The sequence below is a fragment of the Melanerpes formicivorus genome, unplaced genomic scaffold (assembly GCF_026170545.1).
Source record: "Melanerpes formicivorus ecotype bairdi unplaced genomic scaffold, bMelFor1.0.p_v2 SCAF_80, whole genome shotgun sequence".
In the NCBI taxonomy this organism is placed as follows: Eukaryota; Metazoa; Chordata; class Aves; order Piciformes; family Picidae; genus Melanerpes; species Melanerpes formicivorus.
The window spans coordinates 1,107,579-1,176,728 of record NW_027142432.1 but is presented as its reverse complement, the minus strand read 5'-3'; the positions used below and the strand labels follow the sequence as shown (position 1 = coordinate 1,176,728).

Genomic DNA, 69,150 nt, shown 5'->3' with positions numbered 1-69,150 from the left:
AACCAGACCCCAAGGTCAAGAGCCAGAAAGTAAAATCAGCACCACTTCCCAAGCTCAAGAACCAGCAACTAAGGTCAGAACACTTGCCAAGCTCACAGCCAGGCCCCAACTTCAAGAACCAGCCCCCAAGCTCCAGAACCAGCAACTAACATCAGAACCACTTCCTAAGCTCACACCCAGACCCCAATCACAGTATCACAGTAGAACTTAGGTTGGAAAGGACCTCGAGGATCATCGAGTCCAACCTATCAACACAGACCCCATGACTAGACCATGGCACCAAGTGCCACGTCCAATCTCCCCTTGAACGCCTCCAGGGACGGTGACTCAACCACCTCCCTGGGCAACCCGTTCCAATGATGAATGACTCGCTCGGTGAAGAACTTCCTCCTCACCTCGAGTCTAAACCTCCCCTGGCACAGCTTGAGACTGTGTCCCCTTGATCTGGTGTGGGTTGCCTGGGAGAAGAGGCCAACCCCTTCCCGGCCACAACCACCCCTCAGGTAGTTGTAAAGGGCAATGAAGTCACCCCTGAGCCTCCTCTTCTCCAGGCTAAACACTCCCAGCTCCCTCAGCCTCTCCTCATAGGGCTTGTGTTCAAGGCCTCTCCCCAGCCTTGTTGCCCTTCACTGGACATGTTCAAGTGTTTCGATGTCCTTCTTAAACTGAGGGGCCCAGAACTGGACACAGGACACAAGGTGTGGCCTAACCAAAGCAGAGTACAGGGGCACAATGACTTCCCTGCTCCTGCTGGCCACACTATTCCTAATGCAGGCCAGGATGCCATTGGCCCTCTTGGCCACCTGGGCACACTGCTGGCTCATATTCAGGTGGCTGTCGATCAGCACCCCCAGGTCCCTCTCTGTTTGGGAGCTCTCCAGCCACTCTGACCCCAGCCTGTAGCTCTGCATGGGATTGCCGTAACCAAAGTGCAGCACTCGGCACTTGGACTTGTTGAATGCCATCCCATTGGAATCTGCCCATCTGTCCAGTCTGTCGAGGTCCCTCTGCAAAAGGGGACTCTGCAAGCTCAAGAAACAGCTCCCAAGCCAGCAAGTAAGGTCAGAACCACTTTCCAACCTCAGGAACCAGCCCCCAAGCTCCAGTACCAACAACAAAGGTCAGAACCAAGCTCCAGAGCCAGCCCCCCCAAGCTCAAGAGCCAGACAGAAAGGTCAGAACCACTTCCCAAGCTCAAGAACCAACCCCTGACCTCAGAGACAGGCCCTGAGGTCAGGAACCACACCCGAAGCCCAGAGCCAGCAACTAAGGTCAGAACCCCTTTCCAAGCTCACACCCAGATCCCAAGCTGAAGAGCCAGAAAATAACATCAGAACCACTTCCCAAGCCCACTCCCAGGCCCCCAGGCTCAGAGCCAGTGTCACAACTTTGCTTATTTCAAGTTCCCTTCATTGCACTTCTGCTAAGTGTCCAAATTGAAGCAGCCAGAGAATGCTTTGGACTGGAAGGGACCCCAAAGAGCAGACAGCTCCAACCCCCTGCCATGCCCACAGACACCTTCCACCACACCAGGCTGCTCAAGCCCTCATCCAACCTCACCCTCAGCACCTCCAGGGAAGGGGCAGCCAGCACCTCCCTGGCCAACCTGCTCCAGGCTCTCACCACCCCCACTACAAGCTATTGCCTCCCAAGCTCCACTCCAAATCTGCCCTCCTCAACCTTCAATCCAGTCCCCCTCAGCCCATCACTCCCAGCCCCTCACAAAAGTCCCTCCACCGCTCTCCTGCAGCCCCCAGCAGCTACCACAAGGCTGCTCCAACCTCTCCCCACAGCCTTATCCTCTCCACCCTCCACAGACACAACTCTCACAGCCAACCCCCACAGGGGAGCTGCCACAGCCCTCCCACCACCCCCATTACCTCCAACACACCCCCTCCAACAGCTCAACCTCCTGCCCCTCTTGGGGGCACCACAGCTGCACACAGCACTCCAGCTGGCAGCACACAATGCTGCCAGCACAAAAACCATTGCAGCAAAAGCCTCAACCTGTGCTCAGCTGCCAAACCAAAGGGACCTCAACTTGGCCACAAGAGGAAGGACCAAACTCAGCCAAGACACTGATCCAACACCCAAGGCTGCACAAAACAACCAGCAACAGCTTCCAGCAACAGCACACCTGCAGCTGGGCTGCAAAGCTCTGCAGAAGAAAACCACTCCAGAAGGGCTCCAGGGCCCCAGGGATTGCAAAGCCCAGGCTCTCACTCTCCTCCTGCACAAGGAAAGCTTCACTTGCCCACAAGAAGCCAAACACTTCCCCACACCAAGCCATCCACACCACTTGACTTTCAACCTCCTTCAAGCCCTTGCCTGGCAGCACCACTTCCTCAGCCCACAGCTCCAGCAACACCACAAGGCCTTGAAGGCTCTCCTGCACTCCACACCTCTCAGCCACACCCACACCCCTTGGCCACCCACAACCCAACAAGCTTCCTGCTCACCACTTCTCTTCCCAAGCCTCACCTCCCTGTGGCCCTCTCAGCACACCACCAACTAACCCCAAAAGGCTCCAGCTGACAGCACTGCTTGCAAGAATCCCAGGCACTTCCAAGGGCAGACTAGGAGCCCAGAGGCAAAACCCAAACCTTTCCCCTCCCCACAGGACTCTCTCCCATTTCCCATTCTTCCCAGCACCTCCAGCACCTAAGAGGCATTTGCTCTGGGGCAGCTTCCTCACACAGCCACACAATTGCCTGGCCTGCAAAAGACCTCTCTCAGCACTGAGGCCAACTGCCAGCCCCAACACCACCAGGGACACCAAACCATGGCCCCATGGCCACACCTTGCTGCAACACCTCCAGCCATGGCCACTCCACTGCCTCCCTGGGCAGCCTCTGCCAGGCCCTGACCACTCTGGCACCAAACTCATTCCTCCTCCTCTCCAACCTAAGCCTCCCCTGCCACAATTTCAGGACACTTCCTCTCCTACCACCTGAGACTAGGCACAAGAGCCCAACCCCCACCTCACTGCAGCCTCCTTGCAGGGAGCTCCAGAGGCCAAGAGGTCTCCCCTCAGCCTCCTCTTCTCCACACTAAACACCCACAGCTCCCTCACCTGCTCCTCTCAGCCCTGCTCTCCAGACCCTTCCCCACCTTTCTTGCCCTTCTCTGCACCTGCTCCAGACCCTCAAAGTCCGTGGAGTCAGGGGCCAAAACTGACCCCAGCATTCCAGGGGTGGCCTCCCCAGGGCCCAGGACAGGAGGACAATCCCTGCCCTGGCCCTGCTGGACACAGCACTGCTGAGACTTCCAGAGCACTGCAATTGCTTTGCTCACTTGCAGCAATCATTTCCTTCCCTCCCCAGCTCATTGCACAGCAAAGAGCAGCAAGGGAATTGCTTTGGCTTCTGCTGAAGCTCCTCCAAGGAAGCTGCAGGACTTCTCACCACCAAAACCATCAACAACAGGCTGCCCCCAGCCCAAGCCAAACCTTTCAGTCCAAGTCAATGCACTTCCTCAGCCACAAGCAGACACTCAACAGCTCAGCCTCATTTGGCTGCCTGCCAGCAAGCATTTCCCCAGAGGCAGAGCAGCTGCAGCACAGCAGTCTGCTTCTGACCATGCTTCCTGCCAGCACAGCTGACAAAAGCTCTGCACAGCTCTCAGCCTGCAGCCACACAGCAAAAGCTCCTCCTGCCCTGAGCCTTCCTGTGCTCAGGAGGCCTGCAGAGAAACTGAGAACCACTCTGCAACCCTCCAGGGAAAATTTGTGCCTCAAGAGATTGCAGAGCACAGAGGCCTTGGAGGGGTGTTCTGGGCAGGGGGGCTGTGGGTTTGGGGTGATTCTGACACCTCCTTAACCTCTCTGCCCAGCTCTGCAGAAGACCCAGCACCAGGGGCAGGCATTGTGCTGCCAGCCCAAGGGCTGAGGCAGGAGCACCCCTGGCTGCTGGCCCAGCACAGCCAGATGCAGGCACTGGCAGTCTGGTGGGGGATAAAGCCCTGAACCCCCCAAACAGCCTCCCCCAGCTCCCTGTGCGACCCCAGGCAGCCCATGCTGCACCCTGCCACAAGCAGGAGGAGCCCAAAATGCCCCCAGGGAAACCAAAACAGCAGACTGAGAGTTCAAAATGCCTCCCTGGGACCCTCAGTTACCTCCCTGCACCCCAAAGCTATCCCAAAGGAACCAACAAGGGTCCCCAACACCCAGGCAGCAGGAAAGGACTCCCCCACCCCCAAGGGACCCAGCACTGGGGGGTGTGGGGGGGGTGTAGAGGGATTCTGGGGGGCTGGGCCCATGGCAGTGCCATTTGGGACCCTGCCTGACCTGGGGGCAAAGAAGACTTAGGGGGGCAGCAACATTTGGGGACCCTCCTGTTCTTCCCTCCCCACTCCAGCTGGGCACTCCTCCAGTGCCACCCAAGCTGGGGACCCCATTGCCCTGGGGGTACCCCCCCCACCTCCTGGCCTCTTCTCACCAGTAGCCTTTCTCTCCAAATGGAGGCTCCTGCCCAGGAGGCCACCCCAGCCCCAAGCCCTGGGCTCACAGACCAGGCCAGGCCAGGCTCTGAGGTGCTCTATGGCCAAGCCAAGCTGAGTCCAGCGCCAAGCCACTGCTGCACCCCCCTGGACTCTTCCTTGGACACCCCCAGCAAGGGCAGCGCTCAAGAAGGTGTCCTGCAGCTTGTGCACGGATGAGAACAGCTGAGAAGAGAGGGGAGAAGGCAAAGAGAGGGCAGAGAATGACCAGCAGAGAGCTCAGCACCACCCCAGGCTCCCATCCAGGCTGCCAAGGCGCTGCTGGGCACCCACCGGGCTTGGCTGGGGGCAGGGCACCACTGCCAGCTGCAAGTAGCCAAAGGGGCAAGCTGGGCACACTGGGCACAGAGGCTTAGCTTCCTGAGGGCAGGGACAAAAGGCAGAGCCCAGCTGGGGTCAGAGAGAGGCCTGCAGAGAGATGGACACAGCCCTGTGCCCGAGGGCAGGCAGAGGCTCCCCTGGCACAAGGGCACAGCAGAGCCCCACAGGAAGGGGCTGGGGGGCACAGAGGCCTTGGATGCCACCACCCCCAGCACAGCCAAACCGCCCCACAGCTGACACCAGCCCCAGGCGCTCCCAAGCTCAGGCTCAGCACAGCACCCACGCCTGACACCCCCACGGCACCCAGCACACAGCCTGCCCACAGCTCCCCCCCGCGCCTGGCCCTCAGCCCAGCCGCTGCCCTTCAGCACAGCAGCCGCCCGGCACCTGCCACCACAAAGCCTCCAAACCCCCAGGGCTCCCCCACACACCCCCACAGCAGCCTCTGCTGCAAGCCACACCCCACGCTCACCACCACCTCTCCTGCACACAGCAGCCCCCACAGCGCCGCTGCCACCTCAGCTCTGCTGCCAGCCCAGCCCCCAGCACAGGGACACAGGGACACAGGGCCAGGGACAGCCCCTGCAGCCCACCAATGGCTCCGCCTGCAACACAGCAGCAGCCAAAGGGGGCCTGCAGCTGCCCCCACCAGGGGGAGGCAGCAGCACAGCACCACAACGAACCCCCAAACACACCCACCCCGACCCAGCCCCACACACAGCTCCCCACAACCGCACCCACCCCCTCGCACCACCCCACCACTCCCCACTCCAAGCCTCACCACCCCGACCCACACCACACCCACACACAGCCTCCCCCACCACCACCAACTCCTACCACCAAACCCACACAGCCCCACGGGCTCCTCACCAGCCCCTCACACGCCCCTCTCGGACCCCAAGCCCCCACCCAACCTCACACACGCCCCCACAACTCCACAGCCCCCAACAACCACCCCCCACAGCCCCACCCACACCAGCCCCACACCTCACCGAGCCCTCCTCAAGCCCAGCTCCACGACACAGCCCTCAGCCCCACCGCATCCCAATGCCAACCCCACGAGCCGCTCCCCCAAGCCCCAAGGGATCCCCACCCCAGCAGCCCCAACTCTGCCCCGCGCCTGCTCACACCTACCCCACAGCCCAGGCCAAAGGGGCGCACAGCAGCAGGAAGAGGAAGGACGAAGAGCTCGGAGTAGAGGCAGCTGCCGACTGCCGTCCCCTGCAGCCTCCTGGCAGCCTGGGCGAGCAGAGAGCGATGCAATGGAGGCCCCGAACCGCCCACGTTGCAGCCCAGCCCAGGCGGGGGCTGGGGCCGCAGACGAAGCCCCGCCCACGGCCGGGCAGCCGCAGCCAATCACAGACGCCGGATTACCCCAACCACTCCTCCAAGTCCCAGCGGGGAGCTGTGGCCCTGCCTCCGCGCGGGGCATGCCGGGAGGTGCAGCTCTCAGCCAGGGCGGCGCCGTCTGGGCTGAGCTGCGCTGCGGGGGCAGGGCTGGGGCACAGCAGCTCCGCAACAGCTCTGACCCAGCAGCTGCGCACAGCTCCCAGGAGCTTTGGCTCAGCTCGGAAAGGTTGCACATAGGTTTCCAGGAGCTCCGGAGGATTTTTTTCGCTGAGGATTCTCTGCAGGGTTGGGAATCCAAAACCTCCTCCCAGCCTCTCCCAAACTCTTGCAAAGAGATTTCGATGCCTCCCGAGGGGGCTTGGGGCAGCTCCAGGGGATCTGAACGGCTCGGGAAGAGTTTTTCTGTCGCCTTCCAGAGTTTCCAGCAGGTGCTGAGGACTTTTCCGGCAGTTTTCAGCCTTTTGCAGCATTTCTGAAGGATGTTGAAGACTGCAAGAAGCCAGAGCCTGGCTGAGAGCTCTGCAGAATCAGTTTGCAGCAGCTTGGCAGCCATGGGGATGAGGTTCTGGAATTGGTTTGGGTTCATTTTGGCACTTTTAATCATTTCCCGAAGCTCTGTGGATAATTTCCATCCCCTTTTCCTTCCTTTTGAAGCTATTTTCCTCATTTTGGGCTGATTTTAATGGGTTTTGGGGAGATTTTGCTTAGCCTCAGGCATTTTGAATGATTTTTGAAGATAGCTTGAGTATTTTAATCTCCTTTTTCAGGCCTTTTCAATGATTTTTTTGAGATGTTTAGACCATTTTTAGGATTTTTCTAATGATTTTTGAGGTATTTTCATTATCCCCAGGCCCTTTCAATGATTTTTGAAGTATCTTTACTCATTCCAGGTTCTTTTAGTGAGTTTTTGAAGACATTTTGATTATTTTTGTGCATATTTGATGTTTTCCTACAAGATTTTGATTCTTTTCAGGCCCTTTGAATGATCTTCAGAGAGATTTGGATCATGTTTAAGTCATTTTTTACAAAGCATTTTGAGTGCCCAAGAAAACTCCTTCAAATCCTCAAGTCTTCAAACAGAGCTATTAAAGCATCTTTAGGGAGGTTTAGGAGGTTCTAATAGTTTGGAAAATGTTAAAATCTTCTCCAAGTGCTGAAACAGGAATCCAGAGGCACAAAGCTGTCAGCTCCCTTGAGCTGCAGCTATAGAATTTGGGGGGTTTGAGAGGTGAAGCATCAGGACTGTGGAACCTGCTGCTCCTGGCAGAGTTGATCCAATGAGAGAAGAGTTTGGGTTGGGAAACCCCCAAATTCAGCTGGCAGCTGTTGGCAGGAGGAACATTGCCCTGCTCGAAGCAGAGCCTTTGAACTGCAGCTGAGGGTTCAGAGCTGCCTTAGGAGGAGATTTGAGCCCTGGGGATGTATCCCAATGGAAGTTGGGTTCTCAGCCCTTGAGTGCTGCTGGTTTGCCACAGGGTTTCACAGACAGACTCCCTAAGGTTGGAAAAGACCTCCAAGATCATCAAGTCCAACCTTCTACCCACATCTCCATGACCACCAGACCATGTCCCAGAGTGCCACCTCTACTCATTTCTTGAATACGTCCAGGGACAGTGACTCTCCCACCCCCCTGGGCAGCCTGCTCCAATGCCTGAGCACTCTTGAAGCAAAGAGATTTTCCCTCCTCTCCAACCTAAATCTCCCCTGGTACAATTTCAGGGCATTTCCTCTTGTCCTGTCATTGGTTACTTGGGAGAAGAGGCCAATATTGGCCTCACTCTGATCTCCTGTCAGGTACATGTAAAGATCAATGAAGTCTCCTCTCATCCTTCTCCTCTTCAGAATAAGCAATCCCAGGTCCCTCAGCCTCTCCTCACCAGACCTGCTCTCCAATCTCCTCCCCAGCTTTGCTGCCCTTCTCTCTCCCTGCTCCAGCACCTCAGTGACTTTCTCATACTGTGATGCCCAAAGCCAAACACAGCACTTGAGATGCAGTCTCCCCAGTGCTGGGGCCAGAGAGACAATCACTTCCTGCTGCTCACAGCCCTTCTGATCCAGGCCAGGATGGTGGAGGTCTTCCTAACCACCTGGGTACACACTGGCTCATGCTCAGCTGGCTGTCTACCAACACCCCCAGGCCCTTTTCTGCTGGGCAGTTTCCAGCCACGCTGCCCCAAGCCTGCAGCCTTCACGGGGTGGTTGTGATGCTAGCACAAGAGCCAGTGCTTGGCCTTATTAAACCTTCTGGAACTGACCTTAGCCCAGCAGTCCAACCTATCCAGACCTCTCTGCAGAGGCTTCCTACCCTGCAGCACATCAACACTCCCACTTCATGTTGTCTGCACCTTGCTCACTCTTTAATTTCTTGCTGTTTATGTGGCAGAAGATGCAGTCAGAAATCACCTGGAGTACCACCACCATCAGGGTTTGTCTAGTGAACATTGAAAGGCTTAGTAAATACAGACCAGGGGAAAAAAAACCCAAACCAACAAGAACACACCTAACAAACACTTAGATGAGCATTAAAACTCCAGTTGAGTTATAGCCACCCTGGGTTTCAAATGTTTCCATGGGCAATCATAGAATCGGTTCTGGGAGCTCTGTGCTTTGCCTTGGCAGGGAGGTGAGGGAGACAAATATCTGCTGCTCAGCACTGACTAGGTCCAGCCCATGGCTGTGGTCATAGCATCATAGTATCATAGAATCAGTCAGGGTTGGGAGGGACCACAAGGATCATCTAGTTCCAACTCTCCTGCCATGGGCAGGGACACCCCACACTAGATCAGGCTGCCCAGAGCCTCATCCATCCTGGGCTTAAACACCTCCAGGGACAGGGCCCCAACCACCTCCCTGGACAACCCATTCCAGGGCTTCACCACTCTCATGGGGAAGAACTTCCTCCTCACCTCCAGCCTGAATCTCCCCACCTCCAGCTTCATTCCATTCCCTCTAGTCCTATCACTCCCTGAGATCCTGAGCAGTCCCTCCCCAGCCTTCCTGTAGCCCCCTTCAGATACTGGAAGGCCACAATGAGGTCACCTCAGAGCCTTCTCTTCTCCAGACTGAACAGCCCCAATTCCTTCAGTCTGTCCTCATAGGAGAGGTGCTCCAGCCCTCTGATCATCCTCCTGGCCCTGCTCTGGACACCTTTCAGCACCTCCAGATCCCTCTTGTCATAGGGGCTCCAGAACTGGACACAGTACTCCAGGTGGGGTCTCCCCAGAGCTGAGCAGAGGGGGAGGATCACCTCCCTTGCCCTGCTGGCCACACTTCTCCTGATGCAGCCCAGGATCTGATTGGCTTTGCGGGCTGCAAGTGCACACTGAGAGCTCCTGTTGAGCTCCTTGTCCACCAGCACCCCCAAGTCTCTCTCCTCCATTGCCTCCATTGCATCGCTCTCTGCTCGCCCAGGCTGGCAGGAGGCTGCAGGGGTCGGCAGTCAGCAGCTGCCTCTGCTCCGCTCTTCCTCTTTCCTCTTCCTGCTACTGTGCGCCCCTTTGTCCTGGGCTGTGGGGTAGGTATGGGCAGGCGCGGGGCAGAGTGGGGGCTGCTGGGGTGGGGATCCCTTGGGGCTTGGGGGAGCGGCTGGTGGGGTTGGCATTGGGCTGCGGTGGGGCTGAGGGCTGTGTCCTGGAGCTGGGCTTGAGGAGGGCTCGGTGAGGTGTGGGGCTGGTGTGGGTGGGGCTGTGGGGGGTGGTTGTTGGGGGCTGTGGAGTTGTGGGGGCGTGTGTGAGGTTGGGTGGGGGCTTGGGGTCGGAGAGGGGCGTGTGAGGGGCTGGTGAGGAGCCCGTGGGGCTGTGTGGGTTTGGTGGTAGGAGTTGTTGGTGGTGAGGGAGGCTGTGTGTGGGTGTGGTGTGGGTCGGGGTGGTGAGGCTTGGAGTGGGGAGTGGTGGGGTGGTGCGAGGGGGTGGGCGCGGTTGTGGGGAGCTCTGTGTGTGTGTGGGCAGTGTGTGGGGGTGGTGTGGGGGTGTGTGGTTTTGGGGGTGTTGGGGAGTGCTGGGGAGGGTGTGTGGGTTTGTGGGTGCGTGGGTGGGGTGGGGTCGGGGTGGGTGTTTTTGGGGGTTCCTTGTGCTGTGCTGCTGCCTCCCCCTGGTGGGGGCAGCTGCAGGCCCCCTTTGGCTGCTGCTGTGTTGCAGGCGGAGCCATTGGTGGGCTGCAGGGGCTGTCCCTGGCCCTGTGTCCCTGTGTCCCTGTGCTGGGGGCTGGGCTGGCAGCAGAGCTGAGGTGGCAGCGGCGCTGTGGGGGCTGCTGTGTGCAGGAGAGGTGGTGGTGAGCGTGGGGTGTGGCTTGCAGCAGAGGCTGCTGTGGGGGTGTGTGGGGGAGCCCTGGGGGTTTGGAGGCTTTGTGGTGGCAGGTGCCGGGCGGCTGCTGTGCTGAAGGGCAGCGGCTGGGCTGAGGGCCAGGCGCGGGGGGGAGCTGTGGGCAGGCTGTGTGCTGGGTGCCGTGGGGGTGTCAGGCGTGGGTGCTGTGCTGAGCCTGAGCTTGGGAGCGCCTGGGGCTGGTGTCAGCTGTGGGGCGGTTTGGCTGTGCTGGGGGTGGTGGCATCCAAGGCCTCTGTGCCCCCCAGCCCCTTCCTGTGGGGCTCTGCTGTGCCCTTGTGCCAGGGGTGCCTCTGCCTGCCCTCGGGCACAGGGCTGTGTCCATCTCTCTGCAGGCCTCTCTGTGTCCCCCAGCTGGGCTCTGCCTTTTGTCCCTGCCCTCAGGAGGCTAAGCCTCTATGCCCAGTGTGCCCAGCTTGCCCCTTTGGCTACTTGCAGCTGGCAGTGGTGCCCTGCCCCCAGCCAAGCCCGGTGGGTGCCCAGCAGCACCTTGGCAGCCTGGCTGGGAGCCTGGGGTGGTGCTGAGCTCTCTGCTGGTCATTCTCTGCCCTCTCTTTGCCTTCTCCCCTCTCTCCTCAGCTGCTCTCATCCCTGCACAAGCTGCAGGACACCTCCTTGAGCACTGCCCTTGCTGGGGGTGTCCAAGGAAGAGTCCAGGGGGGTCCAGCAGTGGCTTGGTGCTGGACTCAGCTTGGCTTGGCCACAGAGCACCTCAGAGCCTGGCCTGGCCTGGTCTGTGAGCCCAGGGCTTGGGGCTGGGGTGGCCTCCTGGGCAGGAGCCCCCATTTGGAGAGAAAGGCTACTGGTGAGAGGAGGCCTGGAGGTGGGGGGGGTACCCCCAGGGAAGTGGGGTCCCCAACTTGGGTGGCACTGGAGGAGTGCCCAGCTGGAGTGGGGAGGGAAGAACAGGAGGGTCCCCAAATGTTGCTGCCCCCCAAGTCTTCTTTGCCCCTAGGTCAGGCAGGGTCCCAAATGGCACTGCCATGCGCCCAGCCCCCCAGAATCCCTCTACAGTCCCCCCCAGTGCTGGGTCCCTTGGGGGTGGGGAAGTCCTTTCCTGCTGCCTGGGTGTTGGGGACCATTGTTGGTTCCTTTGGGAGAGCTTTGGGGTGCAGGGAGGTAACTGAGGGTGCCAGGGAGGCATTTTAGCTCTCAGGCTGCTGTTGTGGTTTCCCTGGGGGCATTTTGGGCTCCTCCTGCTTGTGGCAGGGTGCAGCATGGGCTGCCTGGGGTGGCACAGGTAGTTTGGGGAGGCTGTTTGGGGGGTTCAGGGCTTTATCCCCCCCAGACTGCCAATGCCTGCATCTGGCTGTGCTGGGCCAGCAGCCAGGGGTGCTCCTGCCTCAGCCCTTGGGCTGGCAGCAAAATGCCTGCCCCTGGTGCTGGGCCTTCTGCAGAGCTGGGCAGAGAGGTTAAGGAGGTGTCAGAATCACCCCAAACCCACAGCCCCCCTGCCCAGAACACCCCTCCAAGCCCTCTGTGCTCTGCAATCTCTTGAGGCACAAAGATTCCCTGGAGGGTTGCAGAGTGATTCTCAGTTTCTCTCCGGGCCTCCTGAGCACAGAAAGGCTCAGGGCAGGAGGAGCTTTTGCTGTGTGGCTGCAGGCTGAGAGCTGTACACAGCTTTTGTCAGCTGTGCTGGCAGGAAGCATGGTCAGAAGCAGACTGCTGTGCTGCAGCTGCTCTGCCTCTGGGGAAATGCTTGCTGGCAGGCAGCCAAATGAGGCTGAGCTGTTGAGTGTCTGCTTGTGGCTGAGGAAGTGCATTGACTTGGACTGAAAGGTTTGGCTTGGGCTGGGGGCAGCCTGTTGTTGATGGTTTTGGTGGTGAGAAGTCCTGCAGCTTCCTTGGAGGAGCTTCAGCAGAAGCCAAAGCAATTCCCTTGCTGCTCTTTGCTGTGCAATGAGCTGGGAAGGGAAGGAAATGATTGCTGCAAGTGAGCAAAGCAATTGCAGTGCTCTGCAAGTCTCAGCAGTGCTGTGTCCAGCAGGGCCAGGGCAGGGATTGTCCTCCTGTCCTGGGCCCTGGGGAGGCCACCCCTGGAATGCTGGGGTCAGTTTTGGGCCCCTGACTCCAAGAAGGACTTTGAGGGTCTGGAGCAGGTGCAGAGAAGGGCAAGAAAGGTGTGGAAGGGTCTGGAGAGCAGGGCTGGTGAAGAGCAGGTGAGGGAGCTGTGGGTGTTTAGTGTGGAGAAGAGGAGGCTGAGGGGAGCCCTCCTTGGCTTCTGGAGCTCCTTGCAAGGAGGCTGCAGTGAGGTGGGGGTTGGGCTCTTGTGCCTTGTCTCAGGTGGTAGAAGGAGAGGAATTGGCCTGAAATTGTGTCAGGGGAGGCTTAGGTTGGAGAGGAGGAGGAATGAGTTTGGTGGCAGAGTGGTCAGGGCCTGGCAGAGGCTGCCCAGGGAGGCAGTGGAGTGGCCATGGCTGGAGGTGTTGCAGCAAGGTGTGGCCATGGGGCCATGGTTTGGTGTCCCTGGTGGTGTTGGGGCTGGCAGTTGGCCTCAGTGCTGAGAGAGGTCTTTTGCAGGCCAGGCAATTGTGTGGCTGTGTGAGGAAGCTGCCCCAGAGCAAATGCATCTTAGGTGCTGGAGGTGCTGGGAAGAATGGGAAATGGGAGAGAGTCCTGTGGAGAGGGGAAAGGTTTGGGTTTTGCCTCTGGGCTCCTAGTCTGCCCTTGGAAGTGCCTGGGATTCTTGCAAGCAGTGCTGTCAGCTGGAGCCTTTTGGGGTTAGTTGGTGGTGTGCTGAGAGGGCCACAGGGAGGTGAGGCTTGGGAAGAGAAGTGGTGAGCAGGAAGCTTGTTGGGTTGTGGGTGGCCAAGGGGTGTGGGTGTGGCTGAGAGGTGTGGAGTGCAGGAGAGCCTTCAAGGCCTTGTGGTGTTGCTGGAGCTGTGGGCTGAGGAAGTGCTGCTGCCAGGCAAGGGCTTGAAGGAGGTTGAAAGTCAAGTGGTGTGGATGGATTGGTGTGGGGAAGTGTTTGGTTTCTTGTGGCCAAGTCAAGCTTTCCTTGTGCAGGAGGAGAGTGAGAGCCTGGGCTTTGCAATCCCTGGGGCCCTGGAGCCCTTCTGGAGTGGTTTTTTTCTGCAGAGCTTTGCAGCCCAGCTGCAGGTCTGCTGTTGCTGGAAGCTGTTGCTGGTTGTTTTGTGCAGCCTTGGGTGTTGGATCAGTGTCTTGGCTGAGTTTGGTCCTTTCTCTTGTGGCCAAGTTGAGGTCCCTTTGGTTTTGGCAGCTGAGCACAGGTTGAGGCTTTTGCTGCAATGGTTTTTGTGCTGGCAGCATTGTGTGCTGCCAGCTGGAGTGCTGTGTGCAGCTGTGGTGCCCCCAAGAGGGGCAGGAGGTTGAGCTGTTGGAGGGGGTGTGTAGGAGGTCATGGGGGTGGTGGGAGGGCTGTGGCAGCTCCCCTGTGGGGGTTGGCTGCGAGAGTTGTGTCTGTGGAGGCTGGAGAGGAGAAGGCTGTGGGGAGAGGTTGGAGCAGCCTTGTGGGGGCTGCAGGAGAGCTGGGGAGGGACTTTTGTGAGGGGCTGGGAGGGATGGGCTGAGGGGGAGTGGATTGAAGGTTGAGGAGGGCAGATTTGGAGTGGAGCTTGGGAGGAAATAGTTTGGAGTGGGGGTGGTGAGAGCCTGGAGCAGGTTGGGCAGGGAGGTGCTGGCTGCCCCTTCCCTGGAGGTGCTGAGGGTGAGGTTGGATGAGGGCTTGAGCAGCCTGGTGTGGTGGAAGGTGTCTGTGGGCATGGCAGGGGGTTGGAGCTGTCTGATCTTTGGGGTCCATTCCAGCCCAAAGCATTCTCTGACTGCTTCAATTTGGACACTTAGCAGAAGTGCAATGAAGGGAACTTGAAATAAGCAAAGTTGTGAAACTGGCTCTGAGCCTGGGGGCTGGGGGTGAGCTTGGGAAGTGGTTCTGATGTTATTTTCTGGCTCTTGTGGGGGCTGGCTCTGGAGCTTGTGGGGGCTGGCTCTGGAGCTTGGTTCTGAGCTTTGTTGCTGGTACTGGAACCTGGGAGCTGGTTCCTGAGGTTGGAAAGTGTTCTGACCTTAGTTGCTGGCTTGGGAGCTGTTTCGTAAGCGTGGGGTCTGGGTGTGAGCTTGGAAAGGGTTCTGACCTTAGTTGCTGGCTCTGGGCTTCGGGTGTGGTTCCTGACCTCAGGGCCTGTCTTTGAGGTCAGGGCCTGGTTCCTGAGCTTGTAAATGGCTCTGACCTTGGTTGCTGGCTCTGGAGCTTGGTTCTGGCCTTTGTTGCTGGTACTGGAGCTTAGGGGCTGGCTCTTGAACTTGGGGGATGGCTGTGAGCTTGGGAATTGTTCTGACCTTAGTTGCTGCTTCTTGAGCTTGGAAAGTGGTTCTGAGCTTGGGGGCTGGCTCTGATCTTGGGAGCTGAGTCTGCACTTTTGGTTTAGGTTGCTTGGGGGCTGGTTCTGGAGCTTAGGGGCTGGCTGTGAGCTTGGGAAGTATTCTGACCTTAGTTGCTGGCTCTGAGCTCAGGGGCAGGCTCTTGAGCTTGGGAAGTGGTTCTGATTTGATTTTCTATGTGTGAGCTTGGGGTCTGGGTGTGAGCTTGGAAAGGGGTTCTGACCTTAGTTGCTGGCTCTGGGCTTGGGGTGTGGTTCCTGACCTCAGGGCCTGTCTCTGAGGTCAAGGGCTGGTTCTTGAGCTTGGGGGCTGGTTGTCAGCTTAGGGGCCGCCTCTGAGCTTGGAAAGTAGTTCTGACCTTACTGGCTGGCTCTTGAGCTTGTGGGGGCTGGCTCTGGAGCTTGGTTCTGACCTTTGTTGCTGGTACTGGAGCCTGGGGGCTGATTCCTGAGCTTGGAAAGGGTTTTGACATTAGGTGCTGGCTTGGGAGCTTGGGAGCTGTTTCTTGAGCTTGGGGGCTGGGTGTGAGCTTGGGAAGTGGTTGTGATCTTAGTTGCTGGTTCTGAGCTTGGGAGCTGAGTCTGCACTTTTGATCTAGGTTCTGAAGCTTGGGTGCTGGTTCTTGAGCTTAGGAAGTGGTTCTGGCCATAGTTGCTGGCTCTGGAGCTTGGGGGCTGGGTGTGAACTTGGAAAGGGGTTTTGAGCTTAGTTACTCACTCTGGGCTTGGGGTCTGGTTCTTGATCTCAGGGCCTGTCTCTGAGGTCAGGGGCTGGTTCTTAAGCTTGGGAAGTGATTCTGAACTTAGTTGCTGGCCTGGGAGCTGAGTCTGCACTTTTGATCTAGGCTCTGGACCTTAGTGGCTGGCTCTTGAGCTTGGAATGTGGTTCTGACCTTATTTGCTGGCTTGTGAGCTTGGGGCCTGGGTGTGAGCTCTGGAGGTGGCTCTGAGCTTGGGAAGTGTTCTGACCTTAATTGCTGGTTCTTGAGCTCGGGGGCTGGCTCTGAGCTTGGGAGGTGTTCTGATCTCAGCTGCTGGTTCTTGAGCTTGGGGCCTGGATGTGAACTTAGGAGCTGGCTCTGAGCCTGGGGGCTGGTTTTGCATTTCTGATCTGGATTCTTGTGCTTGGGACCTGACTCTGACCTTAGTTGCTGGTTCTTGAGCTTGGGGGCTGGGTGTGAGCTTGGCCTCTGCCTTGAATTTAAATTGAGAGTTCAGGCAGTTGGAAGTTGAAGCTGAGCTGCTTTGCACTGCAGTGCTTCAGAGTTTGTGATGCTCCAAAGGCAGATCTCAAAGAGCTGCTGCAAGAGTTGAGCTGAAGTGGCACAGTGCCCTGCAGAGGCAAAAGCTTTTCCCTCTCAGTCAGCCATTGGAATCCTCTCCCCAGGGCAGTGGTGGATTGCCCTGCAGGGCAGAGTTGGAAGGCTCAGCTTGGCAGGGGGCTGGGCCAGCTCCTTTCCAGTCCAGTGTCATCTGGCAAGGTTGGAGCAGCTGAGCCTTGGGGTCCCTTGCAGCCTGGCATTGTGTGGCAGCAGAGCTGTGCTGCTGGTTTTGAGGGCACTTGGAAAGCTTCTGGAGCATTTGTGCAGAGTATGCAAGACATCCCTGAGCCTAGCAACTCCCTCAGCTCTCTTCAGAATGAACTCTGCAGAGCTGGAAGAGCTTTCCAGGAATTTGGCAGAGGTTTGGAGGAGTTAGGAAGGGATTTTGGTTCTCCTTCTCCTTGTCCTCTTCCTTGTCCTCCTCTGTCTCATCTTCTTCCTGCTCTCCCTGGAGGCTGCACTTAGACTCCTAGAATCCTATGGTGGTTTGGGTTGGCAGGGAGCTGCAAAGGTGCTGCAGTCCAAGCCCCTCTGCAGTCATCAGGGACATCCTGCACTATATCAGGTTGCCCAGAGCCCTGTCCAGCCTGACCTTGAACATCTGCAGGGCTGGGACCTCAAGCCCCTCCCTGGGCAACCTGTTGCAGTGTTCCAGCAGCCTCCTGGTGCAGAACTTGTTCCTCACCTCCAATCTCAATCTGCTCTGCTCTAGTTTGCAAAGCCTGCAGGGACAGGACCAGAGGCAATGGCTTCAAAGAGTCCCTCTGCAGCCTTCTTGTAGCCCCCTTCAGGTACCAGAAGGTCACTCTTAGGTCTCCCCAGAGTCTTCTCCTCTGCAGGCTGAACACCCCCAGCTCCCTCAGCCTGTTCTGGTAGCAGAGCTGCTCCAAGCCCTTGATCATTTTTGTGTCCCTCCTCTGGGCCTTCTCCATCAGGTCCATGTCCTTCCTGTGTTGAGGGCTCCAGAGCTGGCTGCAGTGCTGCAGGTGAAGTCTCAGCAGAGCAGAGCCAAGTGCCAGGATGGCCTCTGTCCATCTGTGGCCCTGCTGCTTTTGGTGCAGCCCAGGCTGCCCTTGGCCTTGTGGTCTGCAGGCTCCCTCTGTCTGTTCCTGTCCAGCTTCTTGTCCAGCAGCACCCCCCAGTCCTTTTCTGCAGGGCTGCTTCCTATCCCCTCCTCCCCCAGCCTGTCCTGATTGTGAGGATTGTGCCAGGCCAGGGGCAGGACCCTGCCCTTGCTCTTGTTGAAGCTCAGGAGGTTGCCCTGGGCCCCCTCTGCAGCTTGTCCCCTTGAGCTCCTCCAACTTGTTCTGCAGGGTATTGTCTTAGGTTTCAGGAGGCAGAGAGGCTCTCTTTGAGCCTTGTGAAAGGAGTTGATGCCAAGCTGTGGCCAGAGGGTTGGATAGAATTGGGCAGTTTCCATGGCTGTGCTGTTCAGAGCTGCATCCTACAGTGCAAAGCATCAAATCCACAACAATCCATAGTGCGCCTGGGCCACGGGAGCCAAGCAACCTCCCTAGGCCAAAGCTTCCTCCAGAGCTCCACCAAAGCAGGCCAGAACCCCAGGCCCCAAATGCCTTCCCCCTCCCCCATGCCTCTCTGCCCCTCCTCCCCCCATACCCAAGAGCTGCAGTTACAGATTCTGGTAGGCAGCTCCCAGGTGAGCCAGGCCGCTGCAGGCCACAGTTGGCAGCACTGCCAAGGCCTCAAAGCTCCTCTGCAGAGAGAGATCCCAGAAGCTGTTGCTGGGAGCAGAGAGGAAGGGCAAAGGAGGTTGGAGATCCTGTGCTGTTCCTTTGTAGAGAGTGGGTGCAGGCCTTGTGGGAATGAACTAAGCTAGATGACACTTTGTGGTGTCCCTCTGGACTCTGCTGTCCCTTCTGGAGGTCTCTGATCTCTGGTGTAAGACATCCTAGTGCCGTACACCGACAACAAGGAACCTCGTCCATGCTCTCATCCAGGGGCTTCTGTTGGGCCCTGCTGGATGTGTAGATCAGCCCTGGTGACATTGTAGGACCCTGGTGACTCTGAGAGGGCACCAAGTGAGTGGAGCTGGAGCACTGGATGGAGAGATGGAGGGTGAAGGCTGCAGGGGGTGGGAGGGCTTAGTTCAGCAGCTGTGTGGCTCTGCCTGGCTCCTACCTGCAATGGTGCTGGCAGCAGCTGACCCCAGAAGCTCAAAGCCCCAAACCCTGCCTGGCTCAGGACAGTCCCCTGACCTCTAGTACTGCCCAAGCAGGCACTCAGGGCTCCTAGCCACACAGCCCAGCCATCCCCCATGGCAGGAGTCATCTGAAGTCTCACTCCCTCTCTGTCCCCCTTGCTCTCATCAGTTGCTGCATGAGGTGTCTGCAGGGTCCCTCCCCAGCCCTCATCTGTAACCCCCCTGGGCTTCCAGCCCAGTTCCTTAGATGCTTCCTCAGCCACAGCATTTCCCACTCCACCCTTCCAGCTGCAGTGCCAGTGGAGATGGGGTCCACAGGACCGTGGGACAGTCAAGGCAGCAGGGCCATGGATGGGCTGGGACTGAGGGAAGGGCCTGGGAGTGGTCAGGCAGGAATTAGGCCTTGTCCCCCCAAAAGGAGGAGAGGATCCAGGTCCCAGGTGGCAAATGTGTGTGCAGGGAATGGCAGAATCTGGCAGCATTTCAGGAGCTGAAAGGAGTGAATTGTGCTGCAGCTCTGCATGTGTCAGCTGGGAGATGAGCAACAGCCCATGGGCACTGTGCCCTCCCACGAAACCTCATTTTCTCTTGGAGATGTGGAGTGGCAGCTCCAGGAGAACTGCAAAGAGCAAGCTGAGAGAAATGGTCAGGGAGAGAAGGAAGCCAAACCCTTTCCAGTGAGTCTCTTTGGGCTGCAGGTGTGTGAAGGGTGCTGGAGGTGTGAGGTTTGGGCAGGAGACAGAGACTTCTCCAGCATCTCAATGAGGGCTGAAGAGGTTTAGCAAGAAGCTGAGGAAGTCACTTCCCCCTTTGATGCACCTCCAGAAAGCATGAAGCTCCCTTTGTGTGTGTCCTGAGGGCTGCTGTGGTCTTCTCTTGGGGAGTGAGCAGCAGAGTTGTATTCAGGGCAAAGGTGAGCACAGAGTGAGTGTGGTGCGGGTAGGGCTAGGGAGGAGATCTGTGGCCAGAGCAAGATCTGCTGTCAAATGCAGCTGCAGGCAGCAGAGCCCTGGGCAGGCAGTAGGAGGAAGCTTTAGGCAAGGCCTGGGAGAGGCTGTGTGTAGGCAGCTGTGTTGTGGTGCTGGCCTGCAGCTGTGTGCTGGGGGCTGTGTGCTGGGCAAGGAGCTGAGTCTGTACTTGCTGAGGCCTCCCATCTTGATCAGCCCTGGCTGTGTGCTGTGGCTGTGCTGCTGGGCTTGGGAGCTGCCCCCAGGAAGGCTGAGCTGTGCTGCCTGGTCCTGGGCAGTGCTGAGCCATCCCTTGCAGATCAGTGCTCCCCTCTGAGCCCTTTTCTTCTCTGTAGCAGGAGTTGTGTCCCTCTCTCTCCATCATCCCTGCCCCTGTGTGCTGTGGAAGAGCAGAGTTTGCAGATCTGCCCCTTGGAGCAGCCCAGCAGGTAAGGAACCCAGAGTGGGGCAACAGCAGGACCCCAGCCCTCAGAATCCTAGAGTCCCAGGGCACCTCCCAGCCTCCTCCACCTCCTCCTACCCACCACATTTCGCCCCTCCAGGGCCTCTGAGGCACATCAGCTGTTGGTGTTTGGGAACTCCCCAGGCTTGGGATCAGTTGTGTGGCAGGAGGTGATGTTTGTAGTTGGCACGTGGAGGGTGGTGGGAGAAGGTTGGAGGTGGTTTGGTCTTTAATTGGTCAATGCTGCTGCCTCCATTGCCTGAGCCAGAAGAGATCAAAGGACAGAGCCTGGGCCAGGAACCACCCTGCCAATGCTACCAGGCTCGAGGAGAGTGGGACCAGACCACTTTTAAGTCCCAGGGTACCTCAGGGCACTGATCACAGGAACCTGGGGTCTCAGCACAGATATTAGAGGTCTGAGCCCACACTGTGGCAGAAACTGAAGGTTTCTGCATTCTCTCCTCCAGCTGGGTGTTGGGAAGTGCTGGAAGTCAGGGACTGTCTTGTCCCAGGCAGGATGTGAGGTTTTGTGATCCTGGGCTCAGGTGCTTCCATGTTCCTAATCTCTCTGCTGTAACCCCTTCCTGCTACAGTATGGCCTCACAGAAGGACCCAGGCAAAAGCTGGGAGGAGAAGCAGCAGCCAGAGATGAAGTTCGAGCAGCCAAAGTGCAGCCTGGAGGGTGTTGAGAAGGAAGAGAAAGAGGACAAGATGGAGGATGGTGATGCTGAGGAGAAGGATGACTATGATAATGATGAGTATGAAGAGGTGGATAACCATGAGGATGAAGGTGATCAGGATGAAGAGGAAAAGGAATTTGAAGAGAATGAAGCCAGAGCAGGTCCCTCTGTGCCACCCAAGCAGCTGAATCAGCGTCCTGAGTGTGGGCAGAGCTTCCCACCTGGCTCAGAGCAGGTGAAGCAGCACTGCCCCCACCCTGGCCCCCGGCCCTTCATCTGTGGTGACTGTGGCAAGAGGTTCAGCAAGAGCTCTGAGCATATCCAGCATTGCCGCACCCACACTGCTGAGAGGAAGTACATCTGTGCTCAGTGTGGCAAGAGCTTCTCTCACAAGACTTCCCTCACCCGGCACTGCAGTGTGCACAGCACTGAGAAGTCCTTCCCCTGCGGGGACTGCGGCAAGAGCTTCAAACACAGCTCCTATCTCACTATCCACCGCCGCATCCACACGGGAGAGCATCTGTTCCCCTGTGCTGCGTGCGGCAAGAGCTTCACCAGGAGCAATGGATTCATCCAACACCAACTCATCCACAGCGGTGAGAAGCCGTACAGCTGTGCCGACTGCGGTAAGAGCTTCACCCAGAAGGGAAACCTCACAGAGCACCGTCGTGCGCACACTGCCGAGAAGTCTTTCAGCTGTCCGGAGTGTGGCCAGGCCTTTAGTCATAGGAGCGCTCTCATTCGCCACCACCGCACCCACACCGGTGAGAAAGCTTTCAGCTGTCCTGACTGTGGCAAGCGCTTCAGCCGCAGAGACAATCTCATTGATCACCCCACGAGCCACACTGGTGAGAAGCCTTTCACCTGTGCTGATTGTGGCAAGAGCTTCAGCCACAGGAGCACTGTCATTGCTCACCGCCGCACCCACAGCAGTGAGAAGGCTTTCAATTGTGCTGATTGCGGTAAGAGCTTCATCCAGAAAACACTCCTCAGCAATCACCGCTGCACTCACACCAGAAAGCATCTTGCACTGGAGGGGAGGCATAAGCCCACCTAGAATCTGTTGGGTAATCGTGATCTTTCTGAGAGGGCCTTTCCAGCACCAAAATCATCCCTTTTTCCTTTGCACTTCTCAGGGACTGGGGACACCAGCAGCAACAAACACCTCCTGCCCTTCTGAACACCAATTATTACTAATGAGAACAATTACAGTGCTGAGTTGGCACAGCTGGAGCTCCCAGTGGAGCTCTGTCCATTGACCAATTGTGTCAATAAAACCCAAAAGTTACCCAAATCCTGTCTGTTTGCTTTTATTTCAGATATCCCTGCCTCAATGCCTGAATTTTGGGGGCATTTGCTCCCAAGGGATGGGGTGGAGCTGTGTGCCCAGTTCAGGGAGGGGAAAATGAGGTTCTCAGAGGAGTCTTGAGGGGCATCTCAGAGGCATTCTTCAGGGGCTTTCAGGTGATCTTAGGTGTTTGGGATTTGGATGGTCCTAGGATGGACTTTTGGGATCTTTGGAGGGTGTAGGGGGAAGCTGATGGAGATCTTTGGAAGAACTCAGAAAGCTTCTGTTGGCTTTCCACTCTGGGGCTGGAACAGGTTGAAGAGCTGAGAAGAGGTTAAGCTGCCCGTGCCCCCCAAAACAGAAGTGAGGGGAAAATAACACACACAGGAACCAAAAACCCCTCTGGGCTGAGATAAGGACTTGAGACAACATCAACAGAGCTGAATCCAAATGAGATCCCATAATGCACACTGACCTGAGGCTGTTTGCAGAAAGAAGCACAGCAGTCAGCAGCATCAGCCAGGAGTTAAACCCCTTCAGCCCTCCCCCTCAGCAAAGAGCCAGCATTTGAGAGCCAGAACCCAACAGCAGCAAACAGAACAGGAAGCCTCTCATGTTGCCATCTGAACTTCAAGCCCTGTAGTACTTTGCTCCAGCCAGCACTGTCCCTGTGAAGGTGGCATCAGGCAGGATGGTGTGGAGTAATGGCAGCAAATTTTCAACTTAACCTTTGACATTCCCAAGCCCTCATTCTGTGCCACCTGCACCATGCCCAGCAGCAATCAGCAGCACACCTCAGGCACTGTCCATTCTCACTCCACAGGAGGTTGCTTTGCAGTACCCAGAGGGCTGCTCACTGCAGGTGCTCTGCAGCTCCACTCTGTTCCAGCACAATGTGGATCAGTCCATGCCCAGTCCAAATGCTGCAAATGCTGGGGCTGTGTTTCCACCCCTGGGGCAATCGAGTTCAGTGACTCCTTCCACACCTCCAAGTGAAAGCAAACTGTGGCTTGCATCCCAGTACTCAGCTTCCAACACATCCAGGTGTGGGGATCCTCCTGTCATACCAGAAACACAAATGTGTTCAACCACTTGTGCTTTGATGGTGTCAGAGCACTCTGGGCACCTGTATCTACTAAAACTTTATCCTCTCATGGGTTCAACTTGCCAGGCTATTGGTTCTGTGTGGTCCAACAAACCAATTTGTCTCTCCCTTCCATCTGGTTGGAGGCAGAGCCCCTCTAATTCTGCCTTGGGTCCCTTGCATCTTGTGAAGATGCTTTGGGAGTCCTTCAGGAGGACCAGAAGCAGTTTCAGCTTCCCTGCTCTTCTTAGGCCATTTCCCACTGGAAACTGAGGCAGCATCTCTGGGGGGACAATTCCCCTGTAAGTCACAGACTCCTGCAGCCAGGACTGGATTGGGTTTTCCTTTCCACTTCCTCACATCCTCCCCATGGTCACACAAGTAAAGCAGAGGGTGTGCTGTGCTGTGTGCCTCCCTGATTCTCTCCCTTGGACAGGGGAGCAACTGCTTCTCATGGCTGAAACACAGGACTGTACAGGTGGGGAATAAAAGCTTCTTCTGGAGCTGATGGAACTCCTGGGGCAGTTCCTTCACAGCTGAAACACAGGCCTGGACAGAGGAGCAGAGATTTCCTTTGCCTTGCTGGGGCCTGCTGCTTGTTTCATCCACTGTTTGTCCTTGGTCAACTTCCAAAGCCAGAGATAAGAACCAAGCCAGCAGCCGTGGCTCTTTCTCTTGTTCCCATGGGGACCCTGATCCCTCCTGGTCCTTTGAAGGATCAGCTGCTTTCCTTGTAGGCTTCTTTATTCCTACAGGAGTGTTGTAGATGTGCCCTCGGGAATGAGCAGCAAGGATATCAATGAATAGATATATTGGTAGTCTATTGATATACAAACTATGCAGCAGGGGATTTAGTTTCTATTCACAGGCAGCAGTATGGGGTTGGTGGAACCACCTCTGCAGAACGTTTGTGCCTGGGCACTTCAGAGGAACCAAATGAGTTCTAGAATTTAGAGTTGAAACTGATTGGAAAAGCAGTGGGGGAGGGGTTTGTCAGTGACTAGCAAACCCTCAACCCAGGACAGTTTCAGCACTACCTGAACCCAAATTCTATAAAGCAAAGGTTTGGCTTCCTCACGAGCTGAGAACCTCATGAAATCTTTCCTTGGTGATGTGTTTAGAGTCCTGACAGCGCGGCACGGCTGTGCCCTCATGAGGAACTAGAGAACGGCGCCAACCGCGTGGCTGTGCCGCGGGGTTGCTTCTTCTCCCAGAGCACAAAGGTCCTGGAGCCTCCCAGGGGAAGCTTCAGAGGCTTTTGCCTCTGGCTCCACGAAGCGCAGCACCTGGCAAAGGTTCCCCGCTCTGGGGGCTGTAGCGCTTCAGGACCGGTGGTGCACAGGGGCTGCCATGGTTTCCTCCCGTGGCGATGGCTCATGTGGCAGTTGACCCCACGCTCCACGGCACTGCCCCCAGCCGGGCAACAGTGGCAATGTGCAGCGAGGCCTTCTGGAGCTGCTTCAAGTCCCGGGCGAGGCGGACCGTAGCGGCACAGAGACGCACGCAGGCATAGGCACGGACACCAGCGTGGGGGGCACTTGTTTACCAAACAACTCCTATTTACCATTTGCCCCAAAGAATACTGCTCCAGTCAGCACCCACTGCTAACACAATAATTAACCAATCAGCTGAGACTTTGCCAAATGAGCATAAGCACACGCTGTAAACAGGGCAAACAAACATGTAGCCTGGGCCTTGTTTCCCACAGGGGTGGAAACATGCCCAGGCAGATTGTTGACCTGGACTCAGTGCTGCCAAGGTGTCACCACCCCCAACTCCAGAAGGGAGGGGGGACAAAGGGGGTTTGAGTCACACACACAGAAGCATGTTCTGGTAATATTTGGGGCACAATCCTGGTCATAAGCACCATTCACTATGAGGGGCAGCTGATCCTGGCACAGGCTGGTTCTCTGACACAGCTGCCATGCCTGTGGCACTGTCTGTAGGTCCTGAGACCTCTTGCCCCTGAGCCCTCTGCACAGAGATGAGAAGGGCTCGAGAGGCATGGGCCAGGCCCAAGCACATTGCAGTGATTTCTGTCTCTCAGGAACTCCCAGGCTGACAACAGACTTTTCCCAAACCATTCCCCAGCTGGGGAAGATTTTGCACTTGCTCAGGGGTGAAATTCCAAAGCACCAGAGGTGACCACCAGCCTAAGAATTTGCCCCTTCCCTCCCCCACCCCCTGCTGCTCCTCAGCATCCAGCATCTGGGCAGATCTCACAGTGTTTTCCTTGGGAGTGTCCTGTATTGCTCTGGATGAAACCAGAGCAAGCTGCCCAGCAGTGGACAGCACAGCTCTGAGCCATTGTCCTAAGCTAACACCCAGCACCATCAGCAGCACAAACAGGACTGAAGCTCATCAGCCCCCTGAAAGCAAATCCATCAACACAGTGAACACACCACACCTGTTGAAGTGGAACCTCCTGTGCTGTAGTTTCCATCCATTGCCCCTTATCCTCTCCCAGGGCACAAGTGAGCAGAGGCTGTTCCTGCCTCTTGCTTCCTCACCCCCAGCTCTCACATATTGATAGGCATTGATCAGATGCCATCTCAGACATCACTTCTACAGACTAAACAGCCGCTGGACTCTCATCCTCTCCTCATCAGGCAGTACTCCAGTCCCTTCAGCATCCTCACAGCCTCTGCAGCAGATCCCTGTCCCTTTTGAGCCCAGAACTGGATGTAATATTCCAGGTGGGGCCTCACCAGGGCAGAGTAGAGGGGGAGGAGAACCTCCCTGGATCTGTTTGCCACACTCTTTCAAATGCACCCCAGGACCCCACTGGCCTTCCTGGCTGCAAGGGCACATTGCTGTCCCATGCAGAACTTGCTGTCCACCAGAACTCCCAGGCCCTCCATGGGGCTGCTCTCTATTTGTTCCCTTGAGTGCTGTAGGGTTCACATTGCTCTGGACATTGAATGGTGTAGATCACCTCCAGAGAATTTGAGGCTCCCCAGAAATTGCCACTGGGTTCCTCTTAATCACAGGGATCCTGTCCCAGCAGGTACTAGTGCAGGAGAAGGAACAGCAGGCTGAAGAGAAGGAGAAAGGGAACTGAAAATCTCATCACCTGAATCTAGAAAGAAAGCCCTTGGTAGCAAATGTCCATTCTGGATGGACACAGAACACAACACAGAGAGCTGATGAGAGCAACTGCTGGGGGTGCACCAACTGCCCTGAGACCCCTAAGGAAGGGCTGGAGGGGGGAGGGCATTCACTGGAATTCCAATACCTGATAATACCTCTTGGACATACTGAGAATCACAGAATTGTCAGGGTTGGAAGGGACCTCAAGGATCATCCAGCTCCAAGCTCCCTGTCATGGGCAGGGACACCTCATACCAGAGCAGGTTGCTCACAGCCACACCCAGACTGGCCTTAAAAAACTGAAGGGATGAGACTTCCACCACCTCCCTGGGCAACCTGTGCCAGTGTATCTCCACCCTCATGGAGAAGAATTTCTTCCTACCATCCAATCTGAATCTCCCCACTTCAAGTTTTGCTCCAGTTCCCCCCAGTCCTATCCCTACCCAACACCCTAAAAAGTCCCTCCCCAGCTTTCTTGTAGCCTCCTTCAGATACTGGAAGACCACAAGAAGGACTCCTTGGAGCCTTCTCTTCTCCAGACTGAACAGCTCCAACTCTCTCAGTCTGTCCTCATAGCAGAGCAGCTCCAGCCCTCTGCTCATCCTTGTGGCCCTTCTCTGGACACCTTCCAGCACCTCCAGATCCTTCTTGTAATAGATGTTCCAGAACTGCACACAGAGCTCCAGGTGGGGTCTCACCAGGGTGGAGCAGAGTGGGAGAATCACCTCCCTGGCCCTGCTGGCCACCTTTCTCTTGCTGCAGCCCAGGATACAATTGGCTCTCTGGGCTGCAAGTGCACACTGGTGGCTCATGTTGAGCTTGTGGATCAACAATTCCCTTAAGGATAATCCAGAATTAGAAGCACAGGATGGGGATGGAAGAGGCTCCTGATCCAAAGAAGAGACATTCCAAATGTGTCCAGAGATGAAACCTAACTGATTAGCAAACATTGACTGCCTGAAGTCAAGGCACCTCTGTGGGAAAAACACTCAGGGTGTGCATCTATCCAGGCTGTCACCATCCCATAATAAGGAACAAACACACAGGATGGGCAGCACCAGGAGGAAAGGGAAAGTATTGGAGATGTGGCAGGAAAGGCAGGAAAAGATTGCCCCTCAGCTGGTCAGGAATCTGTGCCCCTGGGGCAGTGCTCCCAAATACAACTGTGGCTGATCAGTGAGAGACTCCAAGTTGGGTCCAAGGAGATGTGAAATGGCACAAATGAAACAATGCTGCAAAGGAAAGGGCCTCTGCTTGGCACAGCTTTGCCTGATGCTTTCTGCCTTGCTCAGGAGAAAGTGAAGCAGAAAAGGCCATGGTGAAGATCTCTGCTCTCCCAGGCCTCTGGAATAGGACTGCAGGTGCAGGATCAGATTCCCAGGGAGGAGTGAAAGAGTTTGCAGAAATAGCTGCTCAGGAGGGAATGGCTCCAGGCATGGTCTTTGCCTCAGAAGGAGGAATGGGCACAGCACTGAACACAAGCTGTTGTGTTTCCATGGATCAGAGAGGAAGGACATCCATAGACATGGGTGAGAGATGGGAACAAAGCAGGATTGTGCAGGAAGGAGGAGCCAGCACAAGTTCTGCACCATGAGGGTAGTGGAACACTGGAACAGGTTGCCCAGGGAGGGCTTTGGGGTCCCATCCCTGGAGATCTTCAGGGTGAGGCTTGACAGGGCTCTGGGCAACCTGATCCAGTTGAGGATGTCCCTGGGAAGGTTGGACAAGATAACCTTTGGAGGTCCCTTCCAGCCCAGCCCATTCTATGATCAGTGAGGTATGGGAACCAAGCAGATTCTGCATGAAGTGCAAAAGGGAGACACCACCTGGGGCTTCTCAGAGCTCTGGGCCTGGCTATGGTTGTGGATTCCTGCCTTGGGCTTCAGTCTCAAGAAATTGGTTGGAGCAATAATCCTGAGCTTGTTCAGCTTTGTTTGCATGGCTGTTATAGTGCAGGGCATGTGTGAGTGCTGGTCTGCTTGAGGGAGAAGAACAGGGGACAGCAAGGACCTCTCTGGGAAGTGCTGGGGCAAATGTTGCCTTCAAGAGCAGGCCCTAAGCCTCTGTCCCCTAAGCCTCTGTCTTCTCCTAAGCTCCTATTTCAAGGACCAGGCCTAAGGCCTGTCTGCATTTCATAGAGCAATACTGAGCAAGACTTTCTTGAGGTTCTTTTCCCTATTCCAAATGCCCTGGGATGGAACAAACCCTGCACACAGGGAAGGCCAACTGCAGATGGGTTGTGGCAGGAGAAAAGTGGCCACCCAGACACAGGAATTGTCCTCCCCCAGACTCAACACTGCTGTGGCCACATCTGGATTCCTGGTATCTGGGTACAGAGTTCAGAAGTCCAAAGGGGAAGCCAGGAACTGGGGAGGCTGCAGAGGAGATTTTCCAGGATGGGGGTTGACATCTCTGTGGAGAGGCTGAGGGACCTGGGCTGCTTCAGCCTGCTGAATGGAGGTGCAGGGCACTGCCAGAGCAGTGTGCACATGGCTGGAGGGTGGTTTCAGAGAGGATGGAGCTCTTCTGGAGAGTGGAAAGAGACCAAAACCTTCAGAAAGTGCAGCTTGGAAGGTTCAGAGTGGAGAGGAGGCCAAAGAAATGTCCCTCAAAGGGCAGAGCTGCTATGCATGAGGCCATCCAGAGATATCAGGAAATGGCAGGGAGAGCTGAGACAGCTCAGGGAAGGGATATAAATAGCAGGGGCAGAGCTGGATGGGGAAGCAGGATTGGTGTCAGCAGCCTGAAGGGAAAGAGCTGCAGGCATGGGACAGTGCAGGACAGGCTGCAGTAGGGATGGCCAAGGGCTCTGGCGAGGCTGAGAGGCTCAACAGGGCCAAGTTCTTTGTGCCCTTGGATCTGGCAGTTGCCTCTACCACCAAGACCTGTGAGGAGAAACTTGGCTTTGAGACTTTGAGGTTGTTCTATTGCTAGGGCAGTGGTCAGGGCTTGGCCTTACTGCTTCCTAGAGCAAAGTAAAGTTTTCTCCCTTGTACTTTGCCTTTGTCTCCCTGCAATCCTGGCCTCTAACAAGCTGCTCTAACGAGTCCCTGGGGAGCCTTTGTCAGTAACAAGCCTCAGTGAGGCCAATCAGTGCTTCAAGGTACTTTGGAGTTTGCTTCTGACTTGGACTTCTTGAGAGGCTTCTTGGCAGTGCCTTGGCAGAGTCTCCTGGCAGTACGTGAGGATGATGTAATCAGCCCCAAATACTCCATGGGGCTCATTAAATACTGCTGAACCTCTAATTATTGCCAAGGTTTCTGCAGCTAATTGGAGAGGTTTTTATTGCACAAAGCATCTGATAAAAAGTACTTTTAAAGGTACATTTCATTCCTTTTCAGCAGGAGTTGTCTCTTTGCAATCAAACCACAGCAAAACCTGACAAGGTCCTACCCTGCTCACAGCTCACCCTCACTCCCCACTGCATCCAGCAGAACCAGAGCCACAGGTGAGGGACAGGATCTGCCCTGCCAGGGGCTGGATGTCAGGGCTTGGCCCTTTGGATCAGTGGAACCCCTCCAGGATTCCTCAGCAGCAGAGCCACCGTGAGCTGCTTGTCCTGACCTGTCAGCACTGCCTCAGTTCTCTGCTCTCTCCACAGCCTGGAGATGCTTCAGTGCCTCCATTGATTCTTCCCTTGCATCCACTCTGTCCTGCTCTAACCAGACCCTGGGGACCCTTTCCCAGTATGCTGCACTGGGACCTATTATAAGCAGAAGAAACTTCAGAGTTTGAAGATGATTTTGACTTCTGGAGAGGTTTCATTAGCTTCTCAGTCTCTGAGGTTCATGGACTTGCCATCAAAGCCACCAGAGGTCTGCTTTAAAATACCTGGTGTGGTCCTTTTGTGCTGAGCCATGTCAGGCTCCTCGGCTGGAAGGTGCTGCTGGCAAGCAGGCAGCGCTGCAGAGAGACAGCTCTGGCCCGGAGATGCTCCTCTACACAGCACAGCAGGGCTGAGGACACTGCCAGAGGATCTCAGGGAGATGAGGAAGGCAGAGAGAGCTTCAATGTGTCCAGGACTGGGAGGGTGACTGAGAGCTCACTGGAGGAGAAGTCACTGCAGTCACTGACACTGTGAGGCTGTGGGTGCAGGACACTGCAGCTGCAGCTCCTGGAGGCATCTCCATCTCGGCAGCTGATGCTCAGCTGAAGTCTCCTGGAGTATGCACACAGAAGGAGGACCAAAGCCCTTTGGCTCCATCCTGTGAGCAGCAGTGAGCAGAGCTGGGTAAGGAGAAGGCTTCACCCCCAGCCCCTCTGCCTTTCTCTCTTCCCTTCACTGTCTCTGCAGCACTGCAGACCTGCTCCCTCTTTCTCCACCTCTCCATGGGTGTGGTGGTTTTAGGCAATGCCTTTAAAATTTAGATACAGATTTTGAGCAGAAAAGTAGAAACAAAATAAATAGATCACTCTTGGGTGTGAAAAGGAAAAGAAAAGATTATTCTAAACAAATTCATTGGATAAATATCTGGAATCAGAGGAGCTGTACCATAACAATTCTCTCTCTTCTCTTCTGATCTCAGCTGTTTTGCTTCACTCAGGAGACATCCCCTGCTTTGGCTGGCCTTGGCTAAGTGTAACCCACTGCTTTTTTTCTCTCTCTACTCCTCCTTTCTCTCTTAGAACAGGGGGGTAAGGTTTAGAAGGAACAGCTTCCCTGGTCTCTGACCGGGGGTTTCATGTGATTTACTAATTGTAAATACCTGTCTAATATTGTCACTCCTGTATGTTTTGTACCTGTTCATTGCATTCCATTGTAGAGTGTAGCTCTTGCTTGTCAATACAGCTTCATTTGCTTCTAACTGAGCTGCTCTAGAAAAGCTAATGATGGGAAGGAAAGTTCAACCCACCATAATGGGACTCTTGTTCTCTGGGATTGGGCTGCTGATCACTTTCTCTTCGGACATCAGAGGAATCTTCATGGCAATTCTGTGTCCCTGCTGCATTTGAAGCTGTGATGAACTCTGCCACAGTTTGGTAGTGATGGGACTGAGCTGATCCATTCCTCATGCAGCTCAGGGACAGGGCTTACAATGAGGCTGAGAGAAGTGTGCCCTAACTTGTCACTGCCTTTCCCTCCTTGCACAGGTCTCCATGGCCAGAGGCAGCAGATGGACAACAGCAGCTCCATCACCCACTTCCTCCTCCTGCCATTCCCAGGCACAAGGCAGCTGCAGCTCCTGCACTTCTGCCTCTTCCTGGCCATCTACCTGGCTGCCCTGCTGGGCAATGGCCTCATCATCACCACCATAGCCTGGGACCACCACCTCCACACCCCCATGTACTTCTTCCTCCTCAACCTCGCCCTCACTGACCTGGGTGCCATCTCCACCACAGTGCCCAAATCCATGGCCAATTCCCTGAGGGACACCAGGGACATCTCCTATGCAGGATGTGTTGCTCAGGTCTTTCTCTTTGCCTTTTTCATGTCAGCAGAGTATTTTCTCCTCACCACCATGTCCTATGATCGCTACGTTGCCATCTGCAGACCCCTGCACTATGAGACCCTCCTGGGCAGCAGAGTTTGTCTCCACCTAGCAGCCACTGCCTGGGCCTGTGGGGTTCTCTATGCTCTGCTTCACACAGCCAATACATTTTCACTGCCCTTCTGCCAGGGCAATGCTCTGGAGCAGTTCTTCTGTGAAATCCCCCAGATCCTCAAGCTCTCCTGCTCCACATCCTACCTCAGGGAACTTTGGCTTATTGTGGCCAGTGCCTGTTTAGTCTTTGTCTGTTTTGTGTTGATTGTGGTGTCCTATGTGCAGATCTTCAGGGCAGTGCTGAGGATCCCCTCTCAGCAGGGACGCCACAAAGCCTTTGCCACCTGCCTCCCTCACCTGGCTGTGGTCTCCCTGTTTCTCAGCACTGGCTCCTTTGCCTACTTGAAGCCCTCCTCCATCTCCTCCCCATCCCTGGATCTGGTGGTGTCAGTTCTGTACTCAGTGGTGCCTCCAGCAGTGAACCCTCTCATCTACAGCCTGAGGAACCAGGAGCTGAAGGCTGCCCTGAGCCAACTGATCCCTGGATGCTTTCAGAAGTAATAAACTCTTTGTCTTCTCCTGCAGAGCAGTTCTGATGTCACTCAGTGCAGGCCCAGCCTGGCTGTTCGAGTTCTGGCTGCTGCTGGTGCTGTTCCCCTTGTGAGAATGTTGTTCCTCCACAAATGTCTTTCTTCAGACCATTTCTGGTTCAGTGTTGTCCTGTCTGCTGTGACTCAGAGGCTGCAGACATGAGGAGCTGTGCTCCCTGTGTGGTCAACACAATAAAGGACCCTGCAGGGAGTTGTTTCTCTGAATTCCTTCTTCCAAGGCTTCTGTGGGCTGCAGGGCAGTGCCTGTGTGCAGAGGTGGAGGGGCAGAGTCTCAGCACTGCAGCAGTGCCAGGGAGCCCCAGAGCTTGGGCTGTCCTCAGCTGCTCCTTCTTCCCTTCCACCCTCTCCTGCTGAGCCTCTGTGCTGGGGCAAGGCTTGAGTGCTCTGGCAGCTTGGGCACTGTGCTGCTGTGTGGCAGTGCTGGGACTGCAGGCAGGGAGAGTCCAGGGCTGCTTGTGGGACAGAGCTGTGCTCCAGAGCAGCACTGCCATCAGAACAGGAGGTCTCCTCATGCCTTCATACCCCAACATCCTCCTATTGCAGACTGGACCTACTCCACTGTCCAGACTGGATACCCTGACCCCCTTCCAGTGTAGACTCAGTCTGAACATGGTTCCTTTAACCCCTCCCAGTACAGATCTGGCCTCATCCCAGTACAAACTGCATCCTACTGTCCTGTAGTACTGCAGCCTGGTTCCCATCCCAGCACAGAATGCATCCCATGGCTCCCCTCCCAGTACCATCTGCATCCATCCCCGTACAATCTGCACACCCTCATGCCCTCCCAGTACAGCCTGGGCCCTGGCCCTGTCCAAACAGGATCCCTTTCATCCCTCCAGGTGCACCTTAGGCCTTGTCTCAATAAAAAGTGGATCCCCTTATCCCCTCCCAGTACAGCCTGGCCCCATTTCAGTACAAGATGCATTCCCTGGGCACATTCCACTACAGTCTGGTCTCCACATATTACAATCAGGATGGAGCTGTGGTCACCTGTCTGGGTCCAGTACGTCCCCAGCAGTGTCACTGAGCCTGCTCTCACTGTAGGATGAGCTGGTGCTGGGAATCACAGTGACAATGACTGAGGCCTCACAGGCACCAGTGCCCAGACTGGCCATGCACATGTACGTGCCAGAGTCAGCTGCCATGACATGGGGCACATACAGCCAGAGGCCAGAGACCTGGGGTTGGGGACAGCCATCAGTGTCACAGGGTGGGGGACAGGGCAGGGGTAGAGGTAGAAGCCACCATCAGGCAGTGCCATGGAGGGGATGACCAGCGTGGTGATGTCACACTGCTCAGTGCAGTACTGTGGCACCAGGGTGGGTGTGAGTGGCACTGCTGTGTGCCCACACCCCCCCAGAGCACCCAGGGGTGCTGGTACGATTTGGAACCATTTAACCCTTCCCAGTACAGACCTGGTCACATCTCAGGACAAACTGCATCTCCTGAACCCCTCCCAGCTCAGATGTGTTCTTATCCCAGGACAAATTGCATCATTTTGCCATCTCCCATACAGTTTCCTGTGCCACTACAAAGTGCATCCCTTGGACCCCTTCCCAGTCCCAGCTGCACCCAGCACAGCACAAAGTGGATATCCTGATCCCAGTGCAGCTGTGGCCTGATCCTGGTACAAATGGGATCCCATTGCCATCTCCCAACACAGTCTGAGTGTCATCTCAGTACAAAGTGCATCTCCTGAAACCCTGATTCCATCCCAGCACAGACCAGGACCCATCCCTGCAAACTGATCCCCTGATGCCATCCCAGTTCAGACTGGGGCCCCCTCCAGGTACAAACTGAACCTCTCTGAGCTCTCCCAGTGCAGACTGGGCTCCCTCCCAGTACTAACAGGAGCCCCTGGTGCCTCCTAGTAAAGTCTTGGACACCTCCCACCACAAGCTGATCCCATGGCCTCTCCCAGTAACAGTGGCCCTTGTCCCAGTATACACTGAAATCCTACCCTAGTACCGACTGGGCCCTTCCTGTCCAAACTGGATTCCTGCAGTTTGGGGCTCCCCAGGTCAAGAGAGACAGAGATCTGCTGGAGAGAGTCCAACAGAGGCTCGGAGGTTGAGGAAGGGACTTGAACATCTCTGTTGCCAAGCCACTATCCATTATTGACCTGGAGTCCTGGCTCACTGGGGAGGTCCCAGGGTATTGGAGAGCACCAAATGTGACATCCAGCTCCAAGAAAGGAAGAATGGAGGATCCAGGAAACTATAGAGCTGGCAGTGTGAGCTCGGTAGCAGGGCAGGGCATGGAGCAGAGCATCTCCAGCACCATTACATGACCTGGAGAGGACAAGCTGGGGATCAGGCCCAGTCAGCATGGGTTTAGGAAGGGCAGGTCCTACCTGACCCACCTGATCTCCTTCTCTGACAGGATGAGTGACTGTTGGATGAGGGCAAGGCTGTGGCTATTGTCTCCCTAGACTTTCCAAAAGCCTTTGGCACTGCTCCCCACAGAATTCTCCTGGGCAAAGTGGCTGCTCCTGGCTTGGATGAGCAATGCTCTGCTGGATACAGCCCTGGCTGGGTGAAAGGGCCCAAAGAGTGGTGCTCAGTGGAGTTCAATCCAGCTGGTGGCAGACAGTCACAAGTGGTGTTCCTCAGGGCTCAGTGTTGGGACCACTTCTGCTTAACATCTTTATTGATGACCTTGATGAAGACACAGAGTGTGTCAGCAGTGAGTGAGCAGATGACACCAAGTTAGGTGGCGGAGTTGATCTGCATGAGGGTAGGGAGGCTCTGCAGAGGTACTTGGACAGATTGGATCTGTGGCCAACATTACCAGGAGGAGCTTCAACAAGGCCAAGTGCCAGGTCCTGCACTTGGGTCACAACAACCCCAAGCAATGCTCCAGGGGTAGTGTGGCTGGACAGCTGTCTGGCAGAATGGGACCTGGGGTTGCTCATGGACAAGCAGCTGAATAGGAGCCTGCAGTGTGCCCAGGTGGCCAAGAAAGCCAAAGGCATCCTGGCTGGGATCAGAAATGCTGTGGCCAGCAGGAGCAGGGAGGTGACTGTCCCCTGGGACTCAGCTCTGGGGAGGCCACACCTCGAGTGTTGTGTCCAGTTTTCATTCAGTATTCCTAAGGTTGGAAGGGACCTCAAAGATCATCAAGTCCAACCTGTCACCACAGACCTCATGACTAGAGTAGGGAGGACACTACTGCCCACTGCAGACTTGAACTCACGACCTTCCCATTAAAGGTCTGATGTGCTACCAACTGAGCTACTCTGGCAGGCAGTTTTGGGCACCTCCATCCAAGAGAGATGTGGAGGTGCCAGAGCCAGGGCAGAGGAGGGCAAGGAGCTGGGGAAGGGCCTGAAGAATAAATGTGATGAAGAGCAACTGAAGGAGCTGGGGATGGTTAGTTTGGAGAAGAGGAGGCTGAGGGGAGACCTCATGGCTCTCTACAACTACCTGAAAGGAGGTTGTGGAGAGGCTGCTGCTGGTCTCTTCTCACAGGTCATTAGTGACAGAACAAGAGGGAATGGCCTCTAGCTAGGAATGGGTAGGTTCAGACTGGACAGTAGGAAATAAATTTTCCCATCCAGAGTGGTCAGGGAGTGGAATGTGCTGCCCAGGGAGGTGGTGGAGTCACCAAGCCTGGAGGTGTTTCAAGGTGGTTTGGATGTGGTGCTTGGGGATATGGCTTAGGGGTGACCCTTGTAGAGCAGGGTTATTGGTTGGACTTGGTGATCCTGAGAGTCTTCTCCAACCTGAATGTTTCTGTGATTCTGTGACAGACTGAGAGCCCTGGGGCTGTTTAGTGTGGAGAGGAGAAGCCTGAGAGGGGATCTGATCAATGTCTATGAGTATCAGAGGGGGGTGTCAGATGAAGATGCCAGGCTCTTGGCAGTGGTGCCCAGTGAAAGGACAAGTGGCAATGGGTGCAAGATGGAATAAGCAAGCTCCACCTCACCATGAAGAGACTCTCCTGTGCTGTGAGGGTGCTGGAGGTCTGGAGCAGGTGGCCAGAGAGGTTGTGGAGTCTCCTTCTGTGGAGACTTTCAAACTTGCCTGGATGTGTTCCTGTGTGACCCTGCTCTGGGTGATCCTTCTCTGGCAGTGGAGTTGGACTGGAGGATCTCTGGAGGTCCCTTTCGAAGCCCTCATATTCTGTGACTGCAATTTAAGCCCCCCCAGTTCAGACTGGGTTCATCAGGACACCAACGATGCTCTTTAGCCCTGGCCTGAGCCCCTGTCCTCAAAGGTATCCCTGAGCCCTCATCCTTCCCCTGAGCACTTCAGCGCCAAACCTCCTTCCTGTGCTCTGACTGCACTTTTAGATCCCCTTCTACCCTTGAGTGACTCTGCTTGGCCCCTGGCACAGGGCAGGGGCTGGGAACTCCCCGAGCAGCCTCATGGCTTTGGAAGAGGTGCAGGAGGTGAACTGTGGCTGAGCAGCTGATGGACATCAGGAGCAGATGGGTTCCAAGGCCTTGGGCAGAAGGGCCTCTGGCAGGGACCATTCCCAATGGCCTGGGAAGGAGCAGAGCCTGAGCAGAGTGAAGAAGGCCAAGTGCAGCTGGGCTGTGGTAGGAGGATTGTGGCCACCCAGACACAGAGGTTGTCCTCCCCATGCACTCAGCACTGCTGTGACCACATCTGCAATATTGGTGTCTGGCTGGGGAGTTCCTTAGTCTGGAGGAATGGAGCGGTACTGGAGAAGCTCTGTAGGAGATCTGCCTGGATGGAGTTTGGAGTCTCCATATAGAACCTGAAGCTGCTGAACTTCTTTAACCTGGTGAAGTGAAGGCTCAGGGGTGATGTGCACCTGCTTGAAGGGGGGTGTCAGGTGATGGAGCTTTTCTTGGCTGTGGACACAGAAGGAAGCCTTCAGAAGGTGCAACTTAAAGGTTCAGACTGGAGGCCAGGACAAAACAATGTCACTCAAAGTGTAGAGCTGTGGTGCAAGAGGTGACCCAGAACAAGTCTGGACAGCCCATGTCTACCTTTTTCTGTCAAGGAACAGGCAGCAAGAGAGGAGAGCCCTGAGTGAAAGTGTGGAAATGTCAGGGGGAGAGCTGGCTGGGGAAGCCAGATGGATGTCAACAGCCTGAAGGGAAAGAGCTGCAGGCATGGGACAGGGTAGCACAGCCTGCAGGAGGGATGGCCAAGGGCTCTGGCAGGGCTGAAAGGCTCAAGAGGGACAAGGTCTTGATCCTCTTCCTTCTGGCAGCAGCTTCTGCCACCATGGCTGCTGAGAGGAAGTTTTAGTTGGAGGCTCTCAGGATCTGCCTTTCCAAGGCCTGAGGGTCAGAGCTTGGCCTTTCTCTTTCCTAAACCAAGGCCAGAGTTTGTTCAGCTGCACTTTGCCTTTGTCTGCCTTCAATCATGGCCTCCTTGGAGCTTCTCTAACCACCCCTGGGTGGCTTTGTTGCTAACGGCCCTCAGTGAGGCCAATTAATACTTGAAGGAATTTTTGTCATGCTTCTGACTTCTTGAGCAGATTCCTTCAGTCTCCTCTCAGTGTGTGAGGCTCAGGCAATGATCCCCAAGTGCCCTAAGAGCTATTTGTGTCTCTGTAGTTTTCTTCAGGATTTCAAAGTGCTCCTCACAAAGCTCCTTTATTATTTATTTCATATCAAAGGTAGAATATTCTGTTAGCTTTCAGTTCAGAGCAGAGATGATAATTCCCCAAGTGACACTGACCCAGGCTGTCTCACCAGGACATCTGCACTTGCAGGGAAATCTGTCCTTCAGGTCTGACATTGAATGGACAACTTTGCTCCTCACCCTCCCCAGCCTCCCCATTGCTGTCTCTGCCCAATCCCAATCCCATCCAAGGGTTCCCAGGCATAGAAGCCTCTGGGTTTTGCCAATATCATGAGCACAATGCCAAAGGACAGGGGCTTCACTGGTACAGGTTGTGCTATCAATATCTGTGGTAGGGATTTACTCCTCTGTCCATCAGGTCCATGGGCAGCAGACATCACTAGTTCCATGGGACTAGATGTTTGAATTTTGGGGCTTCCATATATTCCTCACCAGCGGCTGACAGTAAAAACTGCTTCTGCCAACCATGTGTCCCAGCTGTGCCTTGAGCTATCAGCATGTCTTTTACTAAGACCATTGGTCTGTTCAGCCACACCATTAGCCTGAGGATAATATGGGGTAGGGAACACTCCTTTAATTCATTCTCCTTGCACCCAGTCTTGCACTGTGCTCACTGTGAAGTGTGATCCATTGGCACTTTGGACACAGGCACAGGTAGAACGCTGAACCATTTCTCCAGAGCTTCAACCCTTTGAGCTCCTGTGGCAGTATGAGAGCTGTGGCCATGGTTCATCCTGAAACCACTTCTGCTCCTACCAGGATATAAATTTTCCCAGGAGAGGTCTTCAAAGGGCCAACATAATCACTTTGCCAGGGGCTCCATAAGAGTCTCCTTGTGTCTGGTGTGTTGGGCAGAGGCTTGGTTTGGGTGGTTGGCCTTAAGCCTTACCCAACATTGTGGACAAGCTGTAAGAATTGTTTCAAATATTTCATACTGACCACCCTTGAGGCTGACACTCAGAATAGAGGTTGGCCTTCCCTGGGTGGCCTCTTCTGATGTGCAGCTACTCAGCCAATCTTGCTCAATCCTCCTCTTCATTGTTCACCACAGGAATTTTTGCTGGGTGAGCTGCCTGCTGGTTCCATTTTGCAGCAGCTCTTCCCTTCTGGGCATGGCCTTTGACCCATCCTACCTTTGAGGGTCTTGAGTAACCTATTTCTCAGAATCATGGCCAGTCTCCAGCTCTCCAGATTGATTAGATTCCCCCTGACACATCCATTCAGTGGCACCCTTGTAGGCTGCACAGGAATCAGTGTGAATAGCAGTGGCACCATTCTCTGCTGCCATCATGAGTGCAGGGCAATGCTTCTACCTGTGCACCACCTTCTTCTGTCACAGTCTTCCCAGGACGAACCTCCAGCACTGCAGCTTTCTGTTGCCATTTGCATCTCATGCAGTGGGTGGATGCAGCTATGAACCACACTCCTCCTGCATTTGAGTCTGTGGTCAGCTCAGCTGCTGCCTTAGTTGCAGACAGTTCATAGGGCAGACCTAACAGCACTGTATCTGCAGTGCCAGGCTGTGGTATGTTGGAAACTTTTGCTGGAGCCTCTTTCATTTTCCAGTGACTGTCCAGTGAGCAGCATTCAAGCCAAGAAAGACAAGGCAAAAAGAAGACATCAGGAATCTGATCAAGATCCATTCCTGGCCAGCCCTGCAGCTTGCTTCTCATCAGGGGGTCATTGTCTTCCTTCACCAGGCATGGGTGCAGGGCTCCTTGGCAGGGAAGTGTATCCTTCCCTCCCCACCCAGCCCTCCCCCACTGTGTGGGGGTCTCCTCAGGGCCTGAATTGAAACTGACACACCTCCCATTACAGACTGAATGCTTTTATCACCTCCCAGTACAGGCTGGATCCTAGGATGCCCTCCCAGTACAGACTGGGCCCCTCCCATCCCCTCTACTCAGTTCCCTGCTCCAATGCAGTGGAGTTGAGCCAACCCCTCACCTCACCCCTTACAGTTCAGCCACTCCCAAACTCACCCCTGACCCTGACTCTGCCCCCATTGCTCATCCTGCCTCCAGCCTTTACCCTTGGCTTTGACCATTGGGTGTTAACCCCAGGCCTCAACCCAGCCACAACCTAAACTCTACCTCTCAGAACTGACCCTCACCTGAGCCCTTCCCAGAACACTCAGCAGGACATCTGAAGGACATCTAACTTCAGAACTTTCTCACTAACTGGTAGAAACTCTCCCACTAGTTCAGAGCTTAGCTTTCTGACGTCAAGAAAGTAAACCTGGAGCTTGGGAGAGCAAATGGAGCTAGAGCAGCAGATGGCAGCTCTAGACAGAGAGAGAAATAAGGCTGAGTCTGGAAAGCAGGCTGGGTTCTCACACCCCTGGGCCTCACTAGCAAGACAAGGACAGTTCTGTGGGATTGGCAGAGGACCAGTAGGAACAATACAAGACAGATGACATGGGGACTGCAATGTTGTTAAAAGGAGAGGAGACGGCAGCAAAGACCAAGACATGGAAGGACTTTGTCTATCAAATAAGGCTTTAGGCTTCTAATGCCTGTGTGTTACTGAGTCCTAGATGAGGACCATGGTTAACCTTTTCAGCACAGGTACATTTTGGAGCCATCATTCCATGTCCATGCAGGTTAGTGAAGGATACTGCTGTATGCCTATGGGAGGCACTGAGTTTGATTTCCTCACTTCGCATTCAAGATCCTTCCAGGACCCCTCAAGGACAGCTCCCTGCAGTGAGCACATGGCTTCATCCCTGGCCCTGGGAAAGAAACGCCCCCAAAAGTGGCCTTTTGGGAAAGAAATGTCAAAGAAAAACCAAACAAAGACAATACTTTATTAGGGTTGGGGTTTCCATTCTGATTAGGCTTTATCCTTGGGATGAGGTTTTTCTTTTACCTCTAGGAAACCCAAAGTGTTGAGGAACAAACAGCCAAATCCCAACCCAGCTGCAGTGGTGGCAGGGGCTGTGCTGACTCAGCACTGTCATTACTCTCCTCAGCACTGGCTGGTGCTAAGAAGGGCAGGGGCACATTTGCTTCTGAGGAAAGAAGGTGTAAAAGAGGGGATTGCAGTTCAAGCTGCTGGAGAAGGCCCTCCCAGGGGGGTCATGTTTGGCCTGGCAGTGCCGGGGTCGGTGTATTGCTGTGTCCCCTGGGGCACGCTGGTCACCGGCGTGGGGGTGAATATGCCAGGTGAGGGAGGAACTGCAGCTGAAGCCCTTGCTGCAGCCTGTGCAGGGGAAGGGCTGGCACCGGTGTGCAGGCAGCGGTGCTGAGTGAGGATGGACCTTTGGGCAAAGCTCTTGCCTCAGTGCAGAGATGCAGCTGCTTCTGTGGATGCTGCAGTGCCAGATGAGGTTGGAGCTGAGGGAGAAGTTCTTGTCTTAGTCACCACACACAGAGGGCTGCGCACTGGGCTCTGGATAGTTGGGGTTTACCAGTTGCAAGCTGAGTGAGCAGCTCTGCCTACACTCAGGGCACTGATGTGGCTGCTTGGGCATCACAGACTGGCTGAGGGGGTTTTGCCCTCCTCCTTCCCGTCAGCCTCCTCCTTCCCATCAGCCTTCTCCTTCTCTTAATCCTCCTCCTCCTTCTATTCATTCTTTTCCTCTTCCATATCATCCTACTCTTGTTATGAATCCTGGCAACTGTTCAGACCTCATAGGGTCTGTGCTCAAAGCAGCTGCACACAATCAGTGGGCGAGAGGGATGCACTCAGGAGAGCTCCAGTATCAACTCCTAGCACTCCTGATGGGCTTCACTTCTTTATCTGTGGCCTCAAAATGTGGCTTTAAAATGTGTGCAGCTCCCAGCCAGGACCACACACAAGCTGCTTGTGCTGTGCCTGCTGCCATGGCTCCAGCACAGCCTCCACAGCAGTTGGCACATGGCACAGCATGTGTACAGCATTAGTACAGATATTGAGGAATAAAAATAACCCTGCCAGCAGAAAGCAGAGAGCAAGCAAGCAGTGGGTTGGAGAGGAAGTTGTGCCTGCTGCTCCGAAGAAGGACTTCATCAATTCAGAACACTTGACCAAAGAAGTGTATCCCTGGGAAGGCAGAGAGCCACCCTCTTGGGCAGGTGCTGGCAATGCAGAGGCTCTCCAATAACTGTCTGAAGCCCATTACAGAAATTAAGAGAGATTGTGTAAGGTTTGTAACAGACCCAGGAACACAAATGTCCGTAAGCAGGAGAAAGCCTGATAGGGACCTGGCTATAGAACCCAGCCAACACAAAGTGAAATGCAAGGCAGTGAGTGGCTTTGTAAACAAAAGCCCTCCTGCCAAACTCACATTACAGGCTCTGGGGGAGAAAAGGGTAACCCATGCAAGGGACTGGTTGGTGCTGCCAACATTAACATCTTAGGAGCTTAGGTACAGTGTGGAAATATCCAGTTGGGACGGTCTGGAGTTTCACAGTAGTGTGGCTAAGAACAACACAGTTAGTTTGCAATAGAATCAATCTATAGGAACCAAAAAAAGGAGTGATAATGAAATGTTGAGATGGCCTTCATGTCTGTGTGAGGCCCTGGAGGTGATAAGATGTGCAAGCAAAGCATGTGAGAAAGGATGGGAGTGAAAAAGAACCAAGTGCTGCATCCTTGAGGCAGATGGGAAAGGCGAGTGGGGAGAAGAGCCCCTGTACAAATCAAGATGCAACAGGGAACTGAGTGGGGATAGGCTGTGGGAAAGGGGAACTGTAACATTCACCTATGCCTGAAGAAGGAGCCACAGGCTCTGCAGGTCTGGGCCCCTTGGCTCCCCTTGCAGCCCTGGTCCTGCTCTCAACTGTTCTGTTAGTTTGTATCTCAGCTCATGGTGCTGGAGAAAGCACAATATTTGTCACAGTTCTGGAACACCACCACAGCAATCAGTTCAGTTTCTGTCTATGTGATGACATGTGAGCCATTTTGGCTCAGTAGCTGATCGGGACCGCTCGCCCGGAACCGCTCCGCTTAAGCTGTGAGTTTCTCGGGGTTTTTCTTTTGCTTTCCTTTCGGGGCTTCACGGGTCGGGAGGACTGCTGGTAGGGGGAGGAGCCGGCAGGATCATGCTCACTCGAGCCTGCACGGGTCACGGGAGCCTGACGTCAGCCACGGCAGTTTTAAAAGCCGCCCGGGCTGTGCGCGCGGCGCCATTTTGGCTCAGTAGCTGTCTAATGGCTGGGTGACACACAAAAAAAAAAAAACAAACCAAAAAAAAACCAACCAAAACCCAAACAGAAAATCCAAACCTTAAACGTTGCACCATGGTTGTCACTCGGACGAAGGGTAGAAAAGCAGCATCTGCCCAGACAGAGCTGTTTCACCAACATGCTGGAGTCCAGGCTGCCAGCTGCAGAGAGTGCTTCAGCCTGGCACTTGGAATAGAGGGGGAGGGAGAGGACAGCTGTGTCCGGTGTGAGCAGGTGAATTTTCTCCTCAGCATGGTGGCAGAGCTGAAGGATGAAGTGGCCGAGCTGAAGGAGGAGGTAGCTAGGCTAAGGACCATAAGGGGAAGTGAAAGGGAGTTAGACTTGTGGGAGAAGGCTCTGCAGATCTCCCCTGCTGAGGGAAGGGTTCCTGGAGGCAGAGAGGGATGGATACGGGTCCCTGCCAGGGGTGGCAAGAGAAATCCACCCCTACCCTCTCCTCCTCCTCCGCTGCCCTTGCATAATAAGTATGAGGCCCTGCAGGCTGAGGGCAGTAAGGATGAGAGGGCTGAGGCTGAAGAGCAGCCATCCAGAGGGGAGCCTAAGGCCAGGCGGACCCCACCAGCTGTAACGGCCAGCTCTGGGGGGAAGCCTAAGCCCAAGCGGTCCCCACCGGCTATAACGACTAGCTCCACAAAGAAAGGGAGAAGGGTTATAGTTGTTGGGGACTCTCTCCTGGGGGGTACTGAGGGACCCATATGTCGTCCCGACCCATCCCACAGGGAGGTCTGCTCCCTACCAGGGGCAGGGGTTAGGGACATTGCGAAGAGATTCCCTGAATTAATCCAGCCCACTGACTATTACCCTCTGCTGGTAATACAGGCTGGGAGTGATGAGATTGACAGGAAGGGCACCAGGACAATTAAGAAGGAATTCAGGGCCCTTGGACAATTGATTGATGGGGCAGGAGCTCAAGTGGTGTTCTGCTCAATTCCTTCAGTGTCAGGGGTGTACACTGAGAGGAATGGGAGAACCCACACCATCAACAATTGGCTCAGGGGATGGTGCCAGAGGCAGAACTTTGGGTTCTATGACCACGGGGCAACTTTCACTGCACCTGACCTGCTGGGTCCTGATGGGGTGCATCTATCTAGAAGGGGTAAAAGAGTCCTGGCACTGGAGTTGGCAGGGCTCATTAGGAGGGCTTTAAACTAGGTCTGAAGGGGGTGGGTGAGGCAATCGGTCCCTCTGCAGAGGTAGAGTAGGGCGCAAGGTAGGGTCAGTTGAGAAGTCAGGAACCCAGCTGCGATGCATGTACACCAATGCACGCAGCCTGGGCAACAAGCAAGAGGAGTTGGAGATCCTAATCCATCAGGGCGACTATGATGTAGTCGCCATCTCAGAAACTTGGTGGGACAGCACCCACGATTGGAGTGCTACAATGGGGGGTTACAGGCTCTTTAGGAGAGACAGGCGAGGGAGAAGAGGAGGAGGGGTGGCTCTGTATATTAGAGAGTCAATCTCTGCCACACAACTTGAGGTGGAAGATGAGGTAGTTGAGAGCCTGTGGGTCAAAATCAGAGGACAACCTAACAAGTCTGACATCCTGATTGGAATCTGTTACAGACCACCCAACCAGGATGAGGAGGCTGATGAGTTGTTCTACAAGCAACTGGAGGCTGTCTCAAGATCATCAGATCTTGTCCTTGTTGGTGACTTCAACCTCCCAGATATCTGCTGGGAAATTAATTCAGCAGGGAGGAGGCAGTCCAGAAGATTCCTGGAGCGAATGGAGGACTGCTTCCTGACACAGCTGTTAAGCGAGCCTACCAGGGGACAGGCTCTGCTTGACCTGCTGTTCTGCAATAGGGAAGGGCTGGTGGGAGATGTGATCGTGGGAGGCTGCCTAGGGTGCAGTGACCACGAGATAGTGAAGTTTTCAATATGCAGGGAGATTGGGAGGAGCACCAACAGAACCTCCACCTTGGACTTCCGAAGGGCGAACTTCAGCCTATTTAAAAAACTTGTCTGCAAAGTCCCCTGGGTACCAGCCCTCATGAACCAAGGGGTTCAGGAGGGTTGGACCTACTTCAAACAGGAGCTCTTGAAGGCACAGGAATTGGCGGTTCCCATGTGCCGGAAGGCAAGCCGGCGGGGAAGGCGACCAGCCTGGATGAGCAAGCAGCTCCTGGAGGATTTAAGGGGGAAGAGGAGGCTGTATCACCTTTGGAAGGAGGGGAAGGCTTCTCGAGGTATGTTCAAGGAAGCTGTTAGATTATGTAGGAATAAAATTAGGGAGGCTAAGGCCCAGCTGGAACTGAAGCTGGCCACCTCAGTCAAAGACAATAAAAAGCATTTTTATAAATATATTAACAATAAGAAGAAGGGCAGGAAGAACCTGCACTCCCTAGTGGACCTGGAGGGGAACACAGTTACTGAGGATGAGGATAAAGCTGAGGTCCTGAACACCTTCTTTGCCTCAATTTTTAACAGCAAGGCAGGAGTTCAGGACAAGTGGCCTCCGGAGCTGGGTGATGGGGTTGGGGAGCAGTGTAATGCCCCGGAAATCCATGAGGAATTAGTTTGGGACCTGCTGAGCCACTTGGATATTCACAAGTCCATGGGACAGGATGGGATCCATCCTAGGGTGCTGAGAGATCTGGCAGATGTGCTGGCCAGGCCGCTCTCCATCATTTTCCTCCAGTCCTGGCTCACAGGTGAGGTCCCAGATGACTGGAAACTGGCCAACGTGGTCCCCATCCACAAGAAGGGTCGGATGCAGGAACCTGGAAACTCCAGGCCGGTCAGCCTGACCTCAGTGCCAGGGAAAGTGATGGAGCAGATTATCCTGGTGGCAATAACTGCGCACCTGAAGGATGACCAAGGGCTCAGGTCCAGCCAACATGGATTTAGGAAGGGCAGGTCCTGCCTCTCCAACCTGATCTCTTTCTATAATCAGGTGACCCGCCTGGTGGATGTGGGGAGGCCTGTGGATGTGGTCTACCTGGACTTCAGCAAGGCCTTTGACACCGTCCCCCACAGCAAACTGCTGGCTAAGCTGTCAGCTCATGGCTTGGACCACTACACTCTGTGCTGGGTTAGGAATTGGCTGGAGGGCTGGGCCCAGAGAGTGGTAGTGAATGGTGCCACATCCAGCTGGCGGCCAGTCACCAGTGGTGTCCCCCAGGGATCAGTGCTGGGCCCTGTCCTCTTCAGCATCTTCATTGATGATCTGGATGAGGGGGTCGAGTCGGTCATCAGCAAGTTTGCAGATGACACCAAGTTAGGAGCAGATGTTAGTCAGTTAGAGGGTGGAAAGGCTCTGCAGAGGGACCTCGACTGACTGGACAGATGGGCAGAGTCCAATGGGATGGCATTCAACAAGTCCAAGTGCCGAGTGCTGCACTTTGGCTACGGCAATCCCATGCAGAGCTACAGGCTGGGGTCAGAGTGGCTGGAGAGCTCCCAAACAGAGAGGGACCTGGGGGTGCTGATCGACAGCCGCCTGAATATGAGCCTGCAGTGTGCCCAGGTGGCCAAGAGGGCCAATGGCATCCTGGCCTGCATTAGGAATAGTGTGGCCAGCAGGAGCAGGGAAGTCATTGTGCCCCTGTACTCTGCTTTGGTTAGGCCGCACCTTGAGTACTGTGTCCAGTTCTGGGCCCCTCAGTTTAAGGAGGACATTGAAATACTTGAACGTGTCCAGAGAAGGGCAACAAGGCTGGGGAGAGGCCTTGAACACAAGCCTTATGAGGAGAGGCTGAGGGAGCTGGGATTGTTTAGCCTGGAGAAGAGGAGGCTCAGGGGTGACCTCATTGCCCTCTACAACTACCTGAAGGGTGGTTGTAGCCAGGAAGGGGTTGGCCTCTTCTCCCAGGCAACCAGCACCAGAACAAGAGGACACAGTCTCAAGCTGTGCCGGGGAGGTTTAGACTCGAGGTGAGGAGGAAGTTCTTCTCCGAGCGAGTCGTTCGTCATTGGAACGGGCTGCCCAGGGTGGGTGGTTGAGTGACCGTCCCTGGAGGCGTTCAAGAGGGGATTGGACGTGGCACTTGGTGCCATGGTCTAGTCATGGGGTCTGTGTTGATAGGTTGGACTCAATGGTCCTCGAGGTCCTTTCCAACCTAAGTGATACTGTGATACTGTGAAGGAAGACAATGACCCCTTGATGAGAAGCAAGTTGCAGGGCTGGCCAGGAATGGATCTTGATCAGATTCCTGATGTCTTCTTTTTGTCTTGTCTTTCTTGGCTTGAATGCTGCTCACTGGACAGTCACTGGAAAATGAGAAAGGCTCCAGCAGAAGTTTCCAACCTACCACAGCCTGGGACTGCAGACAGTGCTGTTAGGTCTGCCCTATGAACTGTCTGCAACTAAGGCAGCAGCTGAGCTGACCACAGACTCAAATGCAGGAGTGTGTTTCACAGCTGCATCCACCCACTATATGGGATGCAAATGGCAACAGAAAGCTGCAGTGCTGGAGGTTGGTACTGGGAAGACTGTGACAGAGGAAGGTGGTGCACAGGAAGGAGAATTGCCCTGCACTCATGCTGGCAGCAGAGAATGGTGCCACTGCTATTCACACTGATTCCTGTGCAGCCTACAAGGGTGCCACTGAATGGATGTGTCAGGGGGAATCTAATCAATCTGGAGAGCTGGAGACTGGCCATGATTCTGAGTCAGTCAAGAGCCTCAAAGGTAGGATGGGTCAAAGGCCATGCCCAGAAGGGAAGAGCTGCTGCAAAATGGAACCAGCAGGCAGATCACCCAGCAAAAATTCCTGTGGTGAACAATGAAGGGGAAGATTGAGGAGGATTGGCTGAGTGGCTGCACATCAGAAGAGGCCATGCAGGGAAGGCCAACCTCTATTCTGAGTGTCAGCCTCGAGGGTGGTCAGTTTGAAACATTTGAAACAATTCTTACAGCAGGGCCACAATGTTGGGTAAGGCTTAAGGCCAACCACCCAAACCAAGCCTCTGCCCAACATACCAGACATGAGAAGACTCTGTGGAGCCCCTGGCAAATTGATTATGTTGGCCCTTTGAAGACCTCTCCTGGGAAAAGTTATATCCTGGTAGGAGCAGAAGTGGTTTCAGGATGAACCATGGCCACAGCTCTCAGTACTGCCACAGGAGCTCAAAGGATTGAAGCTCTGGAGAAATGGTTCAGCATTCTACCTGTGCCTGAGTGTGTCCAAAGTGCCAATGGATCACACTTCACAGTGAGCACAGTGCAAGACTGGGTGCAAGGAGAATGAATTAAAGGAGTGTTCTCTACCCCATATTATCCTCAGGCTAATGGTGTGGCTGAACAGACCAATGGTCTTCTTACAAGACATGATGATAGCTCAAGGCACAGCTGGGACTCACAGTTGGCAGAAGCAGTTTTTACTGTCAGCAGCTGATGAGGAATATATGGAAGCCCCAAAATTCAATCATTTAGTCCCATGGCTACTGCCCATGGACCTGATGGACAGAGGAGTGAATCCCTACCACAGATATAGATAGCCCAACCTGTACTAGTGAAGCTACTGTGCCTTGGCATTGTGCCCATGATATTGGCAAAACCCAGAGGCTTCAATGCCTGGGAAGCCTTGGATGGGATTGGGCAGGGACAGCAATGGGGAGGTTGGGGAGGGTGAGGAGCAAAGTTGTCCATTCAATGTCAGACCTGAAGGACAGATTTCCCTGCAAGTGCAGATGTCCTGGTGAGACAGCCTGGGTCAGTGTCATTTGGTGAATGATCATCTCTGCTCTGAACTGAAAGCTAACAGAATATTCTACCTTTGATATGAAATAAATAATAAAGGAGCTTTGTGAGGAGCACTTTGAAATCCTGGAGAAAACTACAGAGACACAAATAGCTCTCAGGGCACTTGGGGATCATTGCCTGAGAGTCACACACTGAGAGGAGACTGAAGGAATCTGCTCAAGAAGTCAGAAGAAAAACAAAGAGTGCCTTGAAGTATTAATTGGCCTCACTGAGGGCCATTAGCAACAAAGCCTCCCAGGGATTGTCAAAGAAGCTCAATGGAGGCCATGATTGAAGGCAGACAAAGGCAAAGTGCAGCTGAACAAACCCTGGGCTTGGTTTCTGAAAGAGAAAGGCTAAGCTCTGACCCTCAGGCCTTGGAAAGGCAGATCCTGAGAGCCTCCAACTAAAACTTCCTCTCAGCAGCCATGGTGGCAGAAGCTGCTGCCAGAAGGAACAGGATCAAGACCTTGTTCCTGTTGAGCCTTTCAGCCCTGCCAGAGCCCTTGGCCATCCCTCCTGCAGGCTGTGCTACACTGTCCCATGCCTGCAGTTCTTTCCCTTCAGGGTGTTGACATCCATCTGGCTTTCCCAGACAGCTCCTACCCTGATATTTCCACACCTTCACTCAGAGCTCTGCACTCTTCCTGCCTGTTCCTTGACAGAAAAAAGCAGACATGGTCTGTCCAGACTCCTTCTGGGTCACCACTTGCACCACAGCTCTACACTTTGAGTGACATTGTTTTGTCCTGGCCTCCACTCTGACCCTTTAAGTTGCACCTTCTGAAGGCTTCCTTCTGTGTCCACAACCAAGAAAAGCTCCATCACCTGACACCTCCCTTCAAGCAGGTGCACATCACCCCTGAGCCTTCACTTCACCAGGCTAAAGAAGCTCAGCAGCTTCAGGTGCTAGATAGAGACTCCAAACTCCATCCAGGCAGATCTCCTGCAGAGCTTCTCCTGAACCTCTCCATTCCTGCAGACTAAGGAACTCCACAGCCAGACACCAATATTGCAGATGTGGTCACAGCAGTGCTGAGTGCAGGGGAAGACAACCTCTGTGTCTGGATGGCCACACCCCTCCTACCACAGCCCAGCTGCACTTGGCCTTCTTCACTCTGCTCAGGCTCTGCTCCTTCCCAGGCCATTGGGAATGGTCACTGCCAGAGGCCTTTCTGCCTGGGCACAAAGCAGAAACTCCAGCTGTAAAGCAACAGCCAAGATACCTCCCTGCTGCTGCCTGGCACAGTCCCCAGCTCAGCCCTGGGTCTGCTACAGGCCAATGACACAAGGGGATTGGAGTTTGCAGTGACCTCACACTCACCTCATGGCCAAGTGGCCTCTCCTGCCCTAGGAGATCCCCAGCCCTCACTAATGTCCCAATATTGGCCCAAGGCCTCAGACTGCTTGTGGCCTGGCAGCTGAGCAGGTACAAGAAACCTCTCCAGGGCCTTCCAAGGCAGGTCCCTGCTGCTGCCTCTCAGCTTCTCCAGCAGCCAAAGATAAGCCCTGTCCTTGCTGTTGTCCCCTTAGGCCATCATATGGCAGGGAGGTGACAACCCAGCTCCAAGGCTCTTCCTGCAGGGGCCACCAGGTGCTTAGAGACGGAGTCACACAAGTCCCTTGCACACCACATGCCTTCTGCTGCCTGCTGGGAACTCTGGCAGCTGGGAGGCCAAAAGTCCAGAGGCCAGGCAGGAGTCAGGGGCTGCCCTCTCAGTTGCTGCAGCAAGAAGTGACCTCCCAGTCCCTTTGCGGCTCTCTTCCTGCTGCTGCCCTCTCAGCTGCTGAGCCAGCAGTGACCTCCCAGCCCCTGCCCAGCCTTGTGGCAGCTGCTGTGCAGGAGATCCTGAGGCACAGCTGAGCTACCCAAGGCATTGCCACCCATCTGCTCCTGGTGTTTGTGAGCTGCTCAGGCACAGGCCACCTCCTGCTCTTCTTCCAAGGCCATGAGGCTGCTCTGGGAGCTCCCAACCCCTGCCCTGTGCCAGGGGCCAAGCAGAATCCCTTAAGTGTGGGAAGGGATACAGGTGATGATTTAGAGCAGAGGATGGAGGACTGGGGCTGAGGTGTCAAGATTGGGGCTGAGGGCTCAGATCTGTCCTTCCAATCTGTGGCTCAGGCCAAGGCTGTGGAGAGGCTTTGGTGTCTTGCTGAGGGTGCTACGTAGGGCTGAGGGGAGAACCAGCTCTGAGTTGCACAGCTTGGGTTTGGATTGGGGATCTGTTGAGGGCTGGGGTAAAGGGCAAGGCCTCAATGCGAAGGGTCAGGGGTAGGTGTGTGAGAGGCTGAGGTGGGATGGGTGAGTTGAGGGATGAGCTCACCACCTGTGAGTTAGAGCAGGGGACTGGAATCAGGGGAGGAGGAGTTTTGGTTGGGACTGATTAGAGTGTGAGGGGTCCAGGCTTTACTGGGAGGTGATCAAAGGATGGAGTTTTTATAGGGAAAAGGCCTAATGTGTGTTTGGAGGGATTAAAGGGATCCTGTTTTGACTGGGGCAGGGCTCAGACTGTACTGGGAGGGCATGAGGGTGTGCAGTTTGTACTGGGATGGATGCAGATGTTACTGGGAAGGGAGCCAGGGGATATATTCTGTGCTGTGCTGGGACGCAGACTATAGAGGAAGAAGACAATATAAGGTAGCTTTTATTGGGATGAAACATCATCTGTACTGGGATAGGGCTAAAGGAACAATATTTAGGCTGAGTCTGTACTGGAAGAGGGTCAGGGTATCCAGTATGGATTCTAAGTAGGTGCAGTCTGTAATTTGAGGGAGTTGGGGGATGAAGGCATGAGGAGACCTCCTGTTCTGATGGCAGTGCTGCTCCGGAGCACAGCTCTCTCACAAAAGCTGCCATGAACTGTCCCTGCTTGCAGTCCTAGCGCTGCCGCACAGCAGCACAGAGCCTGAGCTGCCAGAGCACTCAGGCCTTGCCCCAGCACAGAGGCTCAGCAGGAGAGGGTGGAAGAGAAGAAAGAGCAGCTGAGGACAGCCCAAGCTCTGGGGCTCCCTGGCACTGCTGCTGTGCTGAGACTCTGCTCCTCCATCTCTGCACACAGGCACTGCCCTGCAGCTCCACAGAAGCCTTGGAAGAAGGAATTCAGAGAAACAACTCCCTGCAGGGTCCTTTATTGTGTTCAACACACAGGGAGCACAGCTCATCATGTCTGCAGCCTCTGGGTCACACCAGACAGGACAATGAACCAGAAATGGTCTGAAGAAAGACATTTGTGTAGGAACAACATTCTCACAAGGGGAACACCACCAGCAGCAGCCAGAACTTGAGCAGCCAGGCTGGGCCTGCACTGAGTGACATCAGAACTGCTCTGCAGGAGAAGACAAAGAGTTTATTGCTTCTGAAACCAGCCACAGATCAGTTGGCTCAGGGCAGCCTTGAGGTCCTGGTTCCTTAGGCTGTAGATGAGAGGGTTCACTGCTGGAGGCACCACTGAGTACAGAACTGACACCACCAGGTCCAGGGATGGGGAGGAGATGGAGGAGGGCTTCAGGTAGGCAAAGAAGGCAGTGCTGACAAACGAGGAGACCACAGCCAGGTGAGGGAGGCAGGTGGCAAAGGCTTTGTGGCGTCCCTGCTGAGAGGGGATCCTCAGCACTGCCCTGAAGATCTGCACATAGGACACCACAATGAACACAAAACAGACAAGGAATAAACAGGCAGTGAGCACAAGAAGTCCAAGTTCCCTGAGGTAGGATGTGGAGCAGGAGAGCTTGAGGATCTGGGGCACTTCACAAAAGAACTGGTGCACAGCATTGCCCTGGCAGAGGGGCAGGGAAAACGTATTGACTGTGTGCAGCAGAGCATTGAGAAAAGCACAGGCCCAGGCAGCTGCTGCCAGGTGGAGACAAACTCTGCTGCCCAGGAGGGTCTCATAGTGCAGGGGTCTGCAGATGGCAACGTAGCGATCGTAGGACATGGTGGTGAGGAGAAAATACTCTGCTGACATGAAAAAGGGAAACAGAAAGACCTGAACAACACATCCTGCATAGGAGATGTCCCTGGTGTCCCTCAGGGAATTGGCCATGGATTTGGGCACAGTGGTGGAGATGGCACCCAGGTCAAGGAGGGCAAGGTTGAGGAGGAAGAAGTACATGGGGGTGTGGAGGTGGTGGTCCCAGGCTATGGTGGTGATGATGAGGCCATTGCCCAGCAGGGCAGCCAGGTAGATGGCCAGGAAGAGGCAGAAGTGCAGGAGCTGCAGCTGCCTTGTGCTTGAGAATGGCAGGAGGAGGAAGTGGGTGATGGAGCTGCTGTTGGACATCTGCTGCCTCTGGCCATGGAGACCTGTCCAAGGAGGGAAAGGCAGTGACAAGTTAGGGCACACTTCTCTCAGCCTCATCGTAACCTCCCTCCCTGCGCGGCATGAGGAATGGATCAGCTCAGTCCCATCACTACCAGCCCATGGCAGAGTTCATTGCAGCTTCAAATGCAGCAGTGACCCAGAATTGCCATGAAGATTCCTCTGGTGTCAGAACAGAAAGTGACCAACAGCCCAATCCTAGGGAACAAGAGTCCCATGGTGGTGGGTTCAAATTTCCCCCCAGCATTAGCTTTGCCAGAGCAGCTCAGTTAGAAGCAAATGAAGCTGTATTGACAAGCAAGAGCTACACTCTACAATGGAAGGCAATGAACAGGTACAAAATATCCAGGAGTGATAATATTAGACAGGTATTTACAACTAGCAAACGACACAAAACTCACCTGGTCAGAGACCATGGAAGCTGTTCCACTGCCCCCAGCCCCTAGCCCCCTGTTCCAAGAGAGGAAGGAGGAGTGGAGAGAGAAAAAAAGCAGTGGGTTAGACTTAGCCAAGGCCAGCCAAAGCAGGTGATCTCTCCTGAGAAAAGCAAAACAGCTGAGATCAGAAGAGAAGAGAGAGAATTGTTATGGTACAGCTCCTCTGGTTCCAGATATTTATCCAATGAATTTGTGTAGGATAATCTTTTCTTTCCCTTTTCACACCCAAGAGTGATCTATTTATTTTGTTTCTGCTTTTCTGCTCAAAATCTGTAACTAAATTTTAAAGGCATAGCCTAAAACCACCACACCCATGGAGAGGTGGAGAAAGAGGGAGCAGGCCTGCAGTGCTGCAGAGACAGTGAAGGGAAGAGAGAAAGGCAGAGGGGCTGGAGGCGAAGCCTTCTCCTTACCCAGCTCTGCTCACTGCTGCTCACAGGATGGAACTGAAGGGCTTTGGTCATCCTTCTGTGTGCACACTCCAGGAGCCTTCAGCTGAGCATCAGCTGCCGAGATGGAGATGCCTCCAGGAGCTACAGCTGCAGTGTGCTGCACCCACAGTCTCACAGTGTCAGTGACTGCAGTGTCTTCTCCTCCAGTGAGTTCTCAGTCACCCTCCCAGTCCTGGCCACCTTGAAGCTCTCTCTGCCTTCCTCATGTCCCTGAGATCCTCTGGCAGTGTCCTCAGCCCTGCTGTGCTGTTCTGCTCTTGGCCAGACCTGTCTCCTGCAGTGCTGCCTGCTTGCCAGCAGTTCCTTCCAGCCCAGGAGTCCAGCCCAATAGGGCAGCAAATGACCAGCCCAAGGTGTTTTAATGACTCGTATGGTGGCTTTTGGTGCCCTGTAACCCTTAGGGATTGAGAAGAAGCTGATGAAACCTCTCCAGAAGACAAAGTCAGAGTCAAACTCTGAAGTTTCTTCTACTCTTAATGGGTCCCAATGAAGCATACTGGGAAAGGGTCCCCAGGGTCTAGTTAGAGCAGAAGGAGAGAGTGGATGCAAGGGAAGCTTCACTGGAGGCACAGAAGCATCTCCAGGATCTGGTGAGAGCAGAGAACTGAGGCAGTGCTGACAGGTCAGGACAAGCAGCTAAAGGTGGCTCTGCTCTTGAGTAAACCTGGAGGGGTTTCATTGATCCAAAGGGCCAAGCCCTGACCCCCAGCCCCTGGCAAGGCAGATCCTGTCCCTCACCTGTGGCTCTGGGCTCTGATTCACCCGGTGAAATCATTTTTATCAGATGCTTTGTGCAATAAAATCCTCTCCAATTAGCTGCAGAAACCTTGGCAATAATTAGAGGTTCAGCAGTATTTTAATGAGACCCATGGAGTATTTGGGGCTGATTACATCATCCTCAGGTACTGCCAGGAGACTCTGCCAAGGTACTGTCAAGAAGCCTCTCAAGAAGTCCAAGTCAGAAGCAAACTCCAAAGTACCTTGAAGCACTGATTGGCCTCACTGAGGCTTGTTACTGACAAAGGCTCCCCAGGGACTCGTTAGAGCAGCTTGTTAGAGGCCAGGATTGCAGGGAGACAAAGGCAAAGTACAGGGCAGAAAAGTATGCCTTTGTTCTATGAAACATAAAGCCAAGCCCTGACCACTGCCCTTGCAATAGAAGAACCTCAAAGCCTCAAAGCCAAGTTTCTCCTCACAGGCCTTGGTGGCAGAGACAACTGCTCAAGCCAAGGGTACAAATACCTTGGTCCTGTTGGGCCTCTGAGTCTTGCCAGAGCCCTTGGCCATCCCTACTGCAGCCTCTCCTACACTGTCCCATGCCTTTAGTTCTTTCCCTTCAGGCTGCTGACACCAATCTTGCTTCCCCACTCAGCTCTCCCCCTGCCATTTCCATCCCTTCCCTGAGCTGTCTCAACTCTCCCTGCCATTTCCCAACACCTCTGGATGGCCTCATGCATAGCAGCTCTGCCCTTTGAGGGACATTTCTTTGGCCTCATCTCCACTCTGAACCTTTCAAACTGCACTTTGTGGAGGTTTTGGTCTCGTAACACACCCAAGGAGAGCTCCATCCTCTCTGAAACTACCCTTCAGCCATGTGAATACTGCTATGGCAGTGCTCTGAACCCCATTCAGCAGGCTGAAGCAGCCCAGGTCCCTCAGCCTCTCTGTCTGAAAGCCTGCACAGACTCCTTGTTGGTGGAGCAGGAATTGTTTATTGGCACAGAACAAGCAGTTTATACAGGAAAAATCCAGCAGGCTAAGCAATTCCCTGACATTCCTACACCACTGCTGCGCACTGAATTTTCTCCTTTGATATGCAGCTGGCCATTGTTATCTTCATCCCATATCAGGTTGAGTTTCTCCAGCATGGAGGCAAGTGTCCTCCTGTCTCGCATTTCAGGTTGTTTACCACATTCAGCTCTTCTTTATCACCAGGCCAGCCTTCCAGTAGCAGCAGCCTGTTGTTCTTTCTTGTCCTGAAACCTTCCACAAATACTTTCTGCTTTCCTACAACTCCCCATTTTTATATGGTTTAAACCAGCAGCCATCACTTGTGCCCTGACCATCCTCCTGTTCCTGGAGGCTATGATTACAAACACCATTAACACTATAATTACAATGCAAATCACCACAAGGATTCCACCTCTAACCCACACTCGTAGATTCAGATCTGAGAACCAATTGTTTGGATTCAGCCAGCTCAGATCTTTGTTCAGTGCTTGCCATGTTGAATCCATCCTCACCTGTTGTGTATTGGCTAATTGCAGTTCCAGCTGATGCTTCAGTGTTTGGACATTATATTTCAAGGAGCTTTCAAAGGCCCCTTATAAATGTGACCTGAGTGAGTTCCAATCATGCTGAGAGTCATTCCAAGACAAGGATGTTACACACATGTCCTGCTTATGATATTCCCAATCACACTGCAGCATCATATGGGGCTGCAAGGCAGCTTGTTGGTCTCCAAACCAAACAACACTGGCCTCAAGCATGCATAACCTTGCCATTATTTCCTCATCTATAGCTTCCTGCAGCTGCAAATCATTTGTCACATTGGCTAACAAAGTTCTCACTGTGTCCACAGTTTGTATGCCTTTGTCAGAGCTGTAACTGCAGCAGCTGGGGATGCTAATATTATCACAGCTGATATTATGGCAAACATTAACCATCCCACAAATCTTTTTGTCCTTTTTCTGGCATCCTTTAGTCCCTGGTCTAATAGCCTGAGAACATGACCCAATCCATTCTCACTCTCCCACCCTCTTGTCATATTCACTGGGATCCATGCCTCTGCCCTTCTTCGAAAGGGAATGATCATGCTCTGCTGATCAATGTCCTTATTGTAATGGGTTGGGGCAGACTCCTCCTCACCACAGGCAGAAATAACAACTCAGACAAATGGATTGCAAAAGTGATGGAAAGTTTAAATAGAAACCCAATAAAAACAACAATGAAAGTTGTACAGAGAACCACAAGCACTGTGACAAAAGAGAGAGATCCCAGAACATACCCAAGAACATCCCATCCCTACCTGGGGGTGCACCCAAACCCCCCAGGGCTCTTTCCTCCCCCCCAAACCCAGCCTTGGGCCTGGGCAGGCCCAAGGGAGGCAGCTCATGCCATTTTACCTAGGCAGCAGCAGGGGACAAAAGAGGAAGTGAAGACCCCATGTGGATGTTTTATAGGGGAGCAGGGCATTATGGGAATGCAATACCTGGTTTCCTGTGACCACCCCCCTGGGCTGGGCCCACCCCTTGGGACCTCCCAGGTGTAGTCTGTGCAGTGGCATCCGGGCCAGCACCCAGCCTAAACCACCACACTTATCAATAATACAAGTCTTAAAGGTAATATTGCTGCAACTAAGATGATAAATGCTTGATTCATTATAGATTATACAATCAACAGCTATTCCTAACACCTATGGGTGGGTAGTACACACAGTAGCAAAGGAACTATGAAGTACAGGTTCTACTAAGATGCCTTTACACCTACGAGGTGGTGGAGTCACCATCACTGGAGGTGTTTAGGGGAAGACTTGATGGAGTGCTTGGTGCCATGGTTTAGCTGATTAGATGGTGTTGGATGGTGGGTTGGACTCAATGATCTTGAAGGTCTCTTCCAACCTGGTCTATTCTATTCTATTCTATTCTATTCTATTCTATTCTATTCTATTCTATTCTATTCTATTCTATTCTATTCTATTCTATTCTATCCTACTCTACTCTACTCTACTCTACTCTAAATAGTTCTCTTTACCAGTGGTAAAGCTAACCTCCACAACTGTTTCCTTATCACACTTTCAGTACCATTCCATGAGAGCTGTGACACAGGGCCTTCCCATGATACACAAGGTGATTTTATCTTTGTGGATTCACATCAAGAGATAGAAGAGGGAGGGAAGGAGGGAGGGAAGGAGGGAGGGAAGGAGGGAGGGAAGGAGGGAGGGAAGGAGGGAGGGAAGGAGGGAGGGAAGGAGGGAGGGAAGGAGGGAGGGAAGGAGGGAGGGAAGGAGGGAGGGAAGGAGGGAGGGAAGGAGGGAGGGAAGGAGGGAGGGAAGGAGGGAGGGAAGGAGGGAGGGAAGGAGGGAGGGAAGGAGGGAGGGAAGGAGGGAGGGAAGGAGGGAGGGAAGGAGGGAGGGAAGGAGGGAGGGAAGGAGGGAGGGAAGGAGGGAGGGAAGGAGGGAGGGAAGGAGGGAGGGAAGGAGGGAGGGAAGGAGGGAAGGAAGGAGGGAAGGAAGGAGGGAAGGAAGGAAGGAAGGAAGGAAGGAAGGAAGGAAGGAAGGAAGGAAGGAAGGAAGGAAGGAAGGAAGGAAGTTTTAAACAATTTTCACAACAGACATGAGTTTTGATTGGCTAATGGCACCAATCTGTTTTACACCATCATTAGACACCAGTAGCATATTGGACACTACATTTTGAATCAGTTATATAAAATTACACAAGGTAAAAGAGTAACAATGCTGAACCCCATAGCAAATAGGACAAAATTCGTTTCATCACTGTTCCTCCTGGAAGCCAGGAGAACAAATCCATAACTTACACCCTGCCCTGACAGTCCTTCAGTTGGAACTGAAGTGAGAGCTTCCTTCCAGATTCAAATGGATCTGCAGGGACACCAGGAAGGTAGAGTCCTTGAAAGATGTCTTCTGTGATGATGCTGTGAGGAAACTTTTTTCCAAGGGTTGCAGCCTGCAAAACTTGAGAGGTCTTTTATATTGTAGCAAGACAAATCCATCTGTCCATGCATCAAGGAATCTTCAGCATTTGAGTTTAAATGAGAAACACAACCTCAAAACATACAAAACTGCTATTGCCAGGTTTCACACACACACACACAGAGGTTCTCTGAGCCACCCCCTCAGGTGCTGTCCCTGAAAGAGTTGGCTTAATTAGACTGGGCCTGTAAGTACCCTTGATTGTTACAACTTCTGTCAAAGCCAAGCTAAACACAAACAGCCTTTCCCAAACCACATTCCCTGCACACACACACACACCCCTTTTTTGTTTGGTTTGGTTTGGGTTTTGAGTCCTTAATGATTCCACCTGGGTCCTTTTACAATGTTTTGGTGAGCTGCTGGATCACACTTTACCCCTGCTCACCACTTAGGAGAGAAGCCCTTAGCTGCCCTGGGAGGCACACAACTCCCCTCACCTAATGGTCCCACCAAGAGGGGAGCGGTGAGCTCAGACCTCTCCTTGGGCTAAGGCCAGCATCTCACAATCAATTCTAATGGCCTTGTGGATAATCCATTAGCCTGGAGAAAAGGAGGCTCAGGGGAGACCTTATTGCCATCTACAACTACCTGAAGGGAGGTTGTAGCCAGGTGGGTGCTGATCTCTTCTCCCAGGCAACCAGCACCAGAACAAGAGGACACAGTCTCAAGCTGTGCCAGGGGAGGTTTAGACTGGATGTTAGGAAGAAATTCTTCATAGAGAGAGTGACTGCACATTGGAATGGGCTGCCCGGGGAGGTGGTGGAGTCACCATCATTGGAGGTGTTTGAGGGGGAGACTTGATGGAGTGCTTGGTGCCATGGTTTAGTTGATTAGATGGTGTTGGATGATAAGGTGGACACGATGATCTTGAATGTCTCTTCCAACCTGGTCTACTCTATCCTATCCTATCCTATCCTATCCTATCCTATCCTACCACTTCCTTTGGAATACCTTTCTTCTCATCCACCAGGAGACAAAGGGGGGATCCAAAATGATGTTTTAGTCCTCTTAAGCTATCATAGTACAGAGACTGATACACAGGAGCAGTCCCATCTCCTGCTCTGTGTTCCACCACGACTGGCATTGCACACAGCTGTAACATCTCTGTATTTATAAAGCCCTTATCATCTTTATCCTTTAAAACATCAGAACTTGATGTTTGCAAGGGTGTAGCTACACTTGGAACATGTTCAATAATCAACAACCCATTAGACATTTTAACATCATCCTGCACATTTCCTCCTTGATAAAGCATCCCCTTATCCCTCACCCCCATATTGCTCATAGCAGTGGCAGGAGGGACACAAACACCTCTGTAAAGTGGGGAAGGGGGGTAGACAAAGCCCCTGCCTGCTGCGGTATAGAAACCAAATGAGGCTGAGGGTAAAAACCTGCTGGAAAAGGAAAGGGATAGGGAAGAGAGTTAACAGCTTCAGTAGTGGCATTTAAAGGAAGAGAAGAGGATAAACTCGGTGCTGTGGGTTGTAAAAGTGGCTGGTGTGATTTGTTGAGCAATTCTTGAGCAATGGAGCTGTCAGGATCAAGAGAGATTAGTTTCTCATCAGTCACTTGAGCTGGTGGGTTTAACTTTGCATCTGGCTTTGTTTGTTTCTCCTGTTCATTTACTTTCTGCTCCATTTGAGGCTTTGCTCCTTCTGCAGCTGCTGCGGTTGCCTTAGGCAGAGGTACCTGTGGGCATGGACCTGGCTCCTTTGCTGTATTGGACTTGGGGAAGAATGACACAGACCCTGGCAAATTTCAGCCCAGCTCCAATGGCAGCTCTGGCTGTGCTGACTCAGCACTGTAATTGTTCTCATCAGCACTAATTGGTGTTCAGAAGGGCAGGAGATGTTTATTCCTGGCGGAGCCCCCAGCCTCTGAGAAATGCAGAGAAAAAAGAGGCGATTTTGGTTCAATCTGCTGGAAAGGCTCTCAGGCAGGTTAGAACCTGGGTGGATCTATTTGTGCCTCTTCTGCACTGTGGCCTGGTCCCTGGCGTGGCTGCAGCGGTGTTTGTTGCAATTTGCTTTCTGGGTGAAGCTCTTGCCGCAGGCGGCACAGGTGAAAGACTTCTCTCCTGCGTGCACACGACGGTGCAGGCTGAGGGCTCCATTGTGGGTGAAGCTTTTGCCGCGGTCGGCACAGCTGTTTGGTTAGTCTCCGCTGTGGATGAGTTGGTGCCGGATGAGTCTGGTGCTCGTGGTGAAGCTCTTGCCACACTCAGCACAGGGAAATAGCCGCTGTCTGGTGTGGATGCGGCGGTGGATGGTGAGGGTGTCGTTGCGACTGAAGGTCTTGCCGCAGTCCCTGCAGGTGAAGGATTTCTCGGTGCTGTGCACACTGCGATGTCGCCAGAGGCCAGCTCTCTGAGAGAAACTCTTGCCGCAGTCAGCACAGCTGTACGGCCTTTCACCAGGATGGGTGCGGTGGTGGATGGCGAGGGATGAGCTCCGGGTGAAGCTCTGGCCACAGACAGTGCAGGTGAAAGCCCTGTCTCCAGTGTGTGTGAGGCAGTGCTGCATGAGGCCAGAGCACCTGCAAAACCTCTTGCCACAGGCAGTACAGGTGAAAGACTTCTCTCCAGTGTGCACACGATAGTGAGTGGTTAGATCACCCTTGTGGGTGAAGCCTCTGCCACAGTCAGCACAGACGACGGGCCGGGTACCAGAGTGAGGGCATTGGTGCTTCACCTGTTCTGAGCCAGTTGGGAAGCTCTGCCCACACTCAGGGCACTGAGGAAGCTGCTTGGGTGGCACTGAGGGACCTGCTCTGGCTTCATCCTCCTCCATACATCCCTTCTCATCCTGGTCACCTTCATCGTCATCATTGTCCTCCTCTTCATACTCATAGTCACCATTCTCCTCAGCATCATCATCGTCATCCATCTTGTCCTCTTTTTCCTCCTCATCCTCTCCCTTGGGGCTGCACGTTGGCTTCTCCAACTTGATCTCTGCGTGCTGCTTCTCCTCCCAGCTCGTGTCTGGGTCCTTCTGTGAGGCCATACTGCAGAAGGAAGGGGTCACAGCTCTGCAATAGGGAAGATGGTAGCACCTGAGCCCAGGACCTCAAACCCTCAGATCCCGCCTGGGTCATGGCACTCCCTGACTCCCAACACCCAGCTGCAGGAAAGAATGCAGAGGGGAACTCAAACCTTCATTTGTTGCCACAGTCTGGGCTCAGACCTCTAATACCTGTGCTGAGACCCCAGGTTTCTGTGATCAGTGGCCTGAGGTACCCTGGGACTTACAAGTGGTCTTGTCCTACTCTCCTTGAGCCTCGTGGCATTGCCAGAGTAGTCCTGTCCTTTGATCTCCCCTGGCTCAGACAATGGAGGCAGCAGCACTGACCAAGGAAGATCAAACCACCTCCAACCTTCTCCCACCACCCTCCAGATCCCAACCCCCAAACATCATCTCCTGCTCACAACTGACTCCCACCACAGCTGATGTCCTTCAGAGACCCTGGAGAGGTAAAATTTGGTGGGCAGGAGGGGCTGGAGGAGATTGAGAGGTGCCCTGGGGGCCTGGGATCCTCCTGATGTTGCCCCACTCTGGGTTCCATACCTGCTGGCCTGCTCCAAGGGGCAGTCCTACAAACTCTACTCTTCCCAGGACACAGAGGAAGGGCTGATGGGAGAAAGAGGGACATAGCTCCTGCCACAGAGAGAAGTAAAGGGCTCAGAGGAGAGCACTGACCTGCAAGGGATGGCTCAGCACTGCCCAGGACCAGCCAGCACAGCTCAGCCTTGCTGGGGGCAGCTCCCAAGCCCAGCAGCACAGCCACAGCACACAGCCAGGGCTGCTCAAGATGGGAGGCCTCAACAAGTGCAGACTCAGCTCCTTGCCCAGCACAGAGTCCCCAGCACACAGCTGCAGGCCAGCACCACAACACAGCTGCCTCCACACAGCCTCTCCCAGCCCTTGCCTAAAGCTTCCTCCCACTGCCTGCCCAGGCCTCTGCTGCCTGCAGCTGCATTTGCCAGCAGATCTTGCTCTGGATCCCGCTCTCCTCCCTGGCTCTGCCCCCACCACACCCACTCTGTGCTCAGCTCGGCCCTGCACACCTCTCTGCTGCCCACTCCCCAACAGAAGATCAGAGCAGCCCTCAGGACACACACAAAGGGAGATTCATGACCTCTGGAGATACAGCAAAGGGGGAAGGGACTTGGGCAGCTTCTTGCTAAACATCTTCAGCCCTCACTGGGATGCTGGAGGAGTTTCTGGCTCCTGCCCAAACCTCCAGCACCCTTCACACACCTGCAGCCCAAAGAGACTCAGTGGAAAGGGTTTGGCTTCCTTCCCTCCCTTCTCTCACCTTGCTCTTTGCAGTTCTCCTGGAACTGCCACTCCACATCTACAAGAGAAAATGAGGTTGGATGGGAGGGCACAGTGCCCATGGGCTGCTGTTCATCTCCCAGCTGACACAGGCAGAGCTGCAGCACAATTCACTCCTTTCACCTCCTCAAATGCTGCCAGATTCTGCCATTCCCTGCACACACATTTGCCACCTGGGCCCTGGATCCTCTCCCCTTCTTGGGGGGACAAGGCCTAATTCCTGCCTTAGCACACCCAGGCCCTTCCCTCATTCCCAGCACATCCATGGCCCTGCTGCCTTGGCTGTCCCATGGCCCTGTGTCCCTCACCTCCACTGCCACTGCAGCTGGAAGGGTGGAGTGGGAAATGCTGTGGCTGAGGAAGCATCTAAGGAACTGGGCTGGAAGCAGCAGCACAAGAATGAAAGGGGCCTGAGATTAAAGGCTGGGATCAGCTGGAGGGCTGAAAGAACAGCACCAAGCCAAGGGGGGGTTACAGATGAGGGCTGGGGAGGGACCCTGCAGATACCTCATGCAGCAGCTGATGAGAGGAAGGGGGACAGAGAGGGAGTGAGACCTCAGGTGACTTCTGCCATGGGCTATGGCTGGGCTGTGTGGCTAGGAGCCCTGAGTGCCTGCTTGGGCTGTGCTGGATGTCAGGAGGGGTCAGGGGATTGTCCTGAGCCAGGCAGCCTTTGGGGCTTTGAGCTTCTGGGGTCAGCTGCTGCCAGCACCATTGGAGGTAGGAGCCAGGCAGAGCCTCACAGCTGCTGAACTAAGCCCTCCCACCCCCTGCAGCCTTCACCCTCCATCTCTCCATCCAGTGCTCCGGCTCCACCCACTTGCTGCCCTCTCAGAGTCCCCACGACCCCACCAAGGACCCAGGGCTGATCTGCATAGCCAGTAGGGCCCTACAGAAACCCCTGGATGAGAGCATGGAGGAGAATCCCTGTGGTGGGTGGAAGGCACTGGGATGTCTTACACCACAGAGTAGAGACCTCCAGAAGGGACAGCAGAGTCCAGAGGGACACCACAAAGTGTCATCTAGCTTAGTTCATTCCCACAAGGCCTGCACTCACTCAAAGGAATAGCACAGGATCTCCAACCTCCTTTGCCCTTCCTCTCTGCTCCCAGCAACATCTTCTGGCATCTCTCTCTGCAGAGGAGCTTTGAGGCCTTGGCAATGCTGCCAACTGCAGCCTGGAGCAACCTGGCTCACGTGGGAGCTGCCTACCAGAATCTGTAACTGCAGCTCTTGGGGATGGGGGGAGGAGGGGCAGAGAGGCATGGGGGAGGGGGAAGGCATTTGGGGCCTGGGGTTCTGGCCTGCTTTGGTGGAAGCTTTGGCCTGGGAGGTTTGTTGGGTCCTGAGGCCCAGGCACACTATGGATTGTTGTGGATTGGATGCTTTGCACTGTAGGATGCAGCTCGGAACAGCACAGCCATGGAAACTGCCCAATTCCATCCAACCCTCTGGCCACAGCTTGGCATCAACTCCTTTCACAAGGCTCAAAGAGAGCCTCTCTGCCTCCTGAAACCTAAGGCAATACCCTGCAGAACAAGTTGGAGGAGCTCAAGGGGACAAGCTGCAGAGGGGGCCCAGGGCAACCTCCTGAGCTTCAACAAGAGCAAGGGCAGGGTCCTGCCCCTGGCCTGGCACAATCCTCACAATCAGGACAGGCTGGGGGAGGAGGGGATAGGAAGCAGCCCTGCAGAAAAGCACTGGGGGGTGCTGCTGGACAAGAAGCTGGACAGGAACAGACAGGGGGAGCCTGAAGCCCACAAGGCCAAGGGCAGCCTGGGCTGCACCAAAAGCAGCAGGGCCACAGATGGACAGAGGCCATCCTGGCACTTGGCTCTGCTCTGCTGAGACTTCACCTGCAGCACTGCAGCCAGCTCTGGAGCCCTCAACACAGGAAGGACATAGACCTCATGGAGAAGGCCCAGAGGAGGGACACAAAAATGATCAGGGGCTTGGAGCAGCTCTTCTACCAGGACAGGCTGAGGGAGCTGGGGGTGATCAGCCTGGAGAGGAGAAGAGAAGACTCTGGGGAGACCTAAGAGTGACCTTCTGGTACCTGAAGGGGACTACAAGAAGGCTGCAGAGGGACTCTTTGCAAAGCCTGCAGGGACAGCACCAGAGACAATGGCTTCAAACTAGAGCAGAGCAGATTGAGATTGGAGGTGAGGAACAAGTTCTGCACCAGGAGGCTGCTGGAACACTGCAACAGGTTGCACAGGGAGGGGCTTGAGGTCCCAACCCTGCAGATGTTTAAGGTCAGGCTGGACAGGGCTCTGGGCAACCTGAGCTAGTGCAGGATGTCCCTGCTGACTGCAGAGGGACTTGGACTGCAGCACCTTTGCAGCTCCCTGACAACCCAAACCACTCTAGGACTCTAGGAGTCTAAGGGCAGCCTCCAGGGAGAGCAGGAAAAAGATGAGGCAGAGGAGGACAAGGAAGAGGACAAGGAGGAGGAGGAGAACCAAAATCCCTTCCAAACTCCTCCAAACCTCTGCCAAATTCCTGGAAAGCTCTTCCAGCTCTGCAGAGTTCATTCTGAAGAGAGCTGAGGGAGTTGCTAGGCTCAGGGATGTCTTGCACACTCTGCACAAATGCTCCAGAAGCTTTCCAAGTGCCCTCAAAACCAGCAGCACAGCTCTGCTGCCACACAATGCCAGGCTGCAAGGGACCCCAAGGCTCAGCTGCTCCAACCTTGCCAGCTGACACTGCACTGGAAAGGAGCTGGCCCAGCCCCCTGCCAAGCTGAGCCTTCCAACTCTGCCCTGCAGGGCAATCCACCACTGCCCTGGGGAGATGATTCCAGTGGCTGACTGGGAGGGAAAAGCTTTTTGCCTCTGCAGGGCACTGTGCCACTTCAGCTCAACTCTTGCAGCAGCTCTTTGAGATCTGCCTTTGGAGCATCACAAACTCTGAAGCACTGCAGTGCAAAGCAGCTCAGCTTCAACTTCCAACTGCCTGAACTCTCACATTTTAAATTCAAGGCAGGGGCCAAGCTCACACCCAGCCCCCAAGCTCACAAACCAGCAACTAAGGTCAGAGTCAGCTCCCAAGTACAAGAATCCGGATGAGAAATGCAGAGCCAGCCTCCAAGCTCAAGAACCAGCTCCTATGTTCACATCCAGGCCCCAAGCTCCAGAACCAGCAACTAAGGTCAGAACCACTTCCCAAACTCACATCCAGCCTCTATGCTCAAGAACCAGTGCCCAAGCTCAAGAACCCAGATCAATAGTGCAGACTCAGCTCCCAGCTCAAGAACAAGCCCCAAGCTCCATAACCAGCAACTAAGGTCAGAACCAGCCTCCAAGATCCAGAACCAGTAACTAAGGTCAGAACCACTTAGTTTCATAGTTTCATTCAGGGTTGGAAGGGACCACAAGGATCATCTAGTTCCAACCCCCCTGCCATGGGCAGGGACACCCCACACTAGATCAGGCTGGACAGAGCCTCATCCAGCCTGCCCTTAAACACCCCCAGGGACGGGGCCTCGACCACCTCCCTGGACAACCCATTCCAGGGCTTCACCACTCTCATGGTGAAGAACCTCCTCCTCACATCCAGCCTGAATCTCCCCACCTCCAGCTTCATTCCATTCCCCCTAGTCCTATCACTACCTGAGATCCTGAGAAGTCCTTCCCCAGCCTTCCTGTAGGCCCCCTTCAGATACTGGAAGGCCACAATTAGGTCTCCTCGGAGCCTTCTCTTCTGCAGACTGTACAGCCCCAACTCCTTCAGTCTGTCCTCACAGGAGAGGTGCTCCAGCCCTCTGATCATCCTCGTGGCCCTTCTCTGGACACGTTCCAGCACCTCCACATCCCTCTTGTAATAGGGGCTCCAGAACTGGACACAGTACTCCAGGTGGGGTCTCACCAGGGCTGAGTAGAGGGGGAGGATCACCTCCCTCGACCTGCTAGCCACACTTCTCCTGATGCAGCCCAGGATCTGATTGGCTTTGCGGGCTGCAAGTGCACACTGAGAGCTCATGTTGAGCTTTTTGTCCACCAGCACCCCCAAGTCTCTCTCCTCAGGGCTACCCTCCAGCCAGTCACTGCCCAGCCTGTATTTGTGCCTGGGGTTGCCTCGACCCAGATGCAGGACCCTGCCCTTGCTCTTATTGAACTTCATGAGGTTGGCCTGTGCCCACCTCTCCAGCCTGTCAAGGTCCCTCTGGATGGATCCCTTCCCTCCAGCGTGTCTGCTGCACCACACAGCTTGGTGTCATCAGCAAACTTGCTGAGGGTGCACTCAATGCCACTGTCCATGTCCCCCACAAAGATGTTGAATAAGACACTTCCCAAGCTCAAGAGCCAGCCCCCATGAGCTCAAGAGCCAGCAACTAAGGTCAGAACCCTTTTCCAAGCTAACACCCAGTCCCCAAGCTCAAAAGCAGATCCCGAGCTCCTGAACAGGCAGCTAAGATCAGAACCACTTCCCTAGCTCAAGAAATAGCTCCAGGCTCTGAGCCAGCTCCCAAGCTTAAGAACCCAGATCAAAAGTGCGGAAGCAGCTCCCAGCTCAGACCCAACTCCCAAACTCAAGAATCACCAACTAAGCTCACACCCAGCCCCCAAGCTCAAGAACCAGCCCCCAAGCTCCAGAGCCAGTGACTAAGGTCAGAATCACATCCCAAGCTCAAGAACCAGCCCCTGACCTCAGAGACAGGCTCTGAACTCAATAACCACACCCCAAGCCCAGAGCCAGCAACTAAGGTAGAATCCCTTTCCAAGCTCACACCCAGCAACTAAGCTCAGAAGCACATCCTGAGCTCAAGAACAGGCAACTAAGGTCAGAACACTTCCCAAGTTCCCACCCAGGCCCCAAGCTCCAGAGCCAGCAACTAAGAACAGAACGGCTTCCCAAGATCAAGAACCAGCTCCCATGCTCAGGAACCAGCCCCCAAGATCAAGAACCAGTTTCAGAGAATGCTTTGGGCTGGAAGGGACCCCAAAGATCAGACAGCTCCAACCTCCTGCCATGCCCACAGACACCTTCCACCACACCAGGCTGCTCAAGCCCTCATCCAACCTCACCCTCAGCACCTCCAGGGAGGGGGCAGCCAGCACCTCCCTGGCCAACCTGCTCCAGGCTCTCACCACCCCCACTCCAAACTATTGCCTCCCAAGCTCCACTCCAAATCTGCCCTCCTCAACCTTCAATCCAGTCCCCCTCAGCCCATCCCTCCCAGCCCCTCACAGAAGTCCCTCCCCAGCTCTCCTGCAGCTCCCAGCAGCAACCACAAGGCTGCTCCAACCTCTCCCCACAGCCTTCTCCTCTCCAGCCTCAACAAGCACAACACTCACAGACCACCCACACAGGGGAGCTGCCACAGCCCTCCCACCACCCCCAGGGCCTCCTCTGCACCCCCTCCAACAGCTCAACCTCCTGCCCCTCTTGGGGGCACCACAGCTGCACACAGCACTCCAGCTGGCAGCACACAATGCTGCCAGCACAAAAACCATTGCAGCAAAAGCCTCAACCTGTGCTCAGCTGCCAAAACCAAAGGGACCTCAACTTGGCCACAAGAGAAAGGACCAAACTCAGCCAAGACACTGATCCAACACCCAAGGCTGCACAACACAACCAGCAACAGCTTCCAGCAACAGCAGACCTGCAGCTGGGCTGCAAAGCTCTGCAGAAGAAAACCACTCCAGAAGGGCTCCAGGGCCCCAGGGATTGCAAAGCCCAGGCTCTCACTCTCCTCCTGCACAAGGAAAGCTTCACTTGCCCACAAGAAGCCAAACACTGCCCCACACCAAGCCATCCACACCACTTGACTTTCAACCTCCTTCAAGCCCTTGCCTGGCACCAGCACTTCCTCAGCCCACAGCTCCAGCAACACCACAAGGCCTTGAAGGCTCTCCTGCACTCCACACCTCTCAGCCACACCCACACCCCTTGGCCACCCACAACCCAACAAGCTTCCTGCTCACCACTTCTCTTCCCAAGCCTCTCCTCCCTTTGGCCCTCTCAGCACACCACCAACTGACCCCAGAAGGCTCCAGCTGACAGCACTGCTTGCAAGAATCCCAGGCACTTCCAAGGGCAGACTAGGAGCCCAGAGGCAAAACCCAAACCTTTCCCCTCTCCACAGGACTCTCTCCCATTTCCCATTCTTCCCAGCACCTCCAGCACCTAAGATGCATTTGCTCTGGGGCAGCTTCCTCACACAGCCACACAATTGCCTGGCCTGCAAAAGACCTCTCTCAGCACTGAGGCCAACTGCCAGCCCCAACACCACCAGGGACACCAAACCATGGCCCCATGGCCACACCTTGCTGCAACACCTCCAGCCATGGCCACTCCACTGCCTCCCTGGGCAGCCTCTGCCAGGCCCTGACCACTCTGCCACCAAACTCATTCCTCCTCCTCTCCAACCTAAGCCTCCCCTGCCACAATTTCAGGCCAATTCCTCTCCTTCTGCCACCTGAGACTAGGCACAAGAGCCCAACCCCCACCTCACTGCAGCCTCCTTGCAGGCAGCTCCAGAGGCCAAGAGGTCTCCCCTCAGCCTCCTCCACACTAA

The 69,150-nt window shown here is 54.5% G+C and overlaps 4 protein-coding genes across 4 annotated transcripts; 2 read left to right on the top strand and 2 right to left on the bottom strand.

The window, feature by feature from the left end:
- Positions 1-20,522: 20,522 nt before the first annotated feature.
- On the top strand, positions 20,523-21,460 carry LOC137454424 (zinc finger protein 892-like). Its single transcript, XM_068164464.1, has 2 exons — positions 20,523-20,564; positions 20,615-21,460. Exons 1-2 carry the CDS (start codon positions 20,523-20,525, stop codon positions 21,458-21,460), a joined length of 888 nt encoding a protein of 295 aa, XP_068020565.1.
- A 9,672-nt stretch (positions 21,461-31,132) lies between these two features.
- On the top strand, positions 31,133-31,882 carry LOC137454378 (olfactory receptor 14A16-like; the record flags this gene model as incomplete). Its single annotated transcript, XM_068164426.1, has 1 exon — positions 31,133-31,882. A coding segment is annotated over one exon (750 nt), but the record flags the coding sequence as incomplete, so codon positions are not given.
- Positions 31,883-51,724: 19,842 nt separating this feature from the next.
- On the bottom strand, positions 51,725-52,657 carry LOC137454345 (olfactory receptor 14A16-like). Its single transcript, XM_068164394.1, has one exon. The coding sequence runs from the start codon at positions 52,655-52,657 to the stop codon at positions 51,725-51,727; it is 933 nt and encodes a 310-aa protein (XP_068020495.1).
- A 7,541-nt stretch (positions 52,658-60,198) lies between these two features.
- LOC137454369 (oocyte zinc finger protein XlCOF26-like) lies at positions 60,199-61,197 on the bottom strand. Its single transcript, XM_068164415.1, has one exon. It carries the CDS (start codon positions 61,179-61,181, stop codon positions 60,450-60,452), a length of 732 nt encoding a protein of 243 aa, XP_068020516.1. The 5' UTR covers positions 61,182-61,197; the 3' UTR covers positions 60,199-60,449.
- Between the last annotated feature and the right edge of the window lie 7,953 nt (positions 61,198-69,150).

Bases quoted from the DNA above. Each gene is read 5' to 3' on its own strand.
- LOC137454424 (XM_068164464.1), top strand. From the start codon at position 20,523: ATGAAGAGGAAAAGGAATTTGAAGAGAATGAAGCCAGAGCAG. The intron at 20,565-20,614 runs GTCCCTCTGTGC...GAGTGTGGGCAG, and splicing joins AGAGAATGAAGCCAGAGCAG to AGCTTCCCACCTGGCTCAGA.
- LOC137454345 (XM_068164394.1), bottom strand. From the start codon at position 52,657: ATGTCCAACAGCAGCTCCATCACCCACTTCCTCCTCCTGCCATTCTCA.
- LOC137454369 (XM_068164415.1), bottom strand. From the start codon at position 61,181: ATGGATGACGATGATGATGCTGAGGAGAATGGTGACTATGAGTATGAA.